The 72,089-nt window shown below is 36.3% G+C and overlaps 2 protein-coding genes and 1 long non-coding RNA gene across 4 annotated transcripts; all 3 read left to right on the top strand.

The window, feature by feature from the left end:
* Positions 1-27,486: 27,486 nt before the first annotated feature.
* LOC126811892 (uncharacterized) lies at positions 27,487-38,130 on the top strand. Its single transcript, XR_007675774.1, has 3 exons — positions 27,487-27,585; positions 36,394-36,577; positions 37,660-38,130. It is a non-coding gene; the product is annotated as an uncharacterized LOC126811892 (long non-coding RNA).
* A 3,723-nt stretch (positions 38,131-41,853) lies between these two features.
* On the top strand, positions 41,854-53,924 carry LOC126809462 (uncharacterized). Its single transcript, XM_056101284.1, has 15 exons — positions 41,854-41,930; positions 42,331-42,549; positions 43,175-43,335; positions 43,941-44,057; positions 44,249-44,524; positions 45,025-45,108; positions 45,931-46,103; positions 46,551-46,640; positions 47,031-47,077; positions 47,230-47,294; positions 47,523-47,588; positions 51,265-51,324; positions 51,813-51,973; positions 52,621-52,776; positions 53,749-53,924. The coding sequence occupies exons 2-15, from the start codon at positions 42,383-42,385 to the stop codon at positions 53,866-53,868; spliced, it is 1,743 nt and encodes a 580-aa protein (XP_055957259.1). The 5' UTR covers positions 41,854-41,930; positions 42,331-42,382; the 3' UTR covers positions 53,869-53,924.
* A 121-nt stretch (positions 53,925-54,045) lies between these two features.
* LOC126811836 (uncharacterized) lies at positions 54,046-65,008 on the top strand. Of its 2 annotated transcripts, none has more exons than XM_056101282.1 (13): positions 54,046-54,164; positions 55,006-55,122; positions 55,565-55,778; positions 56,276-56,378; positions 56,993-57,087; positions 57,800-57,886; positions 58,251-58,347; positions 58,905-59,029; positions 59,950-60,042; positions 61,614-61,699; positions 62,303-62,372; positions 62,765-62,875; positions 63,392-65,008. In XM_056101282.1, the coding sequence occupies exons 1-13, from the start codon at positions 54,106-54,108 to the stop codon at positions 63,521-63,523; spliced, it is 1,389 nt and encodes a 462-aa protein (XP_055957257.1). In that variant the 5' UTR covers positions 54,046-54,105; the 3' UTR covers positions 63,524-65,008. The 2 variants fall into 2 exon arrangements, with proteins under 2 accessions (XP_055957257.1, XP_050393734.1); XM_050537777.2 differs by having other exon boundaries at positions 57,797-57,886.
* Positions 65,009-72,089: the final 7,081 nt, after the last annotated feature.

The raw sequence follows: 72,089 nt of genomic DNA, 5'->3' as shown, positions 1-72,089 counted from the left end.
ACAAACGACAGTCACAAATATATATATAGATATAATGTCCTTAATATACGTAAAACGCTCAAAAGAAATATGATTATTTTATCAAAATCAATTGAAAAAATATCCCCAAAATCTTTTAAACCTAGCAGGAAACCCGGCTTCGCTCGGGGGTCATAACTCCGAAACCGGAAGTGGTAGACTAACGCCACCTGGCCTATGTTACTCCCCGGTCCGAGCTTCCTCTATACCCCAAATTTCAGACTCGGGGCAGACCTAGTGTAGCCGCCCACCACGAACAGACCGGCTTCGCTCGGGGGTCATAACTTCGAACCCGGAAGTAGTAGACTACCGCCACCTGGCCTATGTTACTCCCCGGTCAGAGCTACCCCTATACCCCAAATTTCAGACTCGGGGCAGACCTAGTGTAGCCGCCAACCCCGAACCGACTTCGCTCAGGGGTCATAACTCCGAAACCGGAAGTGGTAGACTAATGCCACCTGGCCTATGTTACTCCCCGGTCCGAGCTACCCCTATACCCCAAATTTCAGACTCGGGGCAGACCTAGTGTAGCCACCAACCCCGAACAGACCGGCTTCGCTCGGGGGTCATAACTCCGAAACCGGAAGTGGTAGACTAACGCCACCTGGCCCGTGTTACTCCCTGGCCCGAGCTACCCCTATACCCCAAATTTCAGACTGGGGCAGATGTAGCCGCCAACCCCGAACAGACAGACTTCGCTCGGGGGTCATATCTCCGAAACCGGAGGTAGTAGACTAACGCCACCTGGCCTATGTTACTCCCCGGTCCGAGCTACCCCTATACCCTAAATGTCAGACTCGGGGCAGACCTAGTGTAGCCGCCAACCCCGAACAGACCGGATTTGCTCGGCGGTCATAACTCCGAAAACGGAAGTGGTAGACTAACGCCACCTCGCCTATGTTACTCCCCGGTTCGAGCTACCCCTATACCCCAAATTTCAGACTCGGGGCAGACCTAGTGTAGCCGCCAACCCCGAACAGAGAGACAGAAAGACAGACAGACAAACGACAGTCACAAATATATATATAGAAGATAACGAAAAAAAAGAACACTGGATTTCATAAAATATTACATTCTAAATAATTCTAAACTCATTTTATTATTAAAAAAAATAATTAACTGTCCTATACGTATTTACAATAATGCATTGTTCACAAACTTAATTTGTTAACGTCTCCGCGATAGATTGTCAGATATATCTCAAATTATACATGTAAACTGATTTTCACACGTCCGATGTAAGTTTAAAATCATATCGCTGCAGTTCAAAATTTGTTATCTATATTCTTTCCCTTACTATTCTTTAATCCATTTAATAGATACATTTACATCGATCGTTGTCAGACAACAAACAGGCATTTTATCCACGTTTTATTGTGCGACAGGAGTTCCTTTGTTGTACTAAGAATATTTCCATCAACACCGGATCTATAATAAAAGTAATGGTGTTTTATATTCTCGGTTGAGATTTTTTTCATCGATTTATATATGTCTTTTTTAAAAAGAAAAGAAAATTCAAATTAAACCTTTAAGTTTATAATGCATTTGCGCAGAGTGCCTGAAAGCGAAAACACAATTCGTAATTTCGCAATGCCATTACATTTTGTAAAACACAAACTAGTATACACTTAAAAATAATAAGGTAGTTTACCAAAATCGGCCACCTAAATTTGGTTAACTTCTAACCTTAAGTGCTGTAAACTTTTAGTGCTGTAAATATTCGGATAGTGTATAACATTTACAGCAATTCCAGTAGTGTAACCTGAAACCACTCAAATTGGGAGTAAAATTGACTCATTATTGGGAGCAATGTTTCCTAGTAATGATTTACACCTGTTGGTGTAAATCTAGTAAAACGCTTGTAGGGGTTTTGTTCATTCGAAATCCGAGTTGCAGTTACATTCATTCCGGATTTAAATGTTTTCCAAACTTATTCGCCAACAATAGTTACACCCTTCGGTTGTAAATGCAGTAAAATACTCATAGTGGTGTAATTCATCCCAATTAACACCCAACAGTTACACTTATTCAGGGGTTCAGTAGTCATGAATGTCAGTTACACTTGTTGGGTGTAGCTCTTTAAGTTGGTTACCTTCGGGAAAGTGTTACTTTTTAAAAAATACTAGCTGTGGTGTAAAGTTTAGCTTAATTAACACTGCTTTTAGTTTTTTACTGACCCATTTTTATATGTCCACATTCATGATGTGGACTTATATTGCCGTCGCCCCTATCTGTGTATATGCGTATGTGTCGCCTACAGGCCGCAATTCTTAACTGGTCGTCTTGAAACCTTACATACGTATTTATGATGTGGACGTATATTGCCGTCGCCCCTATCCGTGTGTATGCGTGTGTGTCGCCTATAGGCCGCAATTCTTAGCTGGTCGTCATGAATCTTTACATACTTATTCCTGTGTCGCCTACGGCGCGTTCAAATCTTTGCATACCTATTCTTTATATCCTAAGGATCATCCCTGGTTTCTCGTGAATGCTCGGTCCCCAGGGGCCAAGTCACACTCATTTTTTCTTTGTGTCTGTTGCATCGTCTTGGAAATTGGCATATGTTTGTGTTTATCGTATACAGGCGAAATTCTGATTGTATTACCTTCGAACTTGGTATGCTTGGGTGGCAACTATTGATTTTGGTGGATGACCCCCCACTCCCGCATTAGGTGGTGCCACATCCACTTTTTGTTAATATTTTGTGTGTAAATAATCTACAAGTTGCAATTATTAATATATTTGGATCCAATTCGACATGATTCATCATAGGGTTGTACCTATTTATACTGGTCCATGTCCAACTCCCAGGGGCAGAGCCATGCCCATTTTTTGTGTTTCTTTTGTCTACAAGTTGGAATTCTGAATGGATCATCCTGGAACTTGGCATATTTATTAATTATACCGTAAGGATGGCAACTTAATACTTCGATGCATGTCCCGATCCACAGGGGTGTGTCACACCCATTTTTTTGTTTGTAAATACTCTACAGGTTGAAATTATGAACAGATTTTGTTCAAATTTCAATAACAGGGCTGTACCTATTTATATTGTTCCATCTCCAACCCCCAAGGAGCAGAGACACGCCCATTTTGTGTGTTTGTCGTCTACACGATGCAATTTTGAATGGATCATTTTGGAACTTGTCATTATTAAAGGGACAATAACACTCTTGCTGGCTTGACAGCTCCAGAAAATAAAAAATAGCCTTATTCTAAGTACTAGATATGTTAGTGTCCTACCTGTTGTGTAAATTATCCATTAAATCCTATTTTACTTGTCCAAAGGGTTCAAAAATATTTTTAAATCCAAGTCGCATTTGAAAAGATTTACGTCAAGCTTTTCGAAGCATTTAGTTGAATTTTTCCAATTTTTTAAATTAGGTGTGTTAAGATGAAATTTGTATCATCAATTAATTGGAATATTGTAAAATAGTACAATTTGTTGACCAGAATAAAGATTGGGACATATTATTCAGTTACAACAAGAGTGGTATTGAGCCTTTACTATAGTTCACTTAAATTGATTTTTGTCAGAATTCAACTCATTAATTAATAAAATAATAGGCTACAGTTCAACATGAAGCTGACAGATGATCGAAATTCAGTTCATTGTGATTATTTCTCATAATAAGTAAGAAATACGTAAATCAGTCAAAGACATTTCATATTCATTTTTGTCTACGATGGCTATAGCTACGAGAACTTAACTAAAAACGCTGAGATATACTGATGTGCTTGTTTTTAGCTACGATTGGATGGATGCCTTTAGTTCCAAGGGGCAAACTCAATTTCTTTATTAATGCGTGTATCATCTTAAAAATAAATTAATTTTATACTATTAGTACGTATTACACATACACAGCCCAATCTACTGAAACAACATTCATTTATCAGCAAATATTGACAATAAAGTAAATCAAGCGTTGTTTTTATCAAAATTGATTCGGACGTTCATAATTACGGCGTATTACTACTGCGCAACTCTGATCAGATTAGTACTTTGATTGTCTATTGCCCACGAGGCCCCGCCTTTATGTGTTACAGACGTAAATTTAAAATGTTGGAAAAAGCAATCTACTGTCGCTTTGATTTAAAAAGAGGGGATTTGTACCCGTTTCAGGTAGGATTATATGCTTAATTGTAGTTTGGTGTGGCTCCCGCATGTGCTACGTTGAAGGTAATAGCACCATTTCTTATCTCGAAACACGGAGGGTTGAGAGATAAGGTTTGTTATCTACGATGGCTAATGCACAGTTACAATCTAAGTTTATTCCTACAGCAAAAGGTGGCAGATACCCAAGTGTTGCTGATTGTAAGTATAGACTGAACAAGAGAAAGAATAACGACTTAGTGATAAGGCAGTGCTGTGAAAAAAGCAAGGGATGTAGGGCAACAGCATCTACCATTAACGATATAGTTAGAATAGACGTCGACCACAACCACCCACCAGCCCATTCCGATATACAAGTAAGTTACTGCGTTATAAAAAGCATCGTTAAAATTGCACTTCAATTCTCAATTTCTTGTAATGTCTGTTGTAAGCTTCTAATTTTATATTCTACTATTTATACATTATTATTAAAAAATAAATCTTATTTTATAGACTACAGAAATGATGCAGTTCTTAAAGGAAAAGGTCCAGTCTACGACAACTCCGATTACGCAACTTTATCAAGAAGAAATAAACGGTAAACGGAAAGGTGAATGGACAAAATTATGTGTTATGTTATGTGTTAAAAGTTATAAAATTTTTTTAAAAAATGCTCCCACTATTATCTGCTTAATTAGTTTTATCCTTCAGCTTGGGTCTATTGTTCTTGGCCACTCAACCCCTTAACGCCGACCCAAATTTTCCCCTAAAACTAGGCGAGTCGGTGATATGGGAATGAACCGTTAACGACTTACTAGCCAGTTAATCATAAAGTGGTTAAGAAACATTAATTATATTAGTGATGGTCTGATTTTTACCCCATTATCATTTCCTCTGTTTTTAGAAAAGACGCGTCCCCGCGTCTTAATAAGCGATACGAAAGAAATGATATATATTATTTGTTGATTGGTGAAGAAAATATTAAAGAACTAAAATTAAACAATCGAGCAAGAGAAATAATTTGAGCAGAACACGAAAACTGCCTGTAGCTAAGATTATCACACTATTACAGTTTCCTCTGTTATAGAAAAGACGAGTCCCTGCGTCTGAATAATCGATAAGAATTAAAGAAAATTTGTTTATTCATTGACTGATGTAAATAAAAAGATGATATTAAATATTGAGTTCGTTAATTTTGAAGTCCCAATCAACGACTAACAAAACTCACAGACAGGCAAGAGTGGTATAATTTGAGAAGCAAAAACTAATAATAAATACTGTCTACAGTCAGGATACTTAGATCTCCATTTCCAGTAAGATTCCCATTCATAACTATTATAGCTTTTCCTAGGCACGGCTCTCAGATTAAAATGCCCCGTCTTCATTAGCCCACTCGAAGCAGAACAGTAGGACGTAAAACCCCTTCATTTCACAATTTTTGCACATTCCCAGCCAGTACGTGTGTTGTTCGGTTTGTATTAGATACTCATGGTCGTCCGCACTGTCCAAATATCGCTGTCGTAGAATGTTTTCAATCGGAGCAAAGGGTGTAGATTCCACTGGAACTTAGAGGTAGCGCATAATACTCTTGTGCTCCTCCAAGGCCGCAACGAAGGTGTCGTCGCGTTTCAGATATGGCATCCTCCTTAAAATGACCATATCTTCGCAGTACATGTCATCTTTTATCCAAGATTCTGTTTGAGAAATCGTGTCTTTGGGGACAGCTGCTGCTAGTGTAGTCTTGTTAACAACATGCACTGATTTTGTCTGGCATGACTTCGACTTCTTTGTGGGGATATGAAGAAGGGGCTGCTCGTCGGAGAGGTTTTCCTCTGTATCTGTAATGGTACTCACGTTGTTAGTTGTTTTTTTTTTTTTTTTTTTTTTTTTTAAAGGAGGGTTGGATGGCTGAATGGGTAGCGTGTGCGCGCTGTATCATAAAGTCTGTTATTGAGTCGACTGGCGTGGTTTCGAACCCCCGGTTGTACGTGACAAGGAGTAGGGTCGCCTGTCCAACCTCGTGGATTTTCTCCGGATCCTCCCTATGCGCAAGCGCATTATTGAAATAAAATTAAACCATATGTTAGTCCCGAAATGACCTAGTTTGTGTCGAGTGGACGTTAAACCCCATTTCTCTCTCTCTCTCTCTCTCTGCTTTTTTTCTTTGTAACTCTCACTTCTGTACCAACCTCGCTTGAGTTTACTGGCTGATTTTCCCTTTTATGGCACCGAAGAATGGAAACTAATCCATGTTAGCACAACGCTAAAATTATTTCCTCTGCTTTCTATTCTCTGTTGTTTGGCCTCTTTTTCAATATGCATAATTTTAAAAATCTCAGGCATTTTTCAGGGATTAAAGTCTGTTCCATTGTGAAGTTGTCGTTTGGGGGGTATGACTTGTTGAGAGCTTGGGGTCTTGTCACACAATTCATTTTTATAACTCAAAGATCTTGGTTCCTTTTGATATTCGCGCACATTGCATCGTAACTTCCTGAATTATGGCCCTTGATTGTACAAAAAATAGCGTTTTTAGCTTGTGGTACCTCTAGAGGCCACAATTTTTATCCGATTAAAAAAAAAACGTTTGAATATATTACCGTTACACGCTAATGATGGTTGAGTTCGAATTTCGTGAAAATCGAACCAAAACCCGTACGCAAATAGTGTAAATATATGGTATATTAAAGGACAATATTGGTGTCAGTCATTATCACATATGTGACAGAACTAATTAAACACGTTGCAAATATAATTTTGACACAAGAGATTATTGCTACGATAGCTGAGTAATACAGGTTTCCTGAATCGGAAGTGACGAACGCCAAAGAAAAACACGAGTCATCCCTCTATATAACCGACTGAAGTGACGAGTGATAACAGATACATGGGCGAATTTCTGCTCACTAATAATTCCTTCCAAGACCAAAAGTTGTTGTGTGAGACTGTGTTAAATATTTATATATGTAAATGATTTGATATATTTATTTTTAATTATATTTTCTGTGATATTTGTTTTTATTTACATATTATATAAGTACATCTCGTTAAACTCACCATGTTTGACGCAATATAGCCCGTTTGGAGCCGACGTGCCATTAAAAAAAATCATTTAATTTCATTAGAATAGGTACTAAAGTATTAATGGTTTATTGATGTTTTTTTCATTATTATCTTGTCATAAATTTTATCTTTATTCTCTGTTTATTTTCGAATGATTAATAACAATGTTTGTCTTGTTATGAAATATATTAAAAGTGCAAACTTAACTGATTAAATTTATTCATACAGTGGTCAAACCTATAAATTAAACCTTTATTCTCTGTTTGTTTACGAATTTTGAATAGCATTTTTGTCTTCTTATAAGATATGTTAAAAGGACAATTTTAACTGATTAGATTTATTTATGTAGTGGCGTAACCTATAAATTAAATTTGTATTTGATGTTTATTTTACGAATGCTGAATAATAAAATCTCAACATTCACTAATGCTAAGATTACTGTGTAGTTTCACCGTCAATAACAATGGGTACCAAAAGAGTACAATCATAAATAGAATATAGACTAAATACGTATAACAAATTCGTGAAATTAAATCAGGAGAGCAAGTGAAGCCAAATTAGGTCCTACGAAACAATTTGCACCTGAAAGACGATTAACGGACATGGATCTATGAAAAAATGAGTAACGCACAACGAATTTAGTGCATCTCGAATAATGAACAAAAGAAACATTAACATGAATAACAAACCACGAACTAATTTCATCCTCTCTCTATAAAATATTTTAGTATAATATATTATGATTCACTTCACCTAACGGAAACAACATCTATTAGCCTTGCGTTGATAATCTTATTATTTGAATGTAACCAAGGAAATTAAGTTGAATGGTATAGTGTTGCACGGAATATAATATTTCATTCAGAGAGTAAATGTTGTACCTATTGTTGGACTGAATGTCAGAGGAAACTGACAGGTATTTTTCTCTCTATAAAAGGTAATATTTAATTATTTTTCCATCCATTTACCAATTGCTGTAATCACAAATGTATACATTTATCACCAGCTATAGACTGAATAGTTGAAACTGACAAGTATTTTTCTCTCTATAAAAGGTAATATTTAATTATTTTTCCATCCATTTACCAATTGCTGTAAGTCACAGATGTATACATTTATCACCAGCTATATACTGAATAGTTGAATTCATCATAGCATGGAAGTATACTTCATTTCATACAAAAAAAAAATAAAAAATAAAATAAATTCCGGCGATCTATACATAAATTAGCAACTAATTTCTTTATTTGTTTCTCGTAAATGTGGCTTTTAATCTTGCAACTTTTATTCTATTCATGTTATTTCCATTATCGAAAAGAAATTTGTTCTCTTCATTGAAGCTTTACTTGTTTAGAATGAACATCGAAAAAATTAAGAATTTTGATACATCTACCTTAGCAACCATCATTATGACGTCGTTTGATATCGCCGTCCACTGCATACGAATTAATTCTGGGCAATCACTAATCGGGCATTGGCCTTTAACCTTGATAGAAGCGGTCCGCGCATTCCTAGTTCTTTAGTTGACGGAGTGTTAACCAGCGGCTGCCAGGCAGGATACGCCCACATTTTGCAAGAGATGAATAGTGAACAAGCTAACCAAGAATACGGTGTAACGGTGAAATATTCAAACGTTTTTTTTTAAATCAAATAATAATTGTGACCTCTAGAGGGCCCACAAGCTAAAAACGCGATTTTCGTACAATCAGGTGTCATAATTCAGGAATTTACGATCCGATATGTGCGAATACCGAAATGAACCAAGATCCTTGGGTTATAAACGTGCATTTTAAGCTTCATCAAAATCAGATGAAAATTGTGACCTATAGAGTGTACACAAGCTTCATCAAAATCAGATGAAAATTGTGACCTATAGAGTGTAAACAAGCTAAAACAGTCATTTTTCGTACAATCAGGGGCCATAATCCATGAAGTTATGATCTGATACATGCCAATATCGAAAGGAAACGAGATCGTTGGGAGATAGACCTATATTTTAAGTTTCGTCAAGATCGGATAAAAATTGTGACCTGTAGAGTGTTCACAAACTAATTGTGGACGGACGGACAGGGGCGACGGCATAATACGTCCACATGAAAATGTGGGCGTATAAAAATACAATGAAATTAAGCGTGGTTTTGGCTAACAAAAACACCTTCGACTAATTAATTAGGAAAAGTATTTACCATAATAATGTTACTTTTTGGTACCATCTATCAGCTAGGACCAATTATTCTGCTGGATCTTTAGTATGCCGCGGCTAGTGTTATACATGGGAGCCTCGGGTTTTGACAGACTGGATGGAGATTATTCTGGTTGCATCAAAAACCAAATTTAAGAAAATAGTCTCTATCATCCAGAAAAATATTCGACGAAGATTAGTCTGGACAGGTTGTCAACATTTGAGAAAAATTGGCTAGATAATCCGGTCTTTCACACTATCATAAACAATGTCTAAGGGAGGTAACTCCTCTTAAAACAAGATGTTTACGCCCATGAAATTAATTTAAGAATGCCATTTCAAAAAATCCATTTGATTGAATGCGAGGTCAATATCTAACACTCTTAATTTTTTTATTGTAAAATTTCTCTCTTCATGGGCCATATCTATGCTTTTAAAATCAATCCTAATTCGTCGTCACGATTCATGTTTGTTTATATTAATGCAAGAATTATGGGATTTATTGTCGGAAGGGGCGCAACTCTTACTTGACTTGGCTTAAGAGACTGGATAATAAACCACATTAAAAACCAAACTCCCGGTTACGCATGGGCAATGGACTTTACGTCAAATATTGACAACCTTCCCAGACCCTCCGTATGTTAAAGACTAGGAGGTTCTGGGTGACCGAGACTACTCATGGGTAAGCAACTTTGTGCCCCATTTTGTTACTGATCTGTTTCTTTATACACTTTCCGGCGTGGTTCCCCCTTGTCAGTGATGCAGGGCCTGACAAGGACAGCTGTCTAGTCCTTCGGATGAGACGAAAAACCGAGGTCCCGTGTATACATTGGAATGCACGTAATAGATCCCTTGGCAGTTGGAATTCGATATAAGAGTAGGGCAATAGTGCCGCTGCCCGGGCAAAATTTCCCTCATAGCTAACTGTATGGCGTATGCCCGTCTTCATTAGCCCAGCATAGGAGCAGAACAGTAGGACGTTAAACCCCATTTCATTTTATTTCTTTATACACTATGTTTTGCTATAGTTCAATTTAAATGATAGGTAATAAAATAGGGTGTAACGTCACACTGTTTTGCTTCGGCTGGGCTAATGAAGACGGACAGACGCCAGTTAGCTCAAGGGGAATTTTTTGCCAGAACAGCAGCACTACGGCTCACTGTTATATCAAATTCCAACTGCCAAAGAATCGTTTTTGTACCATCCGAACAACTATATCTTGTCCCAGAGGGACATAGGGAAGGAACCATGCTGGAAAGTCTGGATGAACTTTCAATGCAGGGATCGAGCACCCGATCTCCACCGTGGCTCGAAAAATGATAGGCATATAGTTCTAATTAATAAAACAATATTAGCAGTAACCAAGGCTATATTCCATTCAGAAAGCAGTGCCCCTCAGCTCAATCTATTTCGGCTTTATTGTTGAAAACATAGAACTAAAATATGGATGAGGTGACAGAGGTCATTTCTAATTGGTTAAGGGTTAAGATAATCAAACAAATATAAACTTGTTTAAAATGTCTTATTTTGAAATTTCGTGGTTAAGATAATCAAACAAATATTAACTTGCTTAAAATGTCTTAATTTGAAATTTTGTGATGAAGACCCGTGATCAAAGCGTTTTATGCAGAATTTTCAGGCCTCGATTAGCAGATTGATCTGGAGTTCACCAATTTGCGCATTACTGACAGTTTTGAAACACCCAATTAGGCTACTAGGCCCTCGTTCTCCTGGTACAGTAATCATACTATTACTAAACTAAACAGAATTTGACAGGTACTCAATAGCTGACTTTGAATCTAAGAAAATTAAATTTTTTCATGGGATAGGAGCTGATATTGTTTTAATGCTATTCAACGATAACTTTCAATGGTCTAGCGTTCTCCGTAACTACGCGGATAGATGTGCATGCAGCGGCGAAACCAAACGATGTCATAATGATGGTTGCTAGGTGAAAGTATCAAAATTCTAAACTTGTTTGATGTTTATTCAAAACATGTAAAGCGTCGTTGAAAAGAAAATTTTCCTTTACAATAATAGAAGTAACATGGAATATAATAAAAATTGCAAGATTAGAAGACCCATCTACGCAAAACAAATGAAAAAGATTAGATTATACATTGTCTTAGATTAGAAATTTCATGAATAGACGATAACAGGATAAAAGTTTGAATCTAATATACCGCCACATGAAACGCGATATTGTAGTTCTTTTACAAACATTCAGAAGCAGTAAAACCACTCGGCAAACCTCGACAGTTTCCGGTACCCTACATCCTGTCTCGGCTGTATGACGGTAAGTGACATGCACCTACACATATACAATTGCGATGCGGCACCGGTATACTTATTAGGAAAACTTGCTGCTTTTAGAAAGAAGTTCTCAAAATTACGTCTTTCGAAGAGTGTGTAGAATTTTCAGTGTAAAGTTGTTCTTGTCTAAAGAAAATAGGATAAACTTGAAAGAAAAACAGATTCAGACTTTGAAAACTTTGTATGATAAAAAAAAATCTTCAAAGGCGTCGTCATGGGCAACGCCGTTGGTAATCCGGAAACTTGAAAGAGTGTGTGTGAGTTAGTTGTATTTTACGTCCGCTTCCACCGAGGTGATATCGCAGACAAAACCTGAAAGTAGTTCCAATGGCTAGATGTAGGGTACTGGAATCTGCTGAGGTTTGCCGAGTGGCAATATAGCGTGATCTAGGAAGAGTAATACATTCGTGTATAATTTTGTTAATAGTGATCGACTTCATAATACAACCCCTTTAAAATATTTAGAAGTGGTGTAAGTTGCTGTAATACATTCTTGTATAATTTTGATAACAGGTATCGACTTCATAACACAACCCTCTTTAAATATTTAAAAGTGATATAAGGTGTTCTAGGAAGAATACTGTATTCTGTTTCAGTATGAATCAGTTACAAACACTCTTCGCAGTGCATTTTTTGACTAATAAAGTACCAGTTAACACTACTACAACAACTGTTGGAAAGGGATTAATACAGTGTAGTGGTTTGTGTGGAAGAGATACATATGGATGTTTGGCCTTCAAATTTGATTCCGGAACATCACAATGTACTTTAACAGATGAATTTCAGGATTCGCCAGCACCGCCAACAAAATATTATATCAAAAATGGTAAGGTTAATATATTTTTTAATTACAGAGACATGAAAGATTTGGGTTGTTATTTTGTTGCCAGTATAATTGTTAAAGTTATTGAATTTTGGACATGTTATTGGTGTGCTGTTCTACTCCAATCTGGACACTATTGAAGCTACGTATGACATGCCATTATTGGGCCCGGACTTCAAATATGAGATATTTCTATAGCTCAAGGTATTTTTCTGTTTCGTTCAAATCATCCAGTATAGCGCCGTATAAACATGTCATTATATTTATACTCAATTTCGAATTAATCTTCTATGTTATAGATCAATGTCCAATTGTAGATGGGTACATTCCTCTAAAGAAACAAGGAGAAAATCTTTGCATTAAATTTTATTCTTACTCCATGAAGAACTGGTCAGACGCTCAAGCCGATTGTATGGCCACAGGAGACAATCTCGTCACACTGAACAGTGCAAATAAGATCTCGCTTCTATATGACTATTTGATAAACAAACCAAGTAAGTATTTTCCAAAAATTTTATTGTCTTATTTAAAGATACATTATGGAAGATTAGATAAAGAGCTGACAGTTCTCAATATATTAGTTAAAAACTAGATAATGTAAAGGGAATTTGCTGAAAATTTCAGTCAAATTAATCCACTCTGAACCGAGATTTTAGCGATTGAATTTTCGGAATAGACTCGATCATCATTACTAAAGTCTTTACGATAAAAAACATAGTCTCGATTAAATTATGAATGGAAGTTGAGCAGCAAATCGGATCCTAGTCGAATAAATATCGCTGGCTAACGTTGACATCGAGAGTTGATTATGGTCTGGATAAGTTAATTAATGTCTTAATTAATAATTTAGGTAACATTTCAGACCTAAAGAAAGACCTGCAATAGGCAGATTTAGCTCTTGCATAATATATGTTTATGTTTGGGGATCACGTGGCTAAGTGGGTAAGACGCTGGCTCACTAGCCTGGAGGTCGGGTGTTCGATCCTTGCATTGGCCGAGAAAGTTCATCCCGATTTTCCGGCGTGGTTTCCCCTTGTCTGTCAGTGATGCAGGCCGGAGGGCCTGACAAGGACTGTTGTATAGTCCTTCGGATGAGACGAAAAACCGAGGTCCCGTGTATACATTGAAATGCACGTAAAAGACCCCTTGGCAGTTGGAATTCGATATAAGAGTAGGCGATAGTGCCGCTGCCCGGGCAAAATTTCCCTCGGAGCACACTGTATGGCGTATGCCCGTCGTCATTAGCCCAGTATAAGAGCAGAACAATAGGACGTTTAACCCCATTTCATTTCATTTCGTTTCCAATCATACGTCTAGATATATTTAGGTTAAGAGAAGTTTTGTTTTACAAAAATAGGCTAATTTAAGCACAGTTGGCAAGTTATCAGGACGTTCTATTATACTATTCAAAAAAGTAGGGGATATTTGATTTTTAAGTGTTATTAAAGTCACCTAATGAAACTGACGAAGAAACAAATGACAAAATGAAATGAAGTTCACATTCATCGATTTATTCCAAATGATCGTTAGACTAAGTAAAGCACAGACTGACCATTATAAGGGTAAAATGATACCCGGGGTCAAACAGCAAAGTTACCACAGCATCACAACCAAGTCAGTAACGGGTAAATCCTCCTCTGTTTGCCAAACAAGCATTGATCCGACGTGGCATACTCCTAATGAGACGTCTAAGGTCATTTTGGTCCAGATTGTCCCATTCCTGTTGCAACGCAGCAGCAAGTTCTTGGACATTGGCAGGACGTTGTTGACGTTGACGTAACCTCTGTCCAAGCATGTCCCAGACATGCTCGATGGGGGAGAGGTCGGGACTCAGTGCTGGCCAAGGTAATGTGGTGATGTTCTGTTGTTGGGGGTAACCTGTAACGATCCTGGCCCTGTGACATCTTGCGTTGTCATCCTGGAAGATGAAACGGCGGCCATGACGTCGTGCGAACGGCACAACATGGACTGCCAAGATGTTGTCCCGGTAGTACTGGCCTGTTACTCGCCCTGCAATAACATGTAAAGCCGTTCTTCCAGCAACAGTGATGCCTCCCCACACCATAACAGAACCACCCCCAAATCGATCATGTCGGATGACGTTAACGTCTTGGAAGCGCTCGTTTCGACGACGCCACACTCTCCTACGTCTGTCCAAAAAATCAACAGTGAACCTTGACTCATCTGAAAACATCACATTGCTCAGGCGTCGATTATCCCAGTGTTGACGATCCCTACACCAACGACGTCTTGCCTGAATGTGATGATCTCTCAAACAAGGGATCACGCGAGGACGTCGGGCGCGAAGGTGACCCCTATGCAGTCGATTCCGAATCGTCTGGCCACTCACTCTCACACCAGTGTCTGTTTGAAGACGAGCGCTGATCTGATTTGCTGTGATGACACGATTTCTCAAGGCCAAAGTATGGATAAATCGATCCTGGGCTTGAGTTGTCGCCCTAGGTCGACTTGAGCGTGGTCTGTCCTGTACAGATTGTGTATCACGGTATCTGGACCATAGCCTGCTTATGACAGACTGAGAAACATTCATCGCCCGCGCCACAACCGCCTGTGTTGTGCCGATCTGTAGCATGCCTAGGGCACGTAACCTTTCATTTTGGGTAAGCCGACGCATATCAAAATTTGTTTTCTGGTCACTAAAACAATTAAACTGATGTTTCCACCCTGGAATTCAATGCCACAATGACTGTAACATTCAAAGTCAGAGTCGTGCAAATCTTGGGTTGGACCCCCATGATGATCCCAAGCATCACCTGCATTCCATGCATTGGTGCGTTTGGGCGTCACATGTAACTGGAAATGTTTCTTCTGTTAGGTTCTATAGTGACTTTTTTCGTAGTCATTTGCATATTTTAGTATTATGCCCCCAAAATCAAATATCCCCTACTTTTTTTGAATAGTATATGTTGATTTGGGTCCAAATAATTGTTTTTACCGTTCTTTGTGACATCATAACGGTCATTTCAACGTTACTTTTAGCCTTTCTAAAAAGAACATTGTAACAGATATTCGGTGTCAAAATCACTTTCCGTGTTCCAAGGTGACCCAATTTTCGCACAATGGCCACATAACAATAAATGTAAGTTTACGTGGGCCGTATGTAGCTGAAATATTAAGCTGAGTTTTAATATAAGTAGACATCCATTCAATAGTGTCTAAAAAATGTACCAAACCTTCACGTCGATAAAATGGTGTCTAATTGCAGGTTTCAACAAAAAATGGTGGATTGGCCTGAAAGATATAGACAATACAAATATATATAGATGGCCAGATGGTACTGTCGTTAGCTCTACGTATTGGGGAGATTTTCAACCAGATTTCACGTCCTTTGGCAAAAACGACGACTGCGTTATATTGGGTGATGCTTCAAGTTTATTTAAATGGTTTGATTATAACTGTCCTTATAATGTATACGCATATATTTGTGAGAAAAAAATCTAATCTGATTCGAAAATCCTACTGACAGTAAAACATTGCATCACTGAACCCAAAGTGAAATCAATTTCAGATTTCAATACTGTGCCAGCCAAGACGGCATTCCTTTCCTTCTCACGGTAAAGTAAACTGCTAAAATGCGAAATGGTTTCGAGTATTGTAATAAGCTTAGTCACACCGTGTTAACCCTCATAAGATTTAAGAAACGTTTTTAAGTTCGTAAAACCGCTACAAATCAAATATACAGCCGCAAAAAATAGCAGAATTAAATGGCTTTCAATTTGTGATTCCATGATTTCAAAGCTCTTTACTACTGCAAGGGCATCAATAAAACTATAAAACCAACATCGACACCTCGGGTCGGTACCGCTAGATTTTAAAGTGAACTTTCGATAACTATATACAGCATACTGTTGATTTCGTTGGCTAGTTTCGTCCTCATAGCAGATGAATGTGCCCGGTGACATGCACAAAGCAAGTGGCTTAGTTTATCTGAGAATACCATTGACGTTGTGCTGTTACAGTTCACGTCGTTAACCGTTTTGTATTCATCTCAACATTGAGTTCAGTACTTTTCTTGTAAGCGGTGTATTCGTGTGTTATTCGTATATTGTTTATTTTAATGTTTATTGATCAGACAACATACAACATGTTCAGGCCTTGTCATGGGCTATAGTTATCAATAGGTTCCAGAATGAACGTCAAAGAGAGCTAGATATTTATGTAAATACGAAGGTTTGTCACGGATAAAAAATAATTCTGAATGTATTGATTGATACCCAATGTTTTAATACATTTTAAAAATAAATTAATTGCGGATCATGCTGATTTAAAGGAGGTGAACCAAAATGAGATTTAACGTCTCGTAACCCGGATAATGAAGATGGACACGCGCTTAGACCCACTATTCGTTACAAGGGATTCTTTTACATACATGCAGTCAGTCTGCACACGGGATTTCGGCTTTTTGACCCACCCGGAAGACTAAAGTATTCCTTACCAGACACTAGCCTACTGTGAGGGGGAATCCGCGCTGTACAAAATCCCGAGAAACTTTATCTACCAACATCGGGATAGAACATGGGACCTTCTGGTTAATAAGACAGCCAACCATTACACCAGTAACTTTTGATATTTTTCATTAGCTTACGAAGCGGAATTTATTTGTTGCCGCTGGCCGAACAGCCGTCCCCCTCCCTTGTTTAATATTGATTATTGGTAAAATGGATGTTTGCACTTCCGTAGAACTTTCAACGTCCAGGAAATCCGTGGTTTTAAAAGACAATGCAAGTATCTGTTTAATACAAAAGTAATGAATTATTGATGAATGCATGATTGATTGATTGGTTTATTATTATGTTTCTTTGTTTCCAAGGATCTTAAAGTGTTCTTGTTATTTTTGTGAATAAATTTTAAACAAAATTGTCTTAGGGGAGAGTGGGGTAAGTAGTGCCACATTCCACAAAAACTACTCTTATCCATAATTTGCTGCCAAAATTGGTGTCACTACATAGTTTAATAAGTTTTTCATCATCATTAACAATCAGAATCCAGCCAAATTGCTATGCCGGAATAAAATGGCGAGGTCTAAAAACATTTTGGTCAAATGGCACATTTTACCCCGAGGTTGGGTAAGTTGTTCCACCACAATTATGGTGAAGTTGAGACGAGTTAGTGTAACCAAGAAGTATTTCACATATTTCACAAAAATACAAATGTTTATTCATGTTGTTGTTCCAGTTGGTCTGAAAACATTCACTTGCAAATTACTCATGTTAAGAGCACCTATTCAAAATGAACGTAGTCTACAAAACTACTGTATACATGTACATGTATTTTAAATTTTGTATATTAAACTACTGATGAGGATATCAGCCTGTCGACTTCTAAGCAAAACCATTTTATCCAGATATAGATTGTACTACATGTTGTATGGGCTAAGGCCCATTAGCCTCAATAAAGGTCATTTTTTCTCCAGTGGGTCCATCGCTATAAGCTTAATAATGGACTGAAATATCACTACTGAATACAAAATATCACATAAAAGCATCAGATAAACCAACGGGGTAAGTAATGACATTGGCTCAACTTGCCCTTTCCAACATTACACATCATAACCCGAGGTGGATTTTACAATTAAACATGCATTATGCAAGAGCTAAATCAGCATATTTTAAGTCTTTATTTAGGCTTCAGATGTCATAGAAATTATAAATTAGATCTTTATTTACACAACAAGCCCAAAATCAAATGGCTTGAATCCGGCTTGGATTTAAACAGGATTTCATTGATTGATTGCATTTTTTAATGGCGTCGTAAGCGGAGATTAACTGTTACGTTGACGTCATACACGGAGCAGAACGACGGTAGGACGTTAAACACCATTTCATTTCATTCCATTTTTCCTTCAATGGTAAACATTCTGCTTAGCTTAAGCAGAGCTGTTTTTGGACATGTTAATTTGGATTCTAATAAGTGAGAGTGATGAAACATGATGTATAGTTTCCTTAAATTAATACCCATTCTGTCCCGGTTAAGCAAATTGATAAGCAATTTGATCAGTTGAGACTTTGAAGCACGATAACGTCGATTTGAATTTAGTGAGAGTGGCGTGTATTTTCATTTGAGCACACACAGTGGCCACACCAAACGACGTCATAATGATGGTTGCTAGGTAGAAGTGTCAAGATTCTTAATTTGTTCGATGTTCATACTACACATGTAAAGCGACAATGAAGTAGACATTTTTAATCTTAATATAGAAATATGATGAAATAGATTTAAAATTGACGCTGAACAAATAAAGTAGTTGGGTTATACATTGTCTTAATTTAGAAATTAGAATAGAAGTTTGAAATTAGACGATAGCACATTAGAATTTGGATTATACATTGTCTTAATTTAGATATGACTTGAATAGAAGTTAGAAATTAGACGATAGCACGTTAGAATTATGAATCTAATATACCATCATAGTTAAAGCTGAACTCAGATTACAAAACTACAGAAATAATTAAATAAAAAAATAAAAAAATAACCGCCGTACAGACTTGTTTTCAATTTTTAGAACAAGCATGGCGATTGTACGGCGTACGAAAACAAAGGCAGGCCACGCCCACATCCAGTATACACATTTTCAACCACACTGTCCACCATCCGGCAGGCAATATTTCTACTACCAATTACCTCCTGACTGATTGACGTGTTTTCATTATCAGTTTACTGAAAATGTTATTGCTACACAGTTATTATGCCTGATCAGGTACATATTTTTTACTAATTTCCCTTCAGACATCATCCGGTTTTCCTAGGCCAGAGCTAATTTATCTATTTAACGACAGCGTAGTGTCACACTACGACTTTCACCTGAAGACGAAGAGTTGTTATACGAGACTGTGGGAGGATATCCGTTCAAAACCAAATATTCATAAGAAAAAAAAATGGCAGTTACCGCATCAAAGTCAAGGTCACGTCATAGTTATAATTAATTCCTTGCTAACCAGGGCCGGAACCCACTCGGCTCAGCTATTTAAAAAAATTGTAAAACAACAGTTTATGAGAACAGTGTGCTTTATCCTTTATCATCGTCGTTGTAAAAGGAAACGCTATTCGTCGCTGAACCATACTCGCCGCCATTGTCCTAAGTTCCACCCCGGTGCAGCAGTGCACCAGTGAACACGTAAACATCGACGCTGACATCATAGAACGGGGCCAAAATATGGTATTATAGTAGGGTGAATTTGGACTCAATAGTAAATGTTCAATACGTCATGCTAATCCGCACAGTATTACATAATTCAGTCAATTATATTTTAATGGATCTTAATCCACCTTAATTACCCACCATTTATATCTACTTCATATTGTCTTATATATTTCATTAATCACCTGTCTCCAGTATTCTTTGTTTTAAACTTTAAATTGAGCTTATAAATTATAATTAACGTCAACGGGCTATAGCGTTTAGTTACCAGGGTATATTGTTTGTAGATTTATAGGATTAATGCCCTAGGCGATGCATGGGGATATATAGACCCAAAATGACAGAATTTGGGAAGAGCTGGCTACACACGTGTCTTGGGAGATCAACTTAGATCACATACCTAAGGACAGACCTTATTTACCTGTATTTGGAGACATAAGTTTATGTCAATTCCCATATCCACATTGGAGCTTATTTACTATTAAGCATTGGACCAATAATTGTTATATTAATTGTCTGTTGTGATATTTGTTGATTACTGTTTACCAAAGAATATAGAGAACTATTAACAACCATCAACAGTCTTGTCTTCTTTTAATCAACAACGAAGATTCCAGAGAATACACTAAAAGTGCACTTGTACAGTATCCTAGCCGGTAAATCAGCTTCTCGAATCAGGTTCCTAATTGTTTGTGCAGACACCCTCCGCATACGTGGCACACGACCCAAAGTGTTCGTTGTAGCAGTTCGGTGACGCAACTAAGAACCCAAATGTAGCGAAATTGCTCTGCAGTTGTTCTACATTGCTATGGGGTTTTAAAAAGGGCCTATCATTTCTGTTCGCCCACACAAAATTCATCGTAACCCGTATAAATACCAAACAGAACTGAACATTTGTTTGTACTGGTATTCCTATTAACTTTTACAATATTGTACTTTGAAAGGGATCCACATTGCTTAAAATGGCGCATCCAATCTTTTATATATATATATATTGAGTAAAAGTAGGTCATTTTATTTGCTACGGGAAATAGTTAAGATTCTTTGAACTTTTCTGAACGATATCATTACATATAATGTGACAAAAACAACCTGGGTGTTTTCCCATAGGTCTGTATTTAATAATTACTTACAACGTCAAAGAAATCCATCGTTTTGTATAAAAGTACTGAATCAACATAGTTTACCGATACTCGATAGATTTATAACTGATCAGTATATATTTTATTGTCTTTCTTGGTCTTCAAAATATTTCAAAGAAAACAGAAATAGATAATTAACTTACATTTGATACTACAGTACCAGTCAATAACGACATTGTTTCATTGCGATTGGAATAATTGCCACAAACGAGGTGTATTTCCCCTTTTCACATAATTGTCAGACTGAACCAGGTTTATCATGATATTTTCGTCAAATGCTGCCTTAATGGATGCCCTTTATCAGTGTATATCATTTTTATTGTTGTATATACGTTTGGAATAAGTACCGCAAACGAGGGACCTTATTATAGGCATCATTTAGTTTGAACGCGGTTTATCGTGATGATTTAGATACACGCTACAATATGACTGGACGCATATGTCATGACGTTATGCCGTCTTATCTGAGCTTGGAATACTTGTGACGAAGGCAAATTCTTTTTGCGCATGATTTCTTGGTATTTTTGTTAAAAGCTATACATTATGGAATTAAAAAAAATGATTTCATGTGGTAATTAGTGTTGCGAATTAGGGATCTGCCCATATTTAAATTAAATATGGCTGATCTGACGTTATTTGGATAAGAGGAAGTCTGTATACCATTACATTTTTTTGGTTTTTTGTTTTGTTTTTTGTTTTGTTTTGACTGATTTAGCCGATATCTGATTTTGCTAATCGAATAAATCTCAATATTGGCTTTATGCCGTCTCACAGAAAGAACCAACATATAAAATCCAATAATTCGGCGATTTTATTTTTGAGTCAGATAAAATAAGATTTAAAAGACAATATTGGGATTAAATATTTCAAATACATCAAAATATTTTTTTACATGCATTTTACAGGAAAGTCATCTGTTTTGTGTTGCAAGTAATAATATTGCTTAGTAAAATAGAGTAAATTCATCTTTGATCGATTTGTCAGATGACTTGTCGCTTCTTGTTCCATAAATACGGAGTTCTGCTTTAAGGATTTTTTAAATTGGTTTTACGTACGGTGACATTCAGGTAGGTGGTTTATTTTGTTATATTATTATACTGTGTCCATTATGGAACGTCTTTGAGGGGGTATAGTGTCGTCAAACATGTTTGAGTATCCTTTTAATTACGGTTGTATGGGTCACGGTTTTCTTATAATTCTTTTTTCTGAACGTATCATATTTCTAAAAAAAACCAGGGAAACTAATATTATAAATATAAGCTATAAATATTTTGTCAGCTATAATATCACTGTTTCAAAAACAGAAACAGTAATAACTACTCGTTCTTACTTCACAATAAAATGAGCTAACTTGGTCTGCAAAACTCCCCATTGTCGCCATGTCGTCTCCAATGAGACAACGAGCTTTTCTTAAATCTGAATGCCGATTACAAAACTACAGAAATAATTAGATAAAAAAACTTAACGCCCTAAACTTGTTTTCAATTTCTAGAACCAACATGGCTACAGAACTATAGACACTGTTCTTTTCCAGGCCCTTTGTCCTGCACTACCGACAGGGCGAAACCACGCTGCAAAATCCCGGGGAACGTTCTTGACCAACACTGGTATCAGTGTACATAATCCTAGTATTGAGAGGAGCATGGCCGACAATCCAACAATTCGACATCACGACATTTTAACCCAACACCAGACAACTAAAACCATGACATTTTAACCCGACAATACAATAAAATTGTCTAATGTCGCTTAAAAAAGGTGGTATTGTCGAGTTAAAATGTGATGTCGGGTTGTTGCTTGATAAAGGGCGACATCACGACGTTACTACATAATACTAATCAGCCACCATCTAAAAAGTAGAAACAACTCCCGGTTATGTAACCATGATTCAGCCAGATAAATCGGAAAATTACTGCTGGTCTATTAGATGCTTCCCGGTGTTTATGCGATGCTTCTCGGATGGGTTTATTTTTTGAAACTTTAATATGGAAGCGTATAGGGGTCAATAGCGCGATAGATACCACAATATTAAGTTGGTAATATGTCAACATATTGTGATTGTTCTGGTGATTTTATAACTCAAAAAACAATTTTTGCCGAGTTAATTGAATAATTCTCTTTGTTGTATGTCGTCATTTCGTTTTAAATGCACACGTCGACATAGCGAATGGCGATATTTCGCGAAAATGTCGACATATGCTACGGCGATATTGAATATGTCGACAAAGCTTCAGAATAGCAATATCTTAACGCAAACGTGCACATTTAAAACGAAATAGGGACATCTAACATAGCGCGTTGACTCAATTAACTCGGCAAAAATTGTATTTTTAGAGATAAAATCATTAGAACAATCACAATATATTGACATATTACCAACTTAATATTGCGGTATCTATCGCGCTATTGACCCCTATATGCTTCCATACTTTAAAGCATTCGGTAGTTTTCTTGGACCTGGTGGAAATAAATGTGGAGGTTTTATTTCAAATTCTCGATTTTGAGGATTGTGAAAGAGACTGCAAGCACAGTGATGACGAAACGCTAATCTTTACCATTTTCATTTATGTATATTTCAGAATGAATTTCCTTGCCACGTACTTTATTGTTCGTGTTTTAACTGACCGAATCCCTTTGAATGCAACTACAGTTACTACAAGCAGGGGTTTCATTCAGTGTAGCAATGTATGTGGGCAGGATTCGAACGGGTGTCGGGCATTTAAATACGATTCAACAGACATGGCATGTACTTTAATCAGTCAATTTCGATTTTCCGTGGCTCAAGTTGCAAGTACTAAATATTGGGTTAAAGCAGGCAAGTGAATTTATATATAATATTAAATTTTGAAGTTCTAAATATATGATTTTGGGATTAAGGTGATATGCACTGATAATAGATAACGACTGACCAGTGGTTTAGATAAAGGTGCGAACAGGAAGCATGTGCAAATTACAATTTGTATCAGATGAACTGATTTAATATATCAGACGTATATTATTGATTATGTATAATGTACGTCTACTGTGAACATGAGCAAGAATAAAACATTTACTGAAAGCGTTGGTTATTTGAGTTAGCACTGTAGATTTTATTAAAACTTACAATATAAGTTATAAATTAACAATAAACATCCTAGGCCTTATATGAGCGTATGCCGCTGTAATAAAATCCCTGGCAGTTTTACGCAAATTACTACAGTTATTGAGTCCGATACATAAAGGGTTAATTCAATACTTCAAGTAAATGTCCCTAATAAACCTTGAAATGCCTATTAAGAATCTAAAACGACGGCTCTTTTCCTTAATGTCATAATTTGGATATTAAATTTATGTTATAGTCATATGCCCAATAACAGATGGATATGTACATTTGAGCAACTACGGAGAAGAACTATGTATTAAGTTCTATACAACCGAGGTTAATTGGATGGACGCCGCCAGTGATTGTATGTCCAAGCAAGATAATATTATTACACTAAATACTGAAAACAAAACGATACTTCTTTACGACTATATGGTAATCAAACCAAGTAAGTAATTTTACTGTCAATACAAACCAATATCGGCCTACCACTGTTAATTTCAGAGTTTTACCTCTTCCGTGACTATAGTATTTACATAAAGGACATAAACCTCGAACTCAATATTATCCAAAGTATCAACATTACAAACACTTGCCGATCCATTACAATCAAGAGCGGTGTTGTTATCTTGCTGTGGAAATAAGAAGCGCCTTGATGAATGAGGGTAAACGTCAGTACCTAAGTGGAATGTCAAACCGTACTTCCGAGATAGACTGGACTAACCAGGCGCGTGCGACTGTCATTCAATTTGAACTGTTCGCGTATTTCGAAATGAAATGAAATGGGGTTTAACGTCCTAATGAAGACGGCATACGCCATACGGTGTGCTATGAGGGAAATTTTGCCCAGAAAGTGGCACTACGGCCTACTCTTATATCGAATTCCAACTGTCAAGGAATCGAACACCAGACCTCCAGGCTAGCGAGCCAGCGTCTTAACCACTTAGCCACCGTGACACCACCACCCTCCCCACCCGCGTATTTCGACGAACAGAATAATTTAATTACAGTAGAAGTTTTAACAAATGGCTACATAACTTATGCTAAGAGTAATGGATGATCTGAATATCTCTATTCAAGTTGTGTGAAATATTGTGTCTGAGTGTGTGTGTTTACCAAGGAAATGACTAAGCTACTTTCTATTTATTTTGCGTCACTATTTATTACAGGCTACAACAGACAATGGTGGATTGGACTAAATGATGAGTATAGGAACAACAGCTATTACTGGAGTGGTGATCGTGCAGCCCTTGGTTATGCAAACTGGGTGCCGGGGCAGCCGGATTTCTATTTTGTTAATCTCGATGATGATTGTGTAATTATGGAGGATGCGACCCAATCATTTCAATGGAGTGATTATAACTGTAATGTTAATTTGTTACCTTATATTTGTGAATACTTATATTTATAAATCGTAATCAGACATTAAACGTATTGCAATTCTATACCCAAAACGTATCAACTAAATTGACCACTTAAAGTCAGTTGTTCATTAATGCATAGGCCTGGGCCTACTGTTAAGGATATTTTTAGCCTATAGTAAATTTTGGAGTGATCTTTATCATTTTTTATCCTTTGATACCCTAGAATTTAAAATTTGAATTTTTTTCAACAAACACCACCGTATTACGGACCAGAAACTGAGTATGACATTACAGCCATCTTGTAATATCCAAAAACTGAAGTCAGTCAAAAGACTAAAAAACACGCATGCAAATTTCCATGCCGATCGGACATGAATTGGCCAGGGGAAAGCACGTCGGAAAATTCCGATGAACTTTCTCGACCAATGCAGGGATCGAACAGGCGACCGCCACTATCGAGCCAGGTCTTACCCACTAAGCCACCGTGGCCCCCGCAATAACAACAGAAGCAAGATATATAAGCCGGCAGTGACACCCCCCCCCCCCACCTACACCAACCCATGTTTTTCAAGATGTATTGAAATTAAAATTAGCAGTGATGACTTTTCTGATGGTGGTGTATCAGGAGCCCAACAAGACCTATGTCAGTGTTTGAAGGTCTGGTCTAGCCTTTGACGATAAATACATATTTCCTTACTACAGCGAAAAATGTGATCTTGTGATACGAATTTAATACATGGTGTGTTATTTTTATAACGATCTCTGATTATGAACATATAGCTAATTCGATACTCTAATCATGCAGGAGTTGGTTGATGAAGACGACCAAGGCTTAAAACAACTTGTTGGAATAGACATAATATAATTGCTTTATTTGTTTGTCTGGTTATAATAAATTTTGAAATTATAGGAATCCAGCTGGTTCTACATTAAATATTTGCCGATAAATACGAATTATTATATAGCACGCTGTGTATGCCATATTGTTGAACATTTGAATGTGTGACGCCGCGCTTGAGCTACGTAATGAATCCACTAAAACAACATACGAATTAAATTTTCGTCATTATCCTTTTACAACCAGAAATGAACACAAATGGGTCGCAACACATATAATAATGTAATATGAATTAATGAATCTATATAAAATGATGCACATTTAATCGTTTATTTTCGGCGCAATACGTGGAGAGTCCAAATTAAATGTCAGTCTTTGGCGTCTGGTAATTCCAATCTACATCGGTTGTATTCTCCTGTGGGATATGTTTAGCCTTGTTTATCGAGTCGCTTCATTACAAATGGTGCTCGAAAGCATTTTGGCACGCGATTCATGTCAATTCAATTTGTCAATTCAAATCAACATTGATGTTGTGATCTTACCCGAAGAAGATCCAATGTCGAAGACTGTTGATGATATTGAGTTAGCGACTGGCCTCCTTTAATACAACATTCATTCTCGCAACCTCGTTGTAATGTTGTAATTAGCTGAACAAAAAATATATCTGTATGCTTCGAGGAGGGAGGAAAGGGTGGGGTGGGGTCCAGGGGATATTTCTAAAAGGGCTTCACACGGCCTTAGGAAAGCTAAAAGGGCAATTCCTGCCCAGTTTAGAGAGTAAGTAGCCCAAGAACATAATTTATTGTGGTACTGGGAGATTTGTTCAAAAAGTAGCACAAAGAAGACAGCACGATTTCTCCTCGGAACTTGGCATCGGGCTCCATAGGGTCTTTACGAACATGTACAGGAGGACTGCACCACGCATAGACAAAACATTTAAGAAGAACACGTTGACAGGACAAACATAATATACGCAAAATTGCCCGAACTCGGACATTAGGTACCTTATTATAAACTCTTATTACAAGGTTGTAAAAGTAAAAAGTATTAGAATACCAGGATAATTAAACCGATTGCTAGGTTGTCGACCATTAACTCTTATGTAAATTTAATATACTAGATATAAATAAAAAAATATTATATAAAACGAAAGCACACCAAATACTGATAAACTATATACACAGGGATATAGAAATGGCCTGAAGTGTTGTATATTAATATAATGACTAAAGTGAATAAGTTATACCGACAACCCTTTCAAACACTTATCTTGTAAGGTGTGACATAGACATTGGCTTTAATACAAACATAGTCAATATTAGTCAAGAATGAACAATAGAGGAATTCATATCATATAGTGTATATCAACACATACAATGTATTGGGTGTAATAGATAGGCATGTTCCTTTCCTTTTGACTATAACACATTTATATGAAGACACGTTCAAAGGTAGACATATGAAGTAATGGGACTTTGGGGTAGGAGAAATTAATGTGAAACCGTTGAAGGTAGGTTTTTCATAATAATATTCATTAATTAATTATATATAGTTGAAAAATCGATGTAAAAATCTTCACAAAACATTTATGTATGAAATATTAAATTAAATGTTAACGTTTAATTTTTAAAATTCGATGGTGTGGCCCTTTTAAGAGGCACCATTAGAATAATATGTTTAAAAATTTGATACAAATTGGTCAAGTCGTCGCTGATAATATATTGTAGATCTGTCAATATTAATTTTCGGGTTACGAATCTCGCATAAATTCTATTACTTTTCACGGAGTTTAACAAACGTTCGAGTCCAATATTGTGCTCTTTGTAAACCGGTGTTTGAATTTTTCTATGGGATTATTCCGAGTACGAATTTTCTTGAAGAAAGTGATAATGCCTGGTTATTGTCTAAGGATCTTAAAATAAATATGTCCACAAATTTTAAAATATAATAGACTTTATTATATCCTAGACATAAGATGAGTTAAGTACACGATGCTTGTATTTCATGAAACAATTAAAACAGGTTTCCCCTTGTCAGTGATGCAGGACGGAGGGCCTGACAAGGACAGCTGTCTAGTCCTTCGGATGAGACGAAAAACCGAGGTCCCGTGTAAACATTGGAATGCACGTAAAAGATCCCTTGGCAGTTGGAATTCGATATAAGAGTAGGCGATAGTGCCGCTGCCCGGGCAAAATTTCCCTCATAGCACACTGTATGGCGTATGCCCGTCTTCATTAGCCCAGTATAGGAGCAGAACAGTAGGAAGTTAAACCCCATTTCATTTCATTTCATTTCACCTATCTTACCAGTATGTTTGAAAGTTGGAATAATTTGTTTTAAACATATACTAATTGATGGATATGCATATTAATAGTTGAAGCCCCAGTGCTTTAAATATTATTGGATACTGTCCATTGTTTATCTCTCTATGATATATTAGGGGTTTCAAGAGTTGTATTTGCAAGTTTCAATATACATGTATCTGTATATATATATATATATATTAACTCCATACAAAGACTGGGCGTGTATCAATTAATACCAATATTGCTACTTTAAACGTTATTGTCCAAAGATATTAAAGTAAATCAAGTATTTCGCCGAATATAACTGATTAGAAATTACAATTAAATGTAAATCAGTTTATAAGCATTCATCATACATTAATACGGAGCTGTTCGAACCGTAATCGCCCATTTTATGTTTCAAAGAACAGATATTTAGTTTCGTTAAAGTTTGTGACGCAAGTATATGTGTAGTGAGTTCAGTTTGTTTGGCCTCTTGAAAGGTGGTAATACTTGTCTTGATTCATATTACTGTCCTTAATATCAATATTCAATCATTATTAAATGGCATTTACCAACTATGTAATATCTTCACACGCCAGATGCCTCCCATTCCTGATACTAGTATCTTTCTATTTTTCTCTTCCTACCACAACTCGAGTTTCGCATACCCTTTTCGTACTATGAACATCAGATAATCGTTTCGCTAACCACACTACGTTTCTACTACTTTCTGTGCTTTAGCTAATTTATACCATATCCAATATAACTAACTTTTTGACTAATTAAATGAGAGTAAACACATTTACCTTGTAATTTTATACCAGTATATTATTTATGATTGCAATCTTATACAATGTACTTTATTATATTCCTGGGTAGATGAATTTATATAAGCTCCGGCTTGTTTTCAGATCCCACAATTATATAGTGTACTTTTATAATATGTAAATATTTATTGAATAGTGTCAGAAAGAAAACTATCTGTTTGGCCATTATATTTTCTTTTAAATAAGACCCTTAATTCAAACCCCTTACCGTGTTCAGATATAGATAATAGATACGTTAGCTAATAAATTAATAAATCAGTGATAAGAAACATTAAATCTGAACTTATACAAATTAAAGCTTAATATATACTGGGTATAAGTAATATATATTTGTGTAAACGGTGGCTCTGTGAGTAAGACGCTAGTTCATTAACCTAGAGGTCCCTGGACGTGTTTGACCCGCTTTGTCAGTGGCGCAGGACGGGATTATGGCAAGGAACGGTGTCTAGTCTTTCGGGTGAGGCAAGATAATTGTTATACATGTAATTATTAACTCAAAAAAACCTTATATTTCAAGTAAATTGAAAATGTTAAATATAGAAATGTGGTGGTGACTGTTTGGGCATTCGGAACATAAACTATAATACAGAAGCTTTAATTTTTATCGGACAACTAAACGAAATTTCAGTTGCATGACAAAAGGAAAACTATCGTCAGCCCCTTTCTAGTCATAAAATAAAATTGATTTTTAAAACAATTTCTCAGTGAAAAGGTACCAAAATGTATTTTGCTATCAAGTTCTTAAAAACAAGCATATCTTTACAAGTCCTCTATAATTCATAAGAAATCTATTGTTTAAACAAAACTCTGTTGTTATTGAAAAGTCAACAACCATCTCATAGACCCAATAAAAACACTTGTGTTTATTGAACAATAATACATTGTTTAAAATAAAAACTAAAAACTTCACAATCTTTAAAAAGCACTTAACTGTTTTATTTATCTCGAGAATTATGGTAGTTAAGCATGAAATCGCGTTACATTTATTTGATCGTTGTGGTTTGATTTATGTATAAATGGAATGCATCACGTTATTTTAACAAGTAAAAAAGGACTAATGTGACCCAGCATTACAAAATAGTCTTTGTTACGGTTAATTGGAGTGGGGGGCGTCATTGAATCAAATGGCGTGGTTTCGATTCCTTGCTCGTATGTGACAAGGAGAAGTGTCGCCTGTCCAACCGTGTGGGTTTTTCCCTGGTCTTTGATTTCTTCCCATAAAATTGAACCATGATTTAGCCCCGAAATGACAAAGGATATGGGGGGGGGGGGGGGTAACTCCGTAACGGAAGGTTGTGGAACGGTGGATATCAATATGATGAGACCTCATGCATAGTGCCCCAATCAATGCCTCATAACCGCTAAGGGTTATAACACTGGAACGAATGGTAACGAAATGCTGACGGCCCCAATGCCTCACTCCAAATTGGAACAAACACGTTTTCGGGTTAAGGTGGGGGTGGAGGTGAGAAAGATAATCATATCCTTGTAATAACAAGTCAGTAGCCTGGTTTACATTCAATAATCTTAAAATGAATTAGTACACAAATTAACTAAGAGTGCACAATGAAATATTCTAATAGGTATACTGTACTTTATTCATTAGACCCCAATCAATCCCAACCATCCTTTATCCTAAATCCTACTCACGCCACATGTACTAAAAATAAGTCCATTTTAATAACTATTAAGATAACTATTTATCTGGTCTGAATTAACAGCTCATTTAATCACGTTACCACACAACTTTATTATGAATAAATATTTTTCTTGCTAATGCTTTACAAACAAACTCATTATTGATTATCTTTAAACAGCAAAGCAAACAGTCTTAAATTTGTAATTAAAAACAATTGGATCACCTTAAGTGGACATCCTTCTAGAACTAAGTCGGCCCTAACAGTAATTAATTGTTGCTTGTTTTGTACGTACACGATTCCAAAATGGTCCACTGTTCTCTAAATATGGATAGGATAGACCTATCATTTAAATTTCCAGGACTGACTCGATAATTTATCACATTAGGCAGTGTGGAGTTACAACTACATGTTACCGATCCGGGTTATATATTTTCGCCGGGTACTCAGTTTTATTCCCACTGGTAATAACCCTGCCTGTAAGCAAATATAGGACAAATGTTAGTCCCGAAATAATATAAACGTGAAACCCAATATCATTACATTCCAAAGCGATAAAAAGGTACATAGTGTCCCTTTAAATTACCTTTAAAATGTTTTCCCGACAACTCTCTTAGCAAACAAACCCAATATTAACAATCAGTTGTAAACAGATTTATTAATAACTGACAACAGAGTCAACAACTCTAAATCGGTAATTATGTTTAAATAAAGTCTAAACTCTCCTAAATACCATATACATGTTTATCGACCACATACTATAATCTTTGATGTCATTTCGATTTGAAGTTGAAGGACAATATTGTTGTCAGCCATTACCGCATAATGTGATAGATCTGGTTAAACACATTCCATATATAATTTTAACACAGACATCATTGCTACGATAGACGCTTAACGAAGATTTGAAGAAACGGAAGTGACACAAAAAATGGAAAACACGAGTTATCCTTATATGTAACAAGTTTTCGTCTTCCACTAAATAATCAGTGAACTGAAATTCGACCGTGTATCTGTTATCGATCGTTCCTTCAATTAGTTATATATAAGTGTTTTCCACTTTAGACATCAATCGTAGCAATAGTCTCCGTGTTAAAATTATATTCGGAATGTGTTTAACCAGTTCTATCGCATATGTGATAATGACTGACACCAATATTGTCCTTTTAAAGGCCCATCAGTTTCGGATTTAAAAGGCAACCATTCAAATAAACGAAAATGGATCGAAACGCACATGTTAATATAACATGAATGTATATATAAACCCAATTGCGTTTAATTTTTAAAATAATTGTTGTAATTTATAATAAGTTATGTTGGATGAAATACATACACGCAGTGCAAATATTGAATGGGAGTTGTTTGCGCCTAGTTAGTCCAGTCTAAGTTTTAATCTTTTTCTCATTTGTGGATCAGACATTTTAAGTACTTTCACATTGATTTTTGAGATACGTGCATTATTAATGAAACTTGAAACCGCAGAGAACTGGTTTTAATATGTTCATCTATCTGAAATATTTTAGGAGACTATATTTTCACGGTAAGATAACAACATCAATATAATGTCGAATATAATGAACAATACTGGAAAGATCATGCGCCCTTTAGTGGTTGGGTGGTTAAGACACTGGACTGACAAGCAGAATGCAATGAAATGAAAATGGGGTTTAACGTCCTACTGTTCTGTGCCGACTTGGCTAATGAAGACAGGCATACGCCATACACTGTGCTATGAGGGAAATTTTGCTCGGACACGGGCTACTCTTATTTCGAATTCCAACTGTCCATGTGTACACGGGACCTCGGTTTTTCGTCCCACCTGAACGACTAGATAGCTGTCCTTGCCAGGGTTATTATACGTGCCCACCAATGGGTGCACGGGAACCCGCTTTACGTACCATCCAAACGACTTTACGTTGCCCTCTGTCTAAGACTATAAGGAACCACAACGGAAAGCCCGATAAACTTTCTCGGCCCACCACCGGCATCGATCACAGAACCACCAGGTTTGCGAGCCAATGCCATGCTCACGTAGCCACATTGCTCTCCACCACCACCAAATCAGAACACCATGCATTCGAATCCCAGCGCGGATCGGAAAGAACCCTTACAATTTCTCACTTGTAAGGAATGACACCCGTGGGAAAGCCAGTTCAATCTTTCGAATATGACGAAATATCAACGTTGCGCGTATTGTTTTGTAGTACTCGTAAAACATCTCTTGGTAATTGTGGGTTTCAAAGGAAAGTAAACGGAATATTTCTCCTAACATAAAATAAGTTAGTCGATATATACATTTTTGTTGGGGTTTTATTTTTTTATTAGCTATTTTTGGGAAGAAAATTAAGATTAAGATATTGACGTATTGAATCATTTGGTTTATGTACATTGTATTATTTATTTTGAAAAACAAACCCACAACAACACAAGTCCTTGAAATTAAGAAATCTCTTTGAAATTTTATGGGGAAAATCGAAATAAAAAAGTTTGGATACCGAAAATCGTGTCCTATACATTGATTTGAATGTATACCGTAATATAAAACTATTTGGCATATAACAAATATTTGTTTCGACATGGTTAAGTAATATCTTCAGTATATCGATTGCCGTTTATCAATCAAGTAGTACTACATATAACTAAACAAATACACCATCTATTAATAGACGAATCAATCAACCGTGCCTTTAATTGATATCGATTAAGAAACCGATATAAAAAAAAATAAAGGGGCTGTTTCTCGCTTAGTAATCCGTGTCCACGATTTTGCTTGGGATAACGTTGCTGCACAACGCCATACTGTATCTGTGTTGGTTAGCATGTGGTTTTTGTTCAACCAGTTCAAAATTTGATTATTTGTGACAAGTGTTCGCCTTGAAATGGAGCTTAAAATAAAAAAAAACACTTATAGACGAGATAAGGCGTGGTTTGTGTAGTATGTGTTCTTTCGGACATTAGTACTGAACTACACCTAATCAAACACAGGAAGGAAAGGTTTCCGGATATGGAATTAAATTTATAAATGTCTAAACATCCTGATATGGAATTAATTTTAAAAAGTGTCTGAACATCCCTGCAAATCCCTCTTCGTTAAAATTATATATAAGCCACTAATAGTCAAACATCTACAGGGGGTGGGGGGACGAATGGTTAACGCGTGCGCGGTGGATCATACGGTCTAAGGTCTACCATTGACTCAAATGACGTGGTTTCGATTTCCTGCTTGTGCGTGATAAGGAGTAGGGTCGCCTGGCCAACCTCGTAGGTTTTCCATTTACTTCTAAATAACGCTAAGTATTGAAATAAAATTAAACCATATGTTAGCTCCCGAAATGACCTAGTTTGTATCGAGTGAACGTGAAACTTTTTCTCTCTCAACCATCTTGAAATGCGGGCCCGCTCCCTCGAGAGGGACCGCATTTCAAGTGTCACTTCGGAAGGGTAGTGATTCACGTGATATAAATCAACAACTGCTCCTCCTGTTTGGTGACAGTTGCAATACATCAAACGATTCTCTTATTTACACAGAGAGTTTATTTCATAAATCCGATGCTCAATTTAGAGAATAAGAAAGACTTTTATTATCAAAAATACCATATAGATGTTCAAAGCTTCAAACTAAGAAACTTCACCGTAAAGAAGTTAAACATCACCAGGTCAATATTAAGTGATGAATTGGGGCACATCCCGCACATTTCAAATTTCATTTCTATAAATCAGCTAATTCAAAAGTTAGTTATATCTGAAAACCGACGCTTTAAGAGGGTCGCAGTTGTTAATGCCTAGTTCATGTTTAGATGGACGCAGCTCACCAATTATTCCTACGCCATCACGAAATAATTTAGGTCCAAAGTTATTTTTAGTCTTCCTCTCCCTTTCCCATCTCCCCCTTTCGCATGGTGATCTGTGTTGACTTTTTGATTATGATGTAGAATCGAAGAAAATGGTTTGAATATACATTTTCTGCCAGGTTTAGGTGAATATTCGTGATTTTGAGGCAGAAGGATACGAGAGCTATGAGGTTGGTTAGGTTGAAATGCAGGGCGGAAAATTGCATTGCTTTTTGTATCCACTTCCAGTTTGTGTATCTCAAGCTTTCTATGATAAACTTCATACGCGTTTTGGAGCTAGAGGTTGCCACATGCTGTTCCATCTGTGGTATAAAGCGTTCTACACAAAGAAAATTTTAGAAAAAGTTAGAGCCGGTCTACGAGATGAGAACTGAGATTACAGCTAGTGGGGAAATGATGGGTGATCTCTGGCAATATACATAATGTCGACATGAGTAATTAATTCACGACTAAAATTACTTGCCAATACAGAGCTTCATAATCTCTACTTTCTTTCTAACATGTATGATTGGCGACCAATTGGCAGATACTGTAAAATTTTACTATGGTATACCGCATCGCAACACCTTTTAGTTTTCGACTAAGCTGATTTAAACTTTTAACCTGTGAAATTTAATCCCTCTGTTAACTTTGACTAACAATTAATATGTAGTTAATTTATCTAATAGCAGAATGTAGTATATATCACGTAGATAATTTATTGCTTATCAAGTCTATATTCACGTCACGGGTGTTATCTAGGAAAAGTTGAAGGGACATTGCTGCTTTGTAAGTTATAAAGCAGTGTAGTGTGGGGTTGGTTAGCATAGGGTATTGTTGACCACTTGTAATTAGCTATTTTCACTTTCGTTTCCTATATTTTATCCGATTTCTCCGTTTTCCTCCAATTGCTAAAAACTTATTAATTTGTTTTGAGTGACACTCTCCCCTTATAGAGTATGTTTATACAAAATGCGCAAATATTACTCTGCCAAATGTCCTTTTAATAGGAGGACCGGGTCAGTAATGTTGATTTTCACTATAACTATTACTTTCACATACATACATGTAGTCAACAGTAAAACAGGTGAATGTTGTGTATATTGGATATATAATTACGTATACTTTTAGAAACAAGTAAGTTAGTCTAAAAATGTATTTTAAAAGATATTGTATAGTTTAATGCTAATCATCTATATACAACGTATTTCATATGTACGAATATTCTGAAAGGTATGAAAATAGGAAACTGCAGAATTTTGCCTGATATGGATCCAACAATTGTTAGAAAAGGTTGACAACACTGTCCTATATATTTACGGATACGCATCCCTGTTGAAATGGCTTCCAAGTAGGCTCAAACTGAGGTACAACTCGTTTCGTCTTTAATAAAAGGTACAAAAACAAGCCAAAAGTATCTATTTTTTAATGTAAAGATTGTTCTATTGAAGGACATTTGAGAATTAAAAACTATTTTACGAAGAATAGGCTGGCCTGCAAGAAAACGAGAGTCGAATTATCTTTTAAATATATTTGTATAAGGCATATTACAGTGTGAAATAAATAGAGTTCAATGTATACTTTAAATGACCATATTTTTCTATCAAAACAAATCATTTTAGAGCTATTCTTTAATAAATTATTGACACCCTAAATCTTGTTTACTGTAAAATATAACACCTGTATTGCGAGTGGTTGACACATTCCAATGCATAACCTCTAGTTTCTTTATTCAGATCCATAGATGACCACGTGTGGTGTTATTGACAGCATGGACACGATTAAGGCTGTTAGTTTTCAAGAACACGATGTTGACACAGTGAATTCTCAGAAAACATATCGCTTTCCTCGAATTATCCTTCACGACAGCCTGGGAAATAAACTAGATACATACACAGCACTACAAGAAGCAATTTATAGGTATGTATCCTGGGTTTAAAATTATGGAATACCAAATGTGCTACACAAATTGGCGGTGTGCAAAGGTTGCACCAAGTGTTCTAGAAAGAGTGTATGATTTAAAAATAAGTTAGGTACCCAGAAGTCGCAGTAAACATTAACGGATTGGGATGGATTTCACCAAGCAGGACGTCTTAGGTTCTAAATGACACATTTAAAGTGTTTTGCGACACATTAGCTGTCATTCAATTTCGTTCTATTTTTCTGTGATTTTAACTTTACACCGCTGGTATATAAACGGGCCTATCCAGGCGTTTATATGGCGTGTAAACGTTCCTCGTGGACACTGAAAGAGTAGGATACAACAGATTCCCACAGTGATAGCGTAAAGATTTATGATAGAGCTTAAAACGCCCGTTTTCAATGCTAGAATCTATCTGAGACTGCAAATTTTTAAAAAAATATATAACTACCTGAATTGGTTTAATTGCTGAATTTGTTTTTGAATTAAAAATACGCACAATCGTTACAACTGAGATACTTGTATTGACACATAATTATGGGAGAAATGTATAGAGCAATGCAATAACAAAGAAAAGAAATGACAAAATATTTAAACATACATTATGCAAGAGCTAAATCTGTCTATCGCAGGTCTTACTTTAGGTCTGAAATGTTATCTAAATTATTAATTAGACATTAGTTAACCTATCCAGACCATAATCAACTCTACATGGCATCGCTAGCCTGCGATCTTAGTGGATTGTGGGCCGATTTGCTGCATAACTGCCCTTTACGATTTAACGATTAAACGGATAATCGAGACTATGCTGTTTATCGTACTGACTTTAGTAATGATGATCAAGTCTAGGCGGAAATTCAATCGCTTTGTTCTCGGTTCATAGTGGATCAATTTGAATGAAATTTTCATCAAATTGACTTTACATTATCTAGTTTTTAACTATTATAGTGAGAATAGCCAACTCGTTATCGAATCTCCCATAATGTATCTTTAATATTTATTAGATCGATGTTTCTAAGAAAGAGCAAACATCCAAGGTTATCGTAGTTTATTCCAGAGTTAACGAGTTTTAAAATTTCAGAGATAAATGGAATGTAAAACAGACACAGGAAGCCAGAAATCCGAATGAATGGCGATTACCAAAAGCGCCACCTCCAGCAAAACCCGATTTATCACGACGAGGTGTCCCCGTTTCTAGACCAACTCGACACAGAAATTTTTATTGTAAAGATGATCTAGATATAAGTTCACGATATAAGAAGGTGTGTAAAACAAGACTGTTTAACTTGATGTTTGACATTTGTAAATGGAAAAAAGTAAAAGTGATTACAACGCCCAATGTTCACTCCTGGCAATTTATAACGATATGCGTATAATGCCATGACCCTAGCTTCAGCCATAGCGCTCGTAACAATTCAAGGCACCGGGATGACCGAGACTTGGCTATCTTAATATTGATATATCCCAATTCTTTAAAGCGATAATTTCAAATTTTCTAAGAAAGGTATTGATAATTATTAGTCTATGTGTTGCATAGATTGTCAAACCACTATTATACAATCATAGAAATAATTCTAGCACTAATCACACATTCACATAAAAAATTGAAATATGTTCTGTTTGCCTACGGCACTTGGAGATTGTATCATTTTTGACTGAAAATCGAAGTGTACGTAACGAAATAGGCGATTGCCCAGGTATGTAGTTAAACAGATAAGTATAATGATGCCTGATTGACCGAGGCAAAATTACCCCACTTGTTTTAATTCTGATGGATAAAACATATTTTAAGGCTTTATTTTAACATACTTTAAAAAATGCAACTATCGCTTTAATATTTAAATCAAGATTTCCATATAAGTGAACCGATTCATTATAGAGATGCAATCCATTCCAAATGATTTTAGATTATTAAAGCGTGACATGCAAAAATATTGACTGGAGCAGTTTCCTCGAAATGTTCCATATTATTGCAACTATTGCTGATACAATGGCACCCTGAAAGAATACACTGTCTCGTGAAGTGAAATGGTATTTATAACGTCCTGTTTGTATGGACCAATCGGGTTAATGAAGACGGCCATACGTTATGCACACACTGATCAGGAGAATTTTCGCTAGGCCGCTACAATCACTGATAAGGATGACATCGATGCGACTTAATGAGTTCCAAATATTAACTTTTTTCTTCCGTCAAATTAAATTCTAAAACATTTTTTCATTTATTAGAAAAATAAATAAAGACGTTTGAATTGTTTGTAGGTAAAATTCATTTCCTATTTAGTGTAAATGGGTATTAAAATAAGTAAAATTCACCATTTAGCCCGAATCAGTAACGTCTTAGGTAAACAATGCACGCGCTATTGAGTCAATGATTGACGCCGCGTGATGTGACGTCACGTGTCGAAACAGTCATCTGTAACAGAGATATTAAAAGATCTCTGTGAATCAGATTGCGTTATGCAGTGTACCTTGAGGTAAAATTGTGCCCGGACAGTTGTGTTTCCGAATACTCTTCGTCGAATTCCAAGCGAATTTATCTTTTACCTGCACGCCAATGTGTAGCAAATATGAGGGGTCAGTTTCGTCCCATCTAGACCCTCCGCCTCGCCCCACCAAAGCAAATCCCATGAAATATCCCGATAAACTTCTCGGTCACCACCGGCATCGAATTTTAGACCTCTTGCTTAGTCAGTCAGCGCCTTGCTCACCGAGACAAATGTGCTCCCACTGCCTCACAATATCGACACCCATTATTCTTATATTGTACATTAACCTTTACACTTATTCGACATATTTTTTTTATAGAACTTGGAAAATATATATATCGCAAAGAAAATCAAATATCGATAGCATATTGAATTTCCCCAGTACAAACACATTTCTTTGAAGATATTGAAATATTGACCCAAGGAAAATATCAATGAGCACGTCTAGAGTGCTCATAAATATTAAATTACTTAAAAAATACATACAGATTTTACACCTGAAAATATCAATTATTGTGATATAAGGTTGTTTTTGTTTGATTAATCTCTAAAATAAAAAAAGAAGGTTATTTTAGAAAACGGTTCAATAACATCAATACATAACAGCGTGTGATATGCAAATAACTATTACCAAAATGGATATAAACAGTTGTATAATAAAAGTTTATATCCATTTTGCTAGTATTTGCATATCACACGCTGTTATGTATTGATGTTCTTTAACCGTGGATTACGGTGGCTAAGTGGGTAAGACGCTGGCTCGCTAGCCTGGAGGTCGGGTGTTCGATCCCTGCTTGGCCGAAAAACATCCATCCAGATTTTCCGGCGTGGTTTCCCCTTGTCAGTGATGCAGGGCGGAGGGCCTGACAAGGACAGCTGTCTAGTCGTTCGGATGGGACGAAAAACCGAGGTCCCGTGTTCACATTAGCGTGCACGTAAAAGATTCCTTGGCAGTTGGAATTCGATATGAGAGTAGGCCGTAGCGCCGCTGCCCGGGCAAAATTCTCCTCATAGCACACTGTAAGGCGTATGCCCGTCTTCATTAGCCCAGTTTAGGAGCAGAACAGTAGGACATGAAACCCCACTTCATTTCATTTTTCTGTATAATAACACAAGTATTAAAGACGCTGATGGTCATTTACAATACTATGACACTTGAATATCTAAAAGTAATAACAGCATTCCAAAAATGGTTCTTATTCATCGGACACTTAAAAAGACGCGATGAAGCAATATGTTGCAACATTCGGAAAGCGTGGGAAAATGGGTTTATAAGGTCCATTCATTATTAAGGACACAACAATTTGAATTTTTCTTCTTAGGAAACTTTTATCACAATTTGACTTCCAGTTTAATTTCCTTGTTGAGAACGCTAATTCAAAAGCACTTGGTTATTCTTATATCCAAAACTTTTAGTTCCAAAATTATTAGTTTTGAAATAACATGTGCCTATTTATGTTTGGAGACCCTCAAGAACTTACAATTAAACATTTTGTGTCTACCAGCTTATTTCTTGTCTAACGTTTGGCATATTATATTGATTGCAATAATGATTATCTTGCATACTATATAAATTCTCAAAGCCCATTAAAAAATCGTCTCTGAATTGATACAAAAGGCTTTAACATTCTCCTTTTCAGGGTTTATTGATACGTAAACAACCGGTGACATTTCAATTCAATAACTCCGGGTTCAATAATTTCAAATCTATAAATAAAACCAAAGATGTCAGTGTGTATGTGTGTATGTTCGCCCATCACGCTTCGCCACCTCGATCTCCCCCCCCCCCCCTACATTTGTGGTATCGAATTAACAAGCATAGCTCCGTGAATGTTTTAGGCCGTCGAATTTGGGTCCAGGGCGAATTGGGCCTGGGGTCCGGGCAATGGTATCAAATAAGTCAATCGAATTTGAGTCCCGAGTGAATTTATACCCTAGACAAATTGGGCCCCTGGAAAATTTGGGCCGCGATGAATTTAAATAACTCAGAATTAATTCATTTCAAAATCAATATAATTCCACGTATTGCTTCTTTTGTTCAATCACCATTCTGTAATAAATTCAAATATTTATTGCCACCACAATCAAATAAATAAACTGCAACTGGAAATATTATTTATTACACCCCTACGTTTGAAGTTATTTGTCTAGAAGTCAGGACATATTCATTGAATAGGTTATGGGGGTACATGTTTATTATATTTGACACCATTTTGAATCCTATAAATAATTAACACGGTGAACATAAAGGGAATGAAACAATTTTTAAAATAGCAACGAGTCTATGGAATTCATCTTTAATTCTGTCTCTAGAAAGGCTAACTGGTATACATAACAACATTCGTTTGAAGCAGTTGTTATATAATTGATGTCATCAAGAAATAGATAATAATATACCGATATGCCTTATATGACGTATAACTAAAAGTCTTTCATAAACAATAGCGAAATGAAATGAAAATGAAATGAAATGGAGTTTAACGTCCTACTGTTGATGAAATTTGTATCATCAATTAATTGAAATATTCTAAAATAGTACAATTTGTTGACCAGAATAAAGATTGGGACATATTATTCAGTTACAACAAGAGTGGTATTGAGCCTTTAAATATCCATTTATTACAATAAGCTATGTCTTTATGTTATTAATAAATGGGTGTAACGTGTTTGTAATGTGTTATTAGAACAGACAGACACGCCCAGTCTATTTGACATAACAAACTTTCTAAGGACACAAGATATATGCCAATAACAATAAAGGGACATTAGCATACTTTGCACTTCATGATGTAACCTATGTTTTTTTTTCATTTTCCCGTTTCTTTGAGACCGAGGCAGGGGATGTTGAGTATGTAGCAAAAAGGTAAATAAAACTTACAAAATCGTAATATGATTATATCTTTTTTAGACCTATATAAACTAATATCAGATGTTGGCACATGGTTGAACATGTATATATTTATTTCAAGAAGAAAGGGATATCAATAAATATAAACAAGTCATAGGTTCTTTCACGCTTAGGTTCTTGTCAGTGTAATGTTAACCTTTAGGGAAGTGTTATGTAGGCTAACTCACGAGAAGGGTTACACTTGCTGACTATATATAATGCACTAAATCGACGAGATACAATCCTAAGATCGAAATCCCACTGACGGATATGTATCCTCAGTGCAACGCTTATATATAATGATATCATTTAACCACTAACACTCCTTTTTCTAGTTGTTTTAAATATTACAATACATGAATTTATCTGATTTTAGTTTAGCAAATCTACCTTCATTTTTACAAACTAAATTCCATGATGGCGAGGAAATGGTCGGTCACAGACATTATTTCCAGATTGCGTTTGGTTTATTTATGGAGAAGAAGTTTTTATCAGAAACAATCAAGAAAGATTCCAGTTACGTCTTCCCGGGTTTCTGTACTGGTTGTAGACGGAGTGGACTGTGTTACGGCTGTGAAAGAAGCGCTTTACCACAGTAAGTTTTAATACAAACATAATACGATTGAACGTCTCATCGGTCATATGGTCATTCAGTGAGTAAGACGCCGACTCACTAACCAGGAGGGATTCGATCCTGATGTTGGCCGAGAAAGTTCTCCGGGATTTTCCAGCGTATTTTCCCCTTGTCAGGAGTGTCTAACAAGGACAACTTTTAGTCTACATGTGGGCGTACACGCAAAAGAACCTTGGCACTTGGAATTCGAAATGGGCAAAATTTCCCCTATAGCAAACTGCATGGCATACGCCCGTCTTCGTTAGCCTTGTAGTTGCAGAATAGAAGAGTATAATATTTAGAGTGCATTACAAAAATGGGATTCGGTTTAACGTCTCGTCGGTGATAGAAATGAGATTTAACGTTTCGTGGGGGCAACAGAAATGGAATGGGGTTTATCGTCCCCTCATCAAATTATCTGGGTCAAATTGAGGCTAAGATAGGTTATATTTTAATTTGAGATATGAGAATTTTGCCCGTATAGCAGCATTTCTGTCTTCTCTACATGTAATTCATGTCGCGGACTAAGTGCTTTGACAACACGACTAAGGCGATCACAAATATGTATCATAAGGAACTGAAACGATTCCTTTTGTATTTTTTTCAGTACTCATCGGGATTATCAATCCAGAACTGGAGGGGGGTTTACTTATTGGAAACATGACAGAGCTGAATCAGAGATTAGTGGGAATAATCCAAAGAACTGGAGACTTCACACTACGTCAAGTTCAGGAGATGCTATTTCTAGAACTAAGTCGGCTGCTACCGGTAACTCTATCACTATCGATAATACTAAGGGGCGGATATTTGACATATTGTCTTTAATAACAGGGGTGGATACTGGATGGAATAATATCCGCCCATTCGTCTTCCAATTCCAATTAGCAATCCCCCACCTCTTACCATTTCACACGTAAACAGAGAAAACGATACATATATACATACAAAACAAACATAAATTTCATGAGACGATACACGCAAACCCATTTCGTTTCTTTTTGAACCTTAAGAATAAGATGTAATAGATAGGCTTCTATATTTTAAATTATATCATAGATTGGGGATTATCACTGTCAATTATTTAATATTATAAACAACCAAGAGTTAAATTTGAAATATTGAAATTTGACTACAGTAACACGGTAACAACGTTGCATAGTAGGCATACGAACGCCAATAAGTCACGCATGGTGTTCAGTAACAATATATTTGTTTATATCTCAGTAGATAATAGTATAATGTCTGTTGATATTACGCTAATATTTATTTGATTATATTTTACATATAATATATTTGTTTATATTTTATTTGTTATATATGTTGTTTATATTGCTATTTTTCCTACTATAGAAATATTTGTGTTCATATTTCAGCTGGTTCTTCAGTCGAGGTATATTTTGTTGATGGCAAGAAGAGATTAGTGTTAGGTAATGACGGCGGGGTACCATTAGATGATCAAACTATTGAAGAACTATGCACCATGAAAATATGTAAGTTACTATTTGTGTACAATTGCAGGTGTAAATGCAATATTTAAAACCCGATTGCGCATCTAAGCTTGGGATTGAAGCAGGGTCAGGATAGAAATAATTTTCTGGTGGTACAGCACCCTCCGTACTCTTTTTGCCCAATTGTACTCCAATTTTCAGCAGCATTTCACCATGACTAACTTTGGTTTCAGGGGATAATATTATCGATTCTGATTGTGATCACGTGTTGTATCAAGATGAATCTGGAGTAGAGATATTGATCCACAAGAATAACCTCCAGCAGATACTAGCCTTGATGCCACTGAATCACCCTGATAGACAAAAGATATTGAATTTATTAGACACAGAGTCACAATCATCAAAGAGGTTGTCAATAACATTGGATGTGGCTAGCAGAATGGGTACTATGACACCATCATCACTCGGTGGAATGTCAGATGAAAAAGGCCATTTGATGGATTTTATAGGTTTGTATACTTTCTGTATGACACTGTAGCAGAGAAATCGCATTTAGTTTGACTTGATTTTCACAGACAAATATAAAATATTACATCTCCAATTTTTGATATTGTGTATATCTATCAAAATTCCCGTTTATCTGCCCTTTTAGGCAAAATTTAGGTATGGCCCATGCATACCCAAGATTACCACCCAGTCTCCCGTTATTTCAAGGCAGATAACTCTTATCTATTTTAGCAGGATACAGTCTGGTAATTCTCTGCAATCGACTTCAATGTTAAATCGATGACATTTCTTGGACTGTAACATTTATTTTAAACATCCCGAGAATTATTATGTTTAATAATAATATAAAATTTACGTTTGTCATAACAATTTATCGCGAATTGTCGACTGACTTTAGAAATGATTTATAATAATAGTTCTAAATATTAGTTCTAATCGTTGCAAATCATTTGTATATTATAATGGTTCCACATAATAAGTTAATAGTTAATATTACTAACAGAAACATTAGAAAGAAGAAGAAGTTCAAGTATAGATTCTAAAAATGAAGGGTCATCCGCATCAAGAAAGGATTCTCTTTATAAAGGTATAGTAGATATTGTTTAGTTTCGTGAATACCAAATCAAACATACATATGGGAGATTAGATAAAGAGCTGACAGTTCTCACTATACTAGTTATAAACTAGATTATGTAAAGGGGAATTGCTGAAAATTTCAGTCAAATTGGTCCACTCTGAACCGAGAATTTAGCGATTGAATTTTGGGCCTAGACTCGATCATCATTACTAAAGTCGGTACGACAAAAAGCATAGTCTCGATTATCCATTTTTGATTTAATCATGAAGGTGCGTTTAGCAGCAGATCGAATTATAATCCAGTAAATATCGCAGACTAGCGATGAGATGATTATGGTCTGGATAAGTTAATTAATATCTAATCAATAATTTAGATAACATTTCAAGCCTAAAGAAAGACCTGCAATTGGCAGATTTATCTCTTGCATAATGTATGTTTAATTAAAATCTTATTAATTAGGAAAACAGAAAAGGTTAGTGGCCTGGAATTTTTCATGAGTTAGATTTGTTTCGTTTATATTTGCATATTTTATACTGCACTCTAACTTACCTTAGTTTCTATAATAACCGTGTTTTGCCAGTTACATCGACCGGTTTAAATTCCAATTATTCTCCACAATATGGAGCCCCGTATACCAATACCAACCATTGATTTATTAGTAGGTTCGCGTTATCTGAACACCGTTTTTAAAGAAAGTATGTATGTATTTGAACTGGATTAAGTAGAGATACTGTTATGAACAGCTGGAAAAACTAACCAACACGGGTAGTACATGCTTAGCAATGTATAAATCGTTTCAAAATTTGTGATTGGTTATATTTTATGTTTAAGCTCCAAAAGCTTTTAAATTAAAAGCGAGAGAAAGAAAACAGCTGATAGCTCAATCCCCTTTCTCCACGAACAGACAGTATGATATACCTAAAGGTCCCGGGTTCAACATTCAAAAGAGTACAAAAGAATTAACACAATTTGTCAATGTTAAAAAAAGAGATGGAAACTGGGAGGTACGTTATAAAACTATTTTGATTTTAAATGAATACATATCGCGTAATAAAACGAATATACATGCGAATATTAGCTTCTATTAATTTCACTCAGCTACATTTAGAACAAAACAATAATAATAATTATGAAACATAAAATAGTTTAGTCTTTATTAATGTATTTTTGTTTACTCGGGAGTGCTTAAGTTTAGTATATTAAAATAACATATATTTAGTCGGGTTTCTTTGGATATTTTTTGTCATATCGGGAATAGTACACAGTTAATTTCAGATACTTGTATCAATCCATTCGTGAACGCTAGTGCTTCATCTTGGGATTTCTGATTTTAATCTCAATGCCCTAGATGAAGCATAACCGTTTTATTATTTTTTAACAACTTATATTAAGGATATCGTCAATTTTCATTCCCTTAATTATTAGAAAAAGTATATTACCTTTATTTTCAGGAACCAGAGAAATTTGAATTACAAAAGTATGAAAGGGAAAATGCCGATTTTATTAGAAGACAAAAAAATGGGGATAACACGAGAAACATGGTAAAGGATTTCACGCTGACTATCAATAAATTATAAGTAATGCCAACTTAACCATCAAAATTATATTACATATTACAACATGCCTGTTTCAAAGTGACCGAAGTATTGTGTTGAGGAGACATCAACTGACATGCACTGCGTTTCTACAGCCCGATAAACTGATGTAAAGTAATGCAGTGCATAGTGAAAGGTCGTAAGGCATCCTTAATTATTTTATATTATACTGTACTGTTTATTTGTAGGAAGTCTATTCTTCCATAGGATGCAGAGGACGGGTGGTGGGTAGGTGGGTGGTGGGGAGGTGTGTGCGGGTGTGTGTGGAGGGGGCGGGTGCTCCATTGTTGTGGACTATTTGCACTTATCCTTCCATTATTATTTTCTAATTTATAGAATGGTCATCACGATGATGAAGAAGTAGACAGAGATAGACATAATAGGTAATTTTCTTCTACGTTAGCTTTAGACGTATTGAAACAAAATGGAAGTTATTGTTCACGGGTTTATCAATAAACTAATTCATTTTTGTATAATTACTCATCATGACGTATGACGTGTACGAATAATGTTCTGTCAAAATGATATTTTACAGAGTGTTAAACAGATTAGATGCACCACTGTCTCCTGATTCGGGTCTGGACAGCGAATTCATGGCAGGTAGGTTGAAACAGATGATTTGGGAGCAAACGGTTGAATAAGTTCTTGAATAAGACACAGCTGGGATTAGGTATTCAGAGATAGTGCTTCTAGGTCAAATTAATGAATTCTTTGTTATTTGCTTCGGGAGATGAAAACTGATTAACCGATGTAGCCACAAAGACATAAGACTTTTTATTACTTTATTCACGTTCACAGAAATAATTTTTAAATCTATTTTTTTTAAAGATTCAGTTAAGGGGCAGACAGTTGATAGTGACGGAGATGATATTACAAAAATGAAATCTTTAGACGGTAAGTCTGTCATTTGAGAAAACATTTTAATGTTAATTTTAATGTTTAAAAATATAATAATTAGATAATTAGACTCGAACTTCTTCTTACTGAATAGCATAATTTTCGTGCGCATATTGATGAATTTGAGTACTAGACGGTGTCGTAAACCACGTGTTAGTGGTTCAGGACAGAAGTCAGAAATGCGTCTAGTTGTTCTAATTGACCGAAAACCCAGGCCCCGTTTATACCATTGCATTGCAGTAAAAGGGAAAACAATTATTTCAACGCCGCTCTCAAGACAAACCATTCTCCCCATTGCTCACTGTATGGCGTATGTCCTTGTCCATGATTCCGGTTGTTACGGGAAAGTAAGACGTTATACCCAATTCCAATTCAAAATGAAGATATGTTTAAAAGAATGTGTATTGATGTGAGGAATTTGAAAGCAAATAAATTTATTTTGACATCAATACCCACTTTAATCTCTCCTAGCAAACTGAAACGTGATTTATATGAAAATAATTGTGCAATAAATCGATCAGAACAAATTTCAAGTAACGTTATTGTGTTTTTGATTCATAGTTAAATTGGCATGGTATGGGTGTGTTCGGGTGGCATAACCCGATTGCTTCATGTACGCGCTCCGCTTTAATATATTTTTTTACTTATACAAACCCGTACTTGATCCTAGCAAAACGCTAGATGATTAATTTACAATACGTATGTAGTCTCTAATAATATATAAATATATAGATATCAAATTACATATTTGTTATACCAGTGTCCCCAGGACTTGGCGGTATCTAATTTCTACACCTATTCACTTAAGCTGTTGTATATGTTATAATATCAATTTTAAAGTGGTACTTGTATGTTTCTGGGATGCATAAAATTCCGTAAATAAAACTTTGGTATAAAGTGGGCTTATATATTAAAGTAGTAATTTTGAGAGAAATGAAATAGAGTTTAATGCAGCAACGCCATAGAAAAGGTTCTCGGTGCTCGATCGAAAGACGCCTTTCGGTCTTTTTACTAACTTTTGTTAAAGATCACAATGGTGGAAAAAAGCGCTAAATTGAAATCTATATATATATTTGTGACTGTCGTTTGTCTTTCTGTCTGTCTGTCTGTCTGTCTGTTCGGGGTCGGCGGCTACACTAGGTCTGCCCCGAGTCTGAAATTTGGAGTGGCGTTAGTCTACCACTTCCGGTTTCGGAGTTATGACCCCCGAGCGAAGCCGGTCTGTTCGGGGTTGGCCGCTACACAAGGTCTGCCCCAACTCTGAAATTTGGGGTATAGGAATAGCTCGGACCGGGGAGTAACATAGGCCAGGTGGCGTTAGTCTACCACTTCCGGTTTCGGAGTTATGACCCCCGAGCGAAGTCTGTCTGTTCGGGGTTGGCGGCTACACTAGGTCTGCCCCGAGTCTGAAATTTGGGGTATAGGGGTAGCTCGGACCGGGGAGTAACATAGGCCAGGTGGCGTTAGTCTACCACTTCCGGTTTCGGAGTTATGACCCCCGAGCGAAGTCTGTTCGGGGTTGGCGGCTACATCTGCCCCGAGTCTGAAATTTGGGGTATAGGGGTAGCTCGGACCGGGGAGTAACATAGGCCAGGTGGCGTTAGTCTACCACTTCCGGTTTCGGAGTTATGACCCCCGAGCGAAGCCGGGTATCATGCTAGTATTAAATAATTGCATGTATACAGGTTATAAAACGGGCGATGTCAACGTATATTTTAGCTCGTGTTATATCTAAAACATTCATCAGTAGTAGTTAATGTATAGAAGTGTACAGAGTGTAAAATTTTATAGCTCTTTTTATGAAAAGCTGTTTATTTGCAGAAGTTTAACGATTTAAATATCTAAATACAAAACGTTGCGTATTTACACATGTCATAGTTATTAATCAAAGTCATTCATCTAATTAAATTATCTCATGTAGCAGTGTCCCTTTAAAATATATCAGTGGTACAATGAAGTGAAGTATCGTTAATAAAATATTACTATTAACAGTGGCCTAGTTTTTTTAAGTATATATATATAGATATTACACATGGTCAGAGCGTAAAGCTTAATATACGTGATTTTATCTTTATAAATTGTGTTTGACTGATAAGTACTCTTTTTAGAGTATTGCAACAGCTATTTTTAAAATATCGTTTATTTTATGATGCGAAGTGTACACCTCTTGACATTCAGGATTATTTGATTTCATGTTATTGCAAAGGGCCTTGTCATTCACGTGAATACTATAGGTGTTCAGTGATGTATTGGTGTACTGTTTTTGAATTTTGCATAGGAGTGACATCCATTATGTTTGCAGATGGAAATTGTTTAGTATGAGCTAATAGTCAAAACAATACGGTGTGCGAATCGAAATGTGATTTACATTTACATTGATCAAAGGACATAATTTGTATAAAATGGTTATGTGTTGATTTAAACTGGTGTACGATATTGTGATGTGTTTATAGCTGGGTATTTATGAACATGAAACGTGTTTTGATGCATTTAGATCAAAAATAGAAAATCCATCAATATCAACAGCGATATGCTTAATATATCTAAAACACCTGATACCACTTATAATTTGTCTCCTCGTGAACCAGGCTCACATAGCTAACACTGAAGAGATTTGTCATTCACGTTGACATTACGGATTATCTGTGTTGTATGAGTGTACAGTTAGTTGTATATGTGGTGCAGATATCCTGCTTTCGTATTTAAAGAGCAACTTATACCCGACCGTACACTGTGGTGTAAATTTTACTATAAGTTAGTTGAAGAAGTTTTGTTGCATTAAGATTATAATGGAGCAAGCTAGATTAACATCGTTACATATAAGAGGATTATCATCTGATGATAGTTCTATGATTGGCGAAGATGATTCAACGGGTAAGGGCAAGGTGGTATATCCGGTTGTCATGAAATTGTATGGTATTCAAAATTAGAATGATAGGGCGTCGTTTAGTATAACCGTTCTCTAAATGAAAATTATATAAAAAAAAAGACGCTGTCGTCTTCAGTTAAAAATATATCAAAATAGATTTTTCGAAAAATCTAACCCCTCTCGGACCTTTGATAGCTCTGTATGACAGGACAGAGCTAGAAGCTTATGGTGTTGTCGATCAGAGAGTGGGAGGGGGTGGGCAGGTTATGATTCTTCCCGTTCAATCACATCTATTTCAAGTACAGCAACATGGCAGCCCGTTGTTTAATCTGGGGTCTTCCCTAAAACTTTGGACAGTGATTTAAGGTATTAAAAACGGTGAAAGTACATTGTTCGTATCCAAACATTATTGTTTACATTGTAACCGTTGATAGCATCGTTTGTCACGTAATTTTCTGCTATGCACTGGTTAACTGTGCGTAAATATTTCGTGAGTCGTGACATAACTTTATTTAAACAATGTGAAGCTCTGTTTAAACCCGAATGACATTGTTACGCAGTTAAGCATTGGTTGTTAATTGGACAAATGACCAGTCATAATTTGGAACAGAAATTTGTTTTCGTTACGGCAGTGCTTGAGTGGGATTAGGTCTAATCAAACGAAACACTGCTAGGAGTAAGGCACCGTCTGGCTCAGGACAGTCAAGTGGATTATAAACTGAGCGAGATGGATTATATTAACCGTTCCTTACAAATGACAACACATATCAAATAAGGAAGTTAATAGACTATATTCCTTTTCAGATGCCGAGAGAGAAAATGGATACTTTTCTACTAGAACAGGTATTTCCGATGGTTATTCAGGTAAGATTGATATAAGTAGTTTCAAGGATTATTTGTCGAGCGATCATGTGCTTTGGCTGTCACTGACTATAGCAATCGGTGTGTCTGTGTCAAATAATGATTGGTGTATTCAAATACTTACGCCTCTAACGATTCTAACATGTATGCTTGCCTGTAGCATGAAATTAAATAAGAAATGAAGATCGACGATTCATCAACACAATACACTTAAAGTCATTTTGAGATAGTCTATACTCTAGTACGAATTCCAAGTGTTAATGGGGATTTTACGATAGACCTAAGTGCATATGAGTGGACTTGGTTTTTTCGCCTCCACCAGATACCTGGGTACAGTTACACACATTACAAGTTGGTAACGGTCTTGGAAAGGTTCCGAGGGTTTGTTCAAGCCGAGCCCCCCCCCCCCTCACGCCCTTGACGCTAAGTCTTATTAAAGTTATTGCACATAAGGTGGGTATTCAAACGATATTCTTTGTTGACATTTAAAGATTTTGGGAGAAAGATTGATGATCACAAAAGAGTGAAATCAGGCAGAGAAGAAACAGGTGGGAGCTTAAATGGAGAGACAGATGTAATGTCCAGAAAGGAACGAAAGAAGAGAGATATTATTAAAAAGACAAGACAAGTTGAAGGATCTCCATTTTCAAGGGTAAAATTATCTAATATCTGTTCAGTTTAGAATTCATGAAAACTTATTAGATTAGTTGTACGCTGTCTTACATGACTGCAGCAACGTGGTTTAAATTAGAAAAATGAAGTGAAATGAGGTTTAACGTCCTACTGTTTTGTTACGAGTTTAAATTAGGGAATGGCATGCCTGTCTTAATCAGTTTGTAAAAATAGATTTCATCTGTTGCTCCTACCATTACTGTCTCCTCGCGACTGTGATAAAAGGTCAAATTCGATTTCTGTATTTGGCAGTGTAAGAAATAAAATGGGGTTTAAAGTCCTACTTTTCTGCACCAGAGGTTTTTCTTTAGCTGGCCATGCGTCCTATACCACTGAAAAGGGAACACCCTGCAAACTGGGATATTCCAAGGAACTTTCTCCGCCTACACCCTTAACGACCTGATTAGTCAGACAGCGCCATTATCGTTGAGCGACTATGGCCTCTGTAACACTGAATGGGGTTTGAGTGACATGATGTACATGAAGTATTGTACAATAATTTCATTTTTTTAGAGCTCTTAACCATCTTGTTTTATAATGAGTAGTTTACCAAGTTTGATATTTTATTGAATTGAAACTTTAATCATTTCTTTAACGGTGACAATATTTACGTATATTCTTTTGCAGTCTCCCACCAAATCTTTACCCACGGATGACGAAAGAGAACTGAGTTTTGTTTTTGAGAAACGAAAAGATTCCGATACTGGTATTAAAGATGTCCTGGGTTTACCGTCACCCCATGTTACTATGACGACACCCGATTTACCACAATTAGAACAAAGGGTAGGCTAATTTATTGTTGAAATGTTAATGACCACTGCTATATAATTATAAAAAAATGTCAAACCCTACGCTCAGGGTTCCACTTTAATTTTGATAACGACCACAATATCTTGAATTTCAATAATCATGGTTCTAATTAACCTCGGTGGGACTGGAATTAATATTGATTTTATAACTTTGGCCAATAATTCTAGCTGTAACCAAGTCTTTAACGCGAGTGTTTGGTTGATGGGTTCATGATATACCCGACAAAATACTATACTTATGTATAAGACTATTGCACATTGTTCAAAGCAAAGTATTCCGTCGTCTCGTAGCTTCACATCTCGACTTTCGGGTTTTTAACATTAATCGTCAGTGGAATATAAATTCGATATATATAGCTTTATTCATATAGATTTATTCCATGTTATATTAGAATGTAAAATTACAAAGATTTAAGAGTAACCTTTTTACCGAAACAATATATTTGTCAATATCCTAATCGTTTTAAATTTGACCAGTTATGTGCTGATTATGATCTTAATACCCTTTCGTCTTTATCGCCATATCTCCAAAAACACCTTCTTTCAGACGTTTGAAGTTTAATTAATTATGTTACAGGCATTACAAATACATGATTATCATTGTTTAATAAGATATCGTGATTATATAAGTTGGGACAATGTGAATAGTACTTATATCAAATAAATACAACATTTACATACGCTACATTCAATTTTTAATGTTTGCAATTCTGTAAATAGTTTCGGCTTATATGTGTATATCATGATCTTATTACTGAATAAAGCATTATTATTATTATTATGTATAGACTTAAAATATTCAACATAAACGATAGTCATCCTATAAAACATATAAGGTCAATTAAAGAAATTGACAATCTTATTTTTGATCAAAGTGATCAAGTCATTTTAACTTCAACATGCAGATCACTGTGTGGTGTTGATAAAATCCCATATTTTATTGTAGAGACAAGAAGAATCCAAGAAAAAGAATGTAAAGTATAGGGTTAAAGCGCCACCTGTGATGAAGCAGCCACCAGATCCTCCTAAAATACGTAATCCCCCACCTAAAATTAGAACACTGTAAGTAACATCATCGTTTGAGTCGACCGAGACACAATGTCTTTGTGTCAGTTTAGTTTTGAAGAGCAAATTTGCCTAGTTGGAGACTACATAGACAATATAGTCAGGTCATGTAACGAATGCGATGTAAGTAATACTTAATGGAATAACAGGAATGTTACCAGACATTGCTAAGCCCTGTAGACGGTAAGAAGAATCCAAGAAAAAGAATGTAAAGTATAGGGTTAAAGCGCCACCTGTGATGAAGCAGCCACCAGATCCTCCTAAAATACGTAATCCCCCACCTAAAATTAGAACACTGTAAGTAACATCATCGTTTGAGTCGACCGAGACACAATGTCTTTGTGTCAGTTTAGTTTTGAAGAGCAAATTTGCCTAGTTGGAGACTACATAGACAATATAGTCAGGTCATGTAACGAATGCGATGTAAGTAATACTTAATGGAATAACAGGAATGTTACCAGACATTGCTAAGCCCTGTAGACGGTAAGTAGATAGATTCCCGTTGCTAATGGTCTATTTATATTAGGATAAATGCTTACGTTTGTGATGATGGATGCCGTGGTGGTTCCCTAGCCTGGAGTTCTCGTGTTCTCTCCCGGTGTTAGCCGCGGAAATTCTTTGGGATTTCCCGGAGTGGTTTTCCACTGGAATTCGATAATATATGACGTTTACCCGTCTTCCTTAGCCTAGTTGGCGTCAATCAGTATGTGAAATTCGACCAACGACTTGTTTTCTGCTCTCAACAGTGCTGCAGTTGGTCTTAACGTGGGATTTCACTGTAATATGTTCGGATGGGAGGAAAACCCGAGGTTCCGTATTCACGTTGGCGTGCACGTAAAAGATCCCTTGACAGTTGGAATTCCATATAAGCGTAGGTCGTAGCACCGCTGTCCGGGCAAAATTGTCCCCACAGCAAACTGTATGCCCGTCTTCATTAACCCAGTCAGAGCAGAACAGTAGGAATTAAAACCACATTTAATTTGATTTCAGTGTAATACGATGTCAGACTTTAGTATGGCGAATATATTCAATTTGGGGGAATATTATTTAATTAAACGAAAAAGCTAAAACCAATTTATAAATGACCCATATCAATACCTATAATATACTCTTAAACAAGGTTTTTCATTTTTCATAGTCCCAAAATGAAACTGTCAAAACGTAGACGTAAGCCAGCAGAAGCTCCCGTTAGTGCTCAAGGCTTAAAAGAAATTCAAGATCCTTTAGATTTCTTAGCAAAGTACTGTATTATCAAGTAAGTAATATATTTGTAGCAAAGTGCCACTTTGTTAATAACCGGTACTGGAAAGTACGAAAAACATTAAGTTACTATTGGACTATCAGAATTTAGGACTAATACACAAGTGGAAATCGGAAGTGACTGATAACGTGATCCATCTTTGAATTCAAACTGCCCGGGTATCTTAATTGCACGTGCCAGTCTCGCCCGAAGGCGATGATAATCGGATATCCCCAGCGTTCTTCCTGGCAGGTGAGAATTATCGGTTTTATAAGCCCGAAGTCTTATGTCATATAATAAGTCTTGTTCCTATCTGCATTGAAGCAGCAATTTTATAACATAAAACTTAATTGGATTGAAATTATACATTTTGAGCAAATGTCTGCATATAATTATTGTAGGCATGTCCTTGAATTTATCAAACTTAATAGTTCACAAGTGTTATTTCATCTTTCAGTCCTGTTCGGTTACCGTTTTATGAACTGATCTTCGAGGCGGCAGTTTTAGAAAATAAACCAGAATTTCCAGTTCCATATCTTCCTCAAGTCAACGATGACGAGCCACCTGTCAATCATGCCAGTCACCAACAACAATCGTCACTGTCACAGCATGAAAAAACAATGATTAAAGACATGACACTTGTCAGTCATGGTCTACAACCACCATTAGTGGTAAGCTGTTTCGGCTGCAATGAGAAATTGATTTGAAGAATAGGTGTATATGTAGCCTTCCGGCACCTATGGACGATGTTCCAGTTGTTCATTATGGGTGTATTCTCGAAACGGATCTTGGTGGTTTTAAAAGTCCATTTCCACACGTTAGAGATACAAACGACTATAATGTTGAGGGGGTCCCCTTCACGAAGCGTATGTAAATTTATGGTACTCAAGTCTTACCCGTGCTTTATGAAACGGGTACCAGGGCCCGAAAAGGAACCAATTTGTCAGATCTTCAATCTACAGGTTGGCAAATTGATATACAATCGGGTGCGTAAAAGATCCACCCACAGCAGTTATACCGTTATTATATTGATGCTGGTAAAATCATGATAGCATTATATAGCATTACATATTCTAACTTAAATGTTTTATGTCATTTAATATTATTTCATTTTACGCCTTTCCTTATCAATATTGTACAGTATTGTTTCAATTCCTCCATGTTTCAGGGTTATTCTGTGCCAGAACAATGTCTAGAGAAAATGAGCTTCACTATGCAAACACTTCATGGTAAAAAAGAAGAAATGGAAAAGAAATTGATGAATTTAGAAGGTAATACCGCAGGAAATATTCTATCGTTGAATATGATTAAAATGGCAATGTTCATAGTGTAGGTTAATCCGTGGATCCAAGATAGACGTTTATAGTTCGGGTGTCTCAATTTGCACAGGTTTTTTTTAGTCAATCACACGAACTGGCCATGGCCCGTATCTTGAAGAATTCTTTTGAAAATTAATCATTTGTAGAAGTCCGTCGTTGGTCAGATTTAAGATCGATGCAAACCAAACCAACCAAATCAGCGTGACGTTGTTTCACCTGGTGGGGGGTGGGTAAGTTGGTGGTTTAACGGGCGCGTGAAATAAAATAAGGTCTGCCATTAAGTCAAGTTGCGTGGTTTTGAATCCCCACTTGTACGTGACATGGAGTAGTATCGCTTATCCAACCTCGTGGGTTTTCTCCTGGTCCTCCCAACGCACAAGCGAATTATTGAAATACAATCGAACTATATGTTAGTCCCCAAATGACTTAGTTTGTGTCCAGTCGACGCTCTCTCTCTCTCTCTCTCTCTCTCTCTCTCTCTCTGCTGTTCCTGGTGACCATGGCTTTATTTACAAAATGGGATTCACCTTGCCCATAAATCTGAAAAGTCTATTTTTCTTTTACAGCTAAACGAATAAATATGCTCGCAGAGCTAGCTAGAGAAGAGTTCCCAGGAATAGATGGTATGATTTATTCACCGAGAAAAAAGAAAGGAAAACAAGTAAACGTTTTATCATTTTGATTTGACCCAATGGAGCTGCCAGCGTCTGGTTAACTGCATAATAAGCACATACAGTAATTCATTAGATATCCAATGAAAATAGAACCTCGAGATAGAAACGGTGTTTAACGAAAGTCTGGCAAGTGTGGTGATGGGAAGGGGCAATAGAGGAGTGAGCTGCAACTGCAGTAATATTGTCTCGGTTGGCATGCATACTTCTGATGTAAGAAAATGAAATGAAATGAGGTTTAACGTCCTACTGTTCTGCTCCTATACTGGGCTAATGAAGGCGGGCTGTGCTATAAGGGAAATTTTGCCCGGGCAGCGGCACTATCGCCTACTCTTATATCAAATTCCAACTGCCAAGGGATCTTTTACGTGCATTCCAATATATACACGGGACCTCGGTTTTTCGTCTCATCCGAAGGACTAGACAGCTGTCCTTGTCAGGCCCTCCGTCCTGCATCACTGACAAGGGGGAACTACGCCAGAAAATCTGGATGAACTTTCTCGGCCAATGCAGGGATCGAACACCCGACCAGGCAGCGTCTTACCCACGTGATCCCCTCCGATCTAAGAAGGGGTTTGGACAAATGATTAGTGGCAGTTTCCAAAATGTCTGAGGTGGTTTTAGACAATTCGTCAAAAGATTCTTTGTTCAAAATCTCCATACCATTGCCTAATTTAGTGTTTGAAAATAATGTTTCAGAAGAAGCCAGAACCAACCAGTCCAGAACAAGATGGGGAGATAACTGATGAAACTATTATTGAAAGACTGGATAAAAAGAGTTTAGCCCAGGTTAATGTTGCCTATTTTTATTCGTTCAATGCAGGATTCTTAGGCTTTTTTTGTTGAACCTCCGGACCAGTACAGAATTGGGCCTACAGTTTGACACATCTTCCAATTTATTTGATATTTTTCATTTTGTAAGATGTACATTAGGTATCTACGTCAATATTCCCTATGAAAAAAGTATCTTCTAAGTGGACTATGTACACGGAATCCAGTTTTTTTTTATAATCCAAAGACTACAAGGGAACATGACTTTAAAGAGACCGGAGTAAAAGAAATAGGTCTACTATATTTTTTGTAAATTGAACTTGTATCCCACTTAATAGATTCATCAAAATATATGACTTTGTATTATTTTCCCTGTTTTTAGCTTTGTTCGAAAGACGATATTCGACATGTTGACATAGAAATAGAGAGAATTCATCAAAAGATGAAAGACGTTACATTTAGACAAAATCAATTAAAAGGTAGGGTTCCGGTATACCAAGCAGTAACTCCGAAATCAGTGAGAGAAAGGTATCTCCTGAAAATGCTATGTACTATAGCTACGTTTTTTAGAAATATGTTATCAACCAAAATGATATTATTGTACAAGACTTTAATGGTACATATCCTTTCTGTTCCTACATAACAGTATCTATGGCGCGATAACTCGATCTACGTTCTACTTTTGTTTCACCTTTTCTTCGTAACAGCTTATCATTCCCCTCCTCATGCCGGACAACAAAACCACATCATAATGACAGACCTAAATCACAGGCTAAGACCCCTCGCCACCCCCAGACCCAACCTCCCAGCCCTAACCCCACCCCCCAATACAACAATACAGCACTTACGATCTCATGAAGCAATATTGTACAGAACCGTACGTGTCAAGTGGGTCAGTACTTTGATGATCTCTTGTTCTGTTGAATATTATACAGCATAAGATAATTACACGTCTTTATTTGCTTACAATAAATAAATAGAGTTGATGTTAATAGCGTGTATAACTGTATTTGTATTTGTTTGTTTTTTTCGTCAGATGAAAGGAATATGTTATTGGGTTACTGTGAAGACGATTTTGTAAATAGACAATTTACTGAGAGACATTCTAAAGACTTCCGTCGTCAACAGAGTGAACTGTACAATACATTAAGACCCACACCGGTAAGTAAATATCATTATTTCAAATAACGTACGGGCAATGTGTCAATCTTACATCATTTATACTATATGGACGATTGGTTTCACATGATGAGTTGTTTAATAGTCTCGAACAAGACGTTGCGTACTACTGACGCGCTCGTGCAGTATCTATATTGACGGGCTCGCGACTATTAAAACACACTAATTAAGGATTACCTGAAAAGCTTCATAAGTTTTTTAAATAATGCAAGTTATTTTGTCAACATATCCTTTTCATAAGTATAAGACGAACCCGAATGTCAAAATTACCTGCAACGGGTAAATTTCAACGTTAGTAATTTCCGTGATGTCATTTTAGTCCTCCTGCTCATAGAAATATAGACTAGAGGAAATGAAATGAAATGGAGTTTAACGTCCTACTGTTCTGCTCCTAACTTGGGCTAATGAAGACGGGCATACGCCATACAGTGTGCTATGAGGGAAATTTTGCCCGGACAGCGGCACTACGGCCTACTCTTATATCGAATTCCAACTGCCAAGGGATCTTTTACGTGCACGCCAATGTGTACACGAGACCTCGGTTTTTCGTCCCATCTGAACGACTAGACAGCTTTCCTTGTCAGCCCCTCCGTCCTGCATCACTGACAAGGGAGAACCACGCCGGAAAATCTGGATGAACTTTCTTGGCCAATGCAGGGATCGAACACCCGACCTCCAGGCTAGCGAGCTAGCGCCTTACCCACTTAGCCACGTGATCCCCTAGACTAGAGGAAACACATCAGGCTAGACAGTCAGTCCTACAACCCGTTATAACACTCGAACGGCCAAGATTTGGTTAAACATGACAGCCCGATTTGACACTGTGTTTACTTGCATCACCCAACCCTTATCGATAAATTGCTATATTTAAAATAAATGTATTGTTAATATATAATTATCAGGATTATGAGATAACGTTGGATAATCTACGTGAATCTCTACAACAAGTCAACAATCATCTTTTAACAGATAAAGAATGTGAATTTATATATCAAGTAAGTAGAATAATTATATTGAATACTGACTAGGTTAAGACAGCTAGAAAAACTCCAATCTTCCAAACTATATTACCGTTTCGTTAAGTAACTTTTCTACTACTGTGCATTATAATATACAGTCGCGGTGACTCAGTTGGTAAGACGTTGGCTCGCTAACCTGTGTATCCCGTATTCGATTCCGGGATTTTCATGGGGATTTTTCGGTGGTTCCCTCTTGTTAGTGGTGCAGAGCGGAGGGCCTGATAAGGGACAACATATAGTCGCTCGGAAGGGACGAAAAACTCGTAAAAGCTGGCTTGACAGCTGGCATTCGAAATAAGAGTAGACGGTTGTGCCGCTGTGGGGGAAAAATTTGCCTCACAGCACACTGTATGGTGTATGCAGGTACTGATTTGTTCAGCCGGTGTAGAACAGTAGGGCTTAAACCCCATTTCATTTCATTGCATTTCATTGCATTTCATTTCATTGCATTTCATTGCATTTCATTCTTATAATGTACTGATTGTTGTAAACAAAATCATTGTTATTGATAAGGTAGTATATAGAATAGAACATGGAATATAAAATGAACATTCACACAAACAGAGAGAGAGAGAGAGAGAGAGAGAGAGAGAGAGAGAGAGATGAAAATCCGCTCGACACAAACTAGGTCATTTCGCATATGGTTCAATTTTATTTTGAATAATTCGCGCTGATGTATTTAGCATTTGGAGAAAACCGGGGCACCCGGAGAAAACCAACGAGGTTGGACAGGCGACCCTACTCCCTGACACGTTAAAGAGGGGATTCAAAACCCCGCCATTGGACTCATTCGTTAAACCACTAGACCACCCAACTTCAAAGGAGCCGAAAACTAAAATTTAATTGTAGAGTAGACATTAATTCCGAGGTACCCTCCCATTTCGACTACATTCCAATCTAATTAAAACACAGATCCTGTTTCGTTTCGTTTTTTACAGTTTAAAATTTTGTTTTACTTGTCTTTACTACACTGGGATCTGGAAGAATTGTTATATAACCCACGTTCTGGATGTGAGAGATTAGCTAATGAAACGGGTACGGCGAGGTTTTGGCGTGAGTTGCACGGAACTGTTGGTAACACACTAGAAACATCAACGCTGATTGATTAATCAAATGTCTGACGTCAAAAGTCTCGTATAACCTCTGACGCGACCTCCCACTACAACTGGTCAGATCTTCGTGTAGATGAGTCCATCGAAAGTATAAAAACGGAATATTGATCTGTATTTTAATCAGACTGACTACATCGTATTTCGACTACTGTTTTTAACAACAGATTATACGGTCTAGTGGTTTTAATAACCCTTCATATACACTCTCTCCACAGCTAAAATAGATTCTTCCATAAAAACACCCTATTTCAACTACAGCGTATAACAACTGAATCTTGCGTATAACAACAGAATCTTCCATAAAAATATCGAAAAAAAAAAATACAAAAAGCCACCATCACTGTTATTCATTTTAAACGTAAAACAATGTTGTTGTGTTTTTTTTTTTTTTAATATCTTATTTAGTTTTGTTGTTATTGTTTTTCCTTAAACTAGGTATTGGATCTTCCTGGAAGAGAAAGAATAAATTTCCGACTGTTTTCTGTAGTAGCTGCTTTATCTGAAAAAGTTACACAGCTTGAGTAAGTACATTGATATTCTAAATTATTTAACACTAGCTGAAAATGTCTGGACCCGTTTGACCCAGCTATCATGTGGGTCATATTTTCAATTCTCTGTTGTAAACAGGGAGCCAAATAGAAACTTAATTGACACCATTTCGCGCGAGAACCGAATCAACAGATACGTAGATAACTGGCCCATAAAACAATGCAAGTTTCAATCGCTTGAAGTTAAATATCTAAATCAATATATTTATAATGTTATTTCCTTATCAATAAAGTCCTGACAAAATGTAATCACTGTGATTTATTAAAATCATCAATTTCCTGACCAACATGTATAATCATTGACTAGATGCAAATCTGAAATGGTCATTTGAATAGAAATTTGTTAATGTACTCTAAATCTGAAACAAAACATAAACACTTGAGTCGACCCCCCAGCTCTACATAATTATTTTGATGACATTCTGTATTCCATGCCCACAATGTCTTTTGACAAAGTAAACAATTGACATTAAACATACAACAGTAAAAAGTGTTTGTACAAAATGAAGTAAAGCTCAGTGGCCAAAGAAAATTATTTTGAATTATGAATAATATGAATGGAATTGTTATTTCTAGCCCAATGATAAGGAGGTTAATGAATAAACATGATTATAAAGCATTGGATATAAAGATGGAGAAATGTAGGGTAAGAATAAACTGTTTAAATTATTTTGTTTTATTTATTTTCTCCAGGATCTATTTATGTATACATGTTCTTACAGAAAATTGAAAAATCTCTGGTTTAAATTTACATAAATTAAAACGTTTTTACAAAATAAGATTACTCATTTTAAAAATACACATGTTTTTGTTCAGGGTTAGGAGAGTTAACCTCTCAGGACTTTACGAGGACTTACGTTATCTGGGTGACACCGCACGTAAAAAGTATCCCTTAGCTGTCGAATTTTAATAAAGGGTTGGCGGAAAGTTGAAAACACCACATTCATCCACATGTAGTCATTGGAATGATAATCACGATATGTTAGTCTCAAAATGACGAGACATTGATTATATTTGCGTGTTACTTTGTATTTTCAGGAATTATTTAGCTTTCTAGAAGATGATATTGCTCCCCCAGGGGAGGCAACTGCTACAAGTTTAGCTTTAGAATTAACAGCTGGTGGACTTACGCCGGAACACACAAGTTATGTAAGTAAAGGATTAAAACCACATTAGATTTTCCGATTGACTTTTTTGTTAATGGAGATATCTTTATCTCAAATTTTATCAAATTACTCTGGGGTTGGAAATTTTGAGGTACATTTATTGGAAGCAGCAATTCAAGATAGTCAACACATTAACTGTTTATGCTATTAAAATCATTTATATTCACCAAAACCGGAAACATTCGTAACCTTTTTGTGTGGTCTGATTTAATAGTCTTGGGTTGAGCGGTATATCTATCCGCACAAGTCACAACTGATACAATATTTACCACAGTGCAAAGATTATGTTTGGTTCAGTGGTAGAGTCAGTGCCTTGGTTATAGCTAAACCATTAGCAGAATCGGGGTCGAATTCGTGGATATATGACAGTCAACAGCACCCACCCTCCATATCCGTATTTAGGATGTAAGAGAGGAAGAACGAAATCCATAATTTTCATTTGGGAATCCTGACAATTATAAATCAGATTATCTAATTCTAACTCAATTATACATTTCAGGTTTTAGGAAAGTTTAACAGAGAAGGTCGGGGTTTGATCGATTTTATGGATTTTGTCACCTATATACCACTGTTTGTAGAAATACATCAACGTATAATTAAAGATCCACTGAGTGAAGATCAAGATTTATAAATTCATTACTGCATAGGTTTCACAAAGACAACTGCACAATAAAATACAGACAATACAACTAATACACAAATATCATACAATGTGAAATAAATTATTGATGTAGGTTCAAATTATGTCAGGAATTGCACAATGTAAACTCACTCACCACTGAATTAAATAATGCAGCGGACCTTTGACATGCTTTTAGGCTCAGAACTTATCATCACAGAGAAATCATCAACCCATGTAGACCAATCATCAACCCATGTAGACCATATCAACTTTATTCTAAAGTTTACATTGAAACGTGGGTACAAAGGGTTAATATCTAATGGTCCATCTCAAGTGGATCGTATACTGGACACGATCGGCCATCTCAGGATCAGGATGGCAGTGTGATGACACCCAAACCATAACAACTTTATTTTAAAGTTTACAATGAAACGTGGGTACAAAAGATTAATATCTAGTGGTCCGTCTCCAGTGGATCCTATACTGGAAACGATCGGCCATCACAGGATTGCAGTGTGATGACACCTTAACCTTCGCGCGACGGCGTTATCGCGTGTTTCAAGATTGGCATAATGTTGCATCTTCCACAGAACTGTAGGAGTTGTACTGGTACTAGTTTTCCTTGACAAGACATTTATTTTACCACATTTCAATATTAACATTCTGTTGAATTAATTTTTTGAGTTTTTGAAATAACTGATCATGAAGACATAACGTTCAAATGTTATCGCCGTGTTCGGATGTTGTTACATTCAGAATTGCGAGATTTAAGTGTATCTCTCAAACCAGATTTGCAATAATGCATTTGTTAAAGTGTTGTATTTTCATTGTATCTCATTATAGGTTAAATTTAAAAAAAAAGTCGTCAATCAAATAATTATCATAATCCAAAATGTATACCATGATTCCCCAGAATCGCTGTTGATTTTTCATAAACAAATTTAAGTGTATCTCTCAAACCAGATTTGCAATAATGCATTTGTTAAAGTGTTGTATTTTTATTGTATCTCATTATAGGTTATATTTAAAAAAAAAGTCGTCAATCAAATAATTATCAATATCCAAAATGTATACCATGATTCCCCAGAATCGCTGTTGATTTTTCATAAACAAATCACCAATAAATATGGAACCCGTCTTGTAACCAAATGTATAAATATTATACATTAGCTAATGTACGTCAATCAATAGTGGTATTTACATCACTATTTGAATTATACTGAGTATACTGAGTGCTGCCCTATATAGTTATGTTGCTCAGGTAATTTGCTGAGCAAATATAGGCCAGCCTCGGGTACGTGAAACAATTATGAATCAATGCATTATAACTGCTTTAATTTAATAGTATAAATTGAACACATTGTTTAGATTGTTTTCCAGTTTTGGTGAAATTTATTTGTACATAATATAAAGTAGTCTATCCGTCCCGTTTATTTTTATATGTCTGTGATATTTGTTGCATATTACACTTTATTACAATTGTAATTATTTATATACTTGAAATACAAATTAATAAACCGTATATATTATATTAATTTGTGTTGTTACTTAAAATCTAATTATCGTTCCGTTTTCTTCATTAATAATATCCTTGACCTTCATTAGACAACCAATCACATCGGACAAGTCTTTCAAAAGTGTTAGTAGAATTTTAGTTATATAACTGTTTCTGATAGGTTGTAACACCAGGAGTCGACCAATCCAATTCTGATCGCATTCTATAAATAAATGTCAGGAAAATCAAATCAGGGTCAACGACCGAATAGTAAAACGAAACGAAATGTTGGTATCAATGAAAGCTTTTTTCACCCTGGCTAAAAAATAATCTGAAAAATAACGGGAGATAACTTAGACTAATATTGCTGGAATCGGATTGACTTCCTATTCCAGAAGTTTCAGAAACATCGATCATTTATAAATGAGAAGGATAAAAAAAAATAAAATTAAAATGGCGGAAAAGAATTAAAACATGGCGGGAAAATAAAGCGAGATAACTTTGAACGAAACTTATATTTTTGGAATCGGATTGACCTCAGCTATTCGAACATTTAGGTCAAATTTGTAAGGAAAAAAATGTCCCTTAAACAGCTTTGTCAGCATGAAAAACTTTAAACTGGAAATTCGAAATTATGAAATTTTCAAATAACAAAAATTTAACCCCGAGCCAGGCTATCCAGAAATGTTTGAATGTCCGAAATAGGAGACGAATTCTCCAATCTACGGTCGATTCTGTTTATATTCATATTTAATTTAAAAAGGTGACAATCAGTTGACCAAAATTTCAAGATAGATGCACTTCCGGTTCGATCGACAGAAATACAGAAAAAAAATTCAAGGCAATCTGGCCAATTAGTTTTCGATTGTTTTAAAACTTTGACCCCTAATTTCTCCAAGGAAAGATAGAGAATTTCTAATGATATCGTTCAAGTTGAATCAATCAGATCTACTTACATTCTATATTTCATGAAAATCGTGCCTATCATTAAAGAAGTTGTCAAGTTGGCTTTATTTCCGGGATGAGAAAATCCGCGAGGTTGGACTGGTCAGGCTATCCTACTCTTTGTCACGTACATCCGGGGAATAATAGAATTTTAAAGCGAAATCCTTGGACAATGGGAAGCCAGTGTTGGTCTCGAAGGACGGGAGAGATGTGTTAACGGAGACGTGTCCGAGTCACAAGACGTGCTGCAGAATTTTGAATTCTTTATAGTATTCTCGCAGTTCTTTGTCCGGGAATCTATATAATAGACTATTACAGAAATCTAATCTAGAGGTCACGAAGCATGAACCAATTTCTTACCAGTAGACTGATCCAGCAGTTGTCTAATTATCCCTATTCGCCATAAGCCAAACGAAGCCGCACTCCTCACTGTGGAAATTTGTATCTGTATCCAAATATCACTCCTAAGTCACGCAATTTGATCTTTGTGGCACCATTTCGTAAACGTACATCTGAAGTGCTGACTCGCACATCCGCCGTCATTTACTTGGACGAAAACCAGACAAGCTCTGTCTTCCCATCATTTAATGCTAGCATATTTACCGGCATCCAACGTCGAATTTCATCCACACAGGTCTCAATAGAAGCTTGAACGGTGTGAACCATAGTAGTTTCACGGCAGATGTACAATAGGGTGTCTTCGGCAATGGGGAAACTGTAGTTTGTGGTAAACCGTAGTCCAGACGTGTCTCGTCGGACACAATTGAATTAATTGTACTAACACTCCATATGCGACCCCGAATAAACGAATTTATCCAATGCGGGACTGCTCCCCAATTCCAAAAGGTGTTTGCAAAGGTTGACTGAGAATATGATGATCAATTGTGTCGATCTCTTTTGCACAAGGATGACGCCACGTTGATTATTGGGTGCTAGCATAACGTCGTTTTGCTCTCGCAGGTGGGCGGTTTCAATACTATCCAAACGCCTGTACGCAGACTGAAATTATAAAACCAACGGCTGTTCGTTTCGTGAAAGATAGCCATTAAACTCTGCTGAAGCTCCCTTTTCTAAAAACTCATTCAGAAATGAACAGTTTGATAGCGGCCTATAATTTGTCATAATATTTCTACGAAGAACAGGTTATTTCGCCTGTGGGCGAACAACTGCAGTGTTGCAAGTCCTTTGGAAAATACCATTTTTGAAGGACGAATTAATTATGTGTGTAAGATCAGGTGCCAGATATTCAATAACTCTTTAATTAACGATGTCGGTAAAGGATCTCCAGAAAACATTGATTGATTTCATTAACACTCAACAATTCAAAATTCAGTAATTGAGAATTACAGGTAGGTAGACAATTATGGCATTAATCACTGCGGTTAATTTGTGCCAAACGTTTTTGACAAATTAAACTTAACCGCAACCACCCAAATTTGAACAGAGTGTAAGCGCTATGTGACAAATGGGTTTTAACGGTTCACCGTGTTAACATATCATCTAAATAATGTTGATGGAACTTTTATGAGGTAATTTCAATACGACCATCAGTTGCTGTGGAATCAGACCATCTTTTGGAAGTGGAGTTTGTGTTATACGTTGAAAAGAAGTGTTGTTGGAAGTGGTTCTAAAGTGAACACTTCGCTTAAAGTGTTCCTAGAAGTGTGTCAGAAATAAACACCCAAGTGGAATTTTTTAAACACTTGAATGGAAGTGTCTATGGGAGTGGTTCTAAAGTGAACACTTCAAACGAAGTGTTTCTAAAAGTATGTCAGATATAAACACTTCATATGATGTGCATATTTCAATTGCGTGCGGTTAAGCGCTTTTAAAGGGTATTGCGTAAGTGCTATGTTGCAAATAGGTTTTAACGGTTCATCGGTTTAACATCTAAATAATGTTGTTGGAATATTTAATGTTTCAGTATGCGTGCTCAGTCACGTTCGCGATATAAAACAATGTTCTCTACTGTGCTATCCTGGCTGACAATGTGAACTTGTACCTCAATTACGTATTTATTCAAGCGAAGGCTTTGTGGCTGCTCTGTTTAAGGATGGTGGTATTCGTAACATGAAAATTCAATCATTATCAATTTAAAAGTATGTTAGACCTAGAACAAATGCTTTCGACATCTGAAAATGAATCCAAGCACATTACATATATTACTAAATGTCGCTGTGGTTCATATCAGGTTTGGGGGGGTTGGATGGCTGAATGGTTAGCGTGCGCGCGCTGTATCATAAAGTCTGTCATTGAGTCGACTGGCGTGGTTTCGAATCCCCGGTTGTACGTGGCAAGGAATAGGGTCGCCTGTCCAACCTCGTGGGTTTTCTCCGGGGTCTCCGGTTTCCTCCCACTGCTAAAGACCCCTACGCGCAATCGAATTATGTAAATAAAATTAAACCATATGTTAGTCCCGAAATGACCTAGTTTGTGTCGAGTGGACGTTAAACCCCATTTCTCTCTCTCTCTCTCTTTCATATCAGGTTTTGAACACGTTATGTAAATGGGGTAAATTGCCAGACGAGTGCACATATAACATTTGTGATGTGATTCACAGAGGTGCGAGGACGAATATCTCGTTCTTATGTTCTAAAGGGGGGGGGGGGTAACGTCCACTCGACACAAATTTCGATACACCGTTCATTTTGTTTAGCGCGTAGCGTTCTTAATCAGTAGGAGGACCCGTGGAAGATCCGCGTGGTTGGAGAGGCGACCCGCACTGTAAAAAATATCCATTTCTTTATGTGGCCGAATTCCGTAATTTAACACCTTTTTTCTGTTAATCGATGGACTTTTTGGAGAAATTGTGTTAATAGTGTAAATTATTTCTTCAAATTACGTGTTTTATGAATTTCTGTGGAATATCCAGTATTAAACAGGAAATTTCCGTGAAATTTAGGGATAAAATGTTTCATTCCCTTCTATAATGGACTTAATTCTGTAATTTTACGGAATAAACGGTGGATTGACAAGGAAGTTCCTTGAAATTTAGGGATAAAATGTTTTATTCCGTTCTGTATAGGACTCAATTCTGTTATTTTACGGGATAAACGGTGCAACGATAAGTAATCGTATACATATATAATCATTCCTAATAATCATCATGTTATAGTATTCATTTCAATTTATTAACCATAATATGAAGAATTATTTTGTAAAGTTTGTTATATTAATTGTCATCTAATTTCCATTATTTATAAGATCTATAAAGTGTATTGTGATTCATCATACGGAAATCAGATTGTAAGTATTTTCATGAATGTATAAAAATATGTTTTAATGCTGCATGTGTTAAGGTTGTAATATCTTGTAATCAAGCACGCTTAAATCCGGATAACCGGTTGACCAGTGTAAGTCGGCTTGTCTCTATGGCAGAGTCTACATACCTGTCAATTGATAATACCGCAAACTTACATCTGAAAGCCTCCAACCACTGACGAGTAGCGGTTTGTGATACCTTGCACTCGATTCTTATATTAGCGAAAAGAGGTTACGTTTAAAGATTATCTGCGGTATCACTTCGGTGGAAGCGGACGTTAAATAAAGCTATTTCACGCACGCGTATAAAGTCAATGGTTAATTCAATGAAATTTTTATCACCTTCATCGTCAGGAAACAAAATTTACCAGGATTTTTTTTTCTGTATTTGAAAATGGAATTTATGTTAATTGAGGGAATTTCTGTAAATTACAGGAAAAACAAATACGGATAAAATTTTCCTGGTAATTTTTGTTTCCGGAAATTTTTACTTTTTTTCACGGAAATTTTTGTTACAGTGTGTGTGCTTTAATTCTCTATTGCATTCTTTAAAGTGAAATAAATGCAATTACATCATGACAAATGCCATCTACATGTAACCAACAGTTCTTCTTTAATCGAAACGATCAATATAATAGTTAACACTTTTATTTTTTGAAAATTGAAGTAAGAAAACTCGTTGGCCTTCTACCGCACAAGAGCATGGTATATTTCTTCAATAGTTCATGATGTTTTCAGCATAGTATATTCAAGAACAAACATTCAGAATCTGGTGATGTATTTCCGTTATGCATTTGAAAATCGACTCATCATCATGGAGACATGATTATTATTGATATTCGTATTATTATAGATCAATTTATTTACTGTGACAGCGATACATAAAAGAAACGTCAATACATGTATTTATATGTCTGATTTCTGGTTACCGAGTACGAAACACGGTTTTTGTAAAAAGAAATAGTTCTTTAATGCCAGTTGTGAGAAATGTGCATTAGTGTGGTTTGTAAGAATGGTACATAAATCTCCAAAATAACATGAAGTTTAGTATTCTGATGGTGCTTGGTAAGATATTTCAATATGTTGGGTTTATATCTTTTCCAGGCAGATGCCTGCATTCTGTTTGTGATAGGGAAAACCATGGAACCCACGAACCACTTTTACCCAATGCTAATTTATGAAAATCTATTTGTGTAAGTTTCCTTAATTCTTCGGTGGATATCAAACTCCTATGAATGGACAATTTACAAAAATCTCAAATTATTGTTCCGTGATTGAAAGAGTGCAACATTGACTCAAAAAAGGCTGTTATAGTCACAATATGAAACTGGTGATTCCCAAAATTTGGTCTAGACACGTCAAAAAGTACTTCAGCCAAGCATGGAAACAACTGTGATTCCATCTATCAACACATTTCAACTAAAGTAGCTTTCTTGGGATTTTGTAATCCATATTAGAGGTTAGAAGGGGGGGGGGGGGTCCATAGGTCCCCTATGTACATTGGTGCCAAGTTACCCCATGTTTAAAGATTACTCTAAAAACCCATTGTTCCAAACTCAATATTTGCCTTCTTTGTATTTTGTGGGTGTTAAACCCAATTTGTATGATTTTTCGTATTTTCTGATTTCAAGGATTTATTGCCCGTAACGCAGTTGGTGATTGTCCTGAACCAGCACCAGTAGCCAATGCCTATAGAACTCTATATGGTTATACAACAGGTAGTGTTGTTGAATATAAATGCTATCATTCATTTGACCATAGCAGTGGAAATCTCAAAAGGCTTTGTCAAGCCGATGGAAGTTATACCGGTGAACACCCTACCTGTATTTGTGAGTTAAAATTATATAAATCGAGAACGTTTAATTATTCATACGATGCGCGAGATAGTCTAGGTGACAAGGCTTAGGTCAATAAGAATCGTTGGAATTTGTTTATGCTCGGGGCTGAAATTGGAAGTAGTGTTGTGAAATAAAGATGCTATAGCAGTGGACATATCGAAATTATACTGGTGAACCCTACATGTATTTTTGAGTTAAAATTATGTATAAATCAAATACACATATTTATTCATACGATGTTAGCGCGGGATAGTCTAGGTGTCCAAAAACTGCACTGGCAATAAATTGGCAAAGCTTGGGTCGATAAGAATCGTTGGAATTTGTTTAAGCTGACATTTTAAAGTCAGTTTGAGATAAATTAAAATTCTTTTCGGGGATTTTAAATATGCTTTTATTCCAATCTGATTAAAATACAGATCTATATTTCGTTTCGTTTTTTATAGTTTCGATGGTATCTACTGCATGCAGATCTGAAGTTGTATTGGGAGGTCGCGTCAGAGGTCATACGAGCGGCGTTGGACCTATTAGACCGATCAGCATGGATGTTGCTAGTGGAATACCCACAGTTCTGTGCATCGTACTCGCTGCAACAGGCCATTTTATTGGCTAATCCCTCACATCAACCAGAACGCGGATAACAACTCTTTCACATCCTAGTGTAGTAAAGACAAGTAAAACGAAATTTTGAACTATAAAATACGAAACGAAATAGGAACTGCGTTTCAATCAGATTGCTTTCATTCTTGTAATGTAGCACCATGGGCCTTTCTGTCTGACGTGGAGAGCGGACACGTACTAAAACCGGTCGCCACATCCTACGTACGATCCATGCATCTTTTCTTACTACATATTTCTGTAGCCTTGTGATCGTCTAGAATTTGTCACTAGCTCTCTTTACTTCTGCTTCACGTTGTGTATTTACTTCTTACTGTTTTCTTAAGACGTTTGTCTTGCCAGGAATAACAATGCAACAGTTCGCATCTACATTTTATATATATAGCTGCTTAACTGGATACAAGCATAACAGATAACAATA

The sequence above is a fragment of the Patella vulgata genome, chromosome 1, assembly GCF_932274485.2.
Source record: "Patella vulgata chromosome 1, xgPatVulg1.2, whole genome shotgun sequence".
NCBI classification, from domain to species: domain Eukaryota; kingdom Metazoa; phylum Mollusca; class Gastropoda; family Patellidae; genus Patella; species Patella vulgata.
This window is presented reverse-complemented; position numbering and strand designations above follow the sequence as displayed.

Excerpts from the sequence above, each read along its gene's own strand:
- LOC126809462 (XM_056101284.1), top strand. The coding sequence starts at position 42,383 with ATGGTCGGTCACAGACATTATTTCCAGATTGCGTTTGGTTTATTTATG. Across the intron at positions 44,058-44,248 it reads ACTATGCACCATGAAAATAT|GGGATAATATTATCGATTCT; the intron begins GTAAGTTACTAT and ends CTTTGGTTTCAG. Across the intron at positions 51,974-52,620 it reads AAGGATCTCCATTTTCAAGG|TCTCCCACCAAATCTTTACC; the intron begins GTAAAATTATCT and ends ATTCTTTTGCAG.
- LOC126811836 (XM_050537777.2), top strand. The coding sequence starts at position 54,106 with ATGAAGCAGCCACCAGATCCTCCTAAAATACGTAATCCCCCACCTAAA. Across the intron at positions 55,123-55,564 it reads GCAAAGTACTGTATTATCAA|TCCTGTTCGGTTACCGTTTT; the intron begins GTAAGTAATATA and ends TTCATCTTTCAG. Across the intron at positions 55,779-56,275 it reads GTCTACAACCACCATTAGTG|GGTTATTCTGTGCCAGAACA; the intron begins GTAAGCTGTTTC and ends TCCATGTTTCAG.